The sequence below is a fragment of the Lolium perenne genome, chromosome 6, assembly GCF_019359855.2.
Source record: "Lolium perenne isolate Kyuss_39 chromosome 6, Kyuss_2.0, whole genome shotgun sequence".
Classification (NCBI taxonomy): domain Eukaryota; kingdom Viridiplantae; phylum Streptophyta; class Magnoliopsida; order Poales; family Poaceae; genus Lolium; species Lolium perenne.
In genome coordinates, this window is record NC_067249.2 from 258,182,808 (window position 1) to 258,251,510 (window position 68,703).

The following is a 68,703-nucleotide window of genomic DNA, read 5'->3' on the forward strand; positions in this document are numbered from 1 at the left end:
ATGCAAGTTTTGGTGGCATTCCGGTGCTCCGCGGTCGTTCCCCCGAAAATGGTCGTGCACGTGCCTCGGGGGGGTCTACCCCCCTAGATTTCACCGCGCGAGGTTCCACCAACATACTTTTTGATAGGTTTGGTTTTGGTTAGTCCATATACACATGTAAAGCAAGGTTTGGCACCATTTGGCACACTATAGCCACCGGTATACCCGCAGCGGGACACTTCAGCCTACAAGTCGAGGAATCTTCCAAGTGTTATCGCCCGAAAGAGGTGAAGCTCACACATGGGAGCTATGCCTTGCACCATTTGGTGGATCACACATTCCACCACACTTTCACACATATCCTAGGTCCACATGCAAGTTTTGGTGGCATTCCGGTGCTCCGGCGGTCGTTCCCCCCCGAAAATGGCTGTCTGCGTGCCTCGGGGGGTCTACCCCCCTAGATTTCACCGCGCGAGGTTCCACCAACATAATTTTTGATAGGTTTGGTTTTGGTTAGTCCATATACACATGTAAAGCAAGATTTGGCACCATTTGGCACATTATAGCCTCCGGTATACCCGCAGCGGGACACTTCAGCCTACAAGTCGAGGAATCTTCCAAGTGTTATCGCCCGAAAGAGGTGAAGCTCACACATGGGAGCTATGCCTTGCACCATTTGGTGGATCACACATTCCACCACACTTTCACACATATCCTAGGTCCACATGCAAGTTTTGGTGGCATTCCGGTGCTCCGGCGGTCGTCCCCCCCCCCCCCCCGATAACGGCGGTCTGCGTGCCTCGGGGGGTCTACCCCCTAGATCTCACCGCGCGAGGTTCCACCAACATACTTTTTGATAGGTTTGGTTTTGGTTAGTCCATATACACATGTAAAGCAAGGTTTGGCACCATTTGGCACACTATAGCCTCCGGTATACCCGCAGCGGGACACTTCAGCCTACAAGTCGAGGAATCTTCCAAGTGTTATCGCCCGAAAGAGGGGAAGCTCACACATGGGAGCTATGCCTTGCACCATTTGGTGGATCACACATTCCACCACACTTTCACACATATCCTAGGTCCACATGCAAGTTTTGGTGGCATTCCGGTGCTCCGGCGGTCGTTCCCCCCCGAAAATGGCTGTCTGCGTGCCTCGGGGGGTCTACCCCCCTAGATTTCACCGCGCGAGGTTCCACGAACATACTTTTTGATAGGTTTGGTTTTGGTTAGTCCATATACACATGTAAAGCAAGGTTTGGCACCATTTGGCACACTATAGCCTCCGGTATACCCGCAGCGGGACACTTTAGCCTACAAGTGGAGGAATCTTCCAAGTGTTATCGCCCGAAAGAGAGGAATGTCACACATGGGAGCAATGCCTTGCACCATTTGGTGAATCACACCTTCCAAACACACTTTGACACATATCCTAGATCCACATGCAAGTTTTCGTGGCATTCCGGTGCTCCGGCGGTCGTTCCCCCGAAACGGCGGTCCTGCGTGCCTCGGGGGGTCTACAAAATCTGGTACAATTCACATGTTCACCCCCTTATCACAAATGATATCCCAAATACATTAACTTTTGTAGGAAATAGTAATTGGACACGATGTTTCTACACCAGGGTGCATATACACCCTAAAATAAAAGAAAGCATTGTTGAATGTTAAAAAAAAATTCATTGCCGTGCACAAACGCACGGCAAAGACCTCTGCCGTGCAAAAGCGCACGGCAAAGATCTTTGCCGTGCAAGAGCACACGGCAAAGCCCCCTGGCGCACGGCAAAGCCCCTTTGCCGCACGGCAAAGGCAGCCCGCACGGCAAAGCCCCTTTGCCGCACGGCAAAGGCAGCCCGCACGGCAAAGGCAGAGGATAAGGCAGTGTCGGCCCGACCCCCCTTCTCCTCCACACAGACAAAACAGGGGCAGCTAGCTCCTCCCCGCACACGCACGCCCGCCGCCGCCACGCCGCCGCCGCACACGCCGCGCCGCCTCGCACCGGCCGCGCCGCCAAGACGCACGCCGCCGCACGCGCCGCCTCGATCTACCCTCCCCGCCCCCGCCGCTGCCGCTCCTCCCCGCCCCGCCGCTGCCGCTCCTCCCCGCCCGCCGCTGCCGCTCCTCGCCGGCCCGACCCAGCCATCCCCCGCCGCTGCCGCGTCCGGCCCTCCCCGCCGCTCCCTCGCCCGGCCCTGCCCCGCGCTCCCTCGCCCGCCCGACCCGGCCCTCCCCGCCCGCAGCTGCACCCGGTCCTCCCCCGCCCGCAGCTGCACCCGGCCATCCCCCGCTCGCCCGCAGCTGCTGCTGCTCGCCCGCAGAGCTGCCGCTGCTCGCCCGCAACTGCCGCTGCTGCTCGCCCGCAAAGCGCTGCCGGCCCTCACAGTATGTGTGCATTTTTTTTTTTTTGAAATTTGCATATTACTTATTGTATTTAGGGTAGTTAAAACATATTATGCATGCTAATTTGTAGTTAAAATAAAATTGCATAAAAAATAGAATAGTTTAGTATAGAAATTATTTTAGTAATGGGATTTAGGGCACAATTAGAAATAGTGTATTTATAATAGTTGGATTTAGAGGAAACAAATGGTCTTTATCGCTAATTAGTTTTCTCGCTATGCAGACGATGTTTCGAGGTGGACACAGGGGCCGGCGTTGTCGGGGTGCTTGAGGAGCGTTGCTCGGAGAGACCGTTTTCCCGGAGGGGAATTTGCCGGAGGGTCGTTGGTCTTCTTCGCCGGCTGTCGATCACGCTTCGAGGGTGAGAATCCGTTCGCCTCTCGTGCACCTAGGTTTTTTTTGTGGGTCTAGATCACCAAGTCTGTCGCGATACCTAGGCGTCTCTTCCCGACCGTAAGGGTTACGCGGATAAATATGCATTAGTGGTCTCGCATATTATGAAGCGTAACTCTTACGGCATTTATCGGGACAGTCGGCGGATGCGTAGTTGGGTACGTTCTCCCTGCTCTACCCCGATCCGAGTCAGGATTTCGGCAGCGCCTCCCCGTTGTTCTCCGGATGCACACCCCTCTCGGCTTTCTGGCGAGACGTGTATCGGGAGAGCAGCGGGGAGGTGCTGCCGAAATTCTGTCTCGGATCAGGGTAGAGCAGGGAGAACGTACTCAATCTACGGATCCGGCGGCTGCTAGGAGCCCACCTAGTAGAGATTCAGGTTGATGCATGCGTAAAAAAGGAAAAATTAAAATGCGGATCATGTTTGATATAAATTCTAAGTTCGTCTGTTTTGGTGCTGGTTAGAGGATGGATAACCGTGACTGGATGTACGATGGCAGAATCGGTCCGTGGAAATATACTGAGGAATGGGGAGAAAAGACCAAGCAGTTCGTGGACAGCGCGTTTGACATCCCTAGCAGACCCAGGACAGTTTTTTGCCCTTGTAGTAAGTGCGCTAACCAAAAAACACAGGACAAGGAAACTATGAGTCTTCACCTGATCAAGTCTGGGTTCAAACCGTCCTACAAGATTTGGACTTTTCATGGAGAAAAGGCGAAGAAACGTGCTAGGAAGGAGGTGCGGCAGATTCAGCCTACGAGAGAATATGATACTGGGTTTGATAGGTGCCTAGAGAACTTGGCTAATGGTAATGTGCACGAAAGCCCTCATGTAGAGGCGGAGACATCTAGGGATGCGGAGACAAGTGAGGAGCCGGAGGAAAACACAAAGAAGTATTACGAGGCTTTGTTTGCTTCGAGAAACCCCTACACGTAAATACGGATGTCACCCAACTAGATGCCATCGCTCGCCTTTTGGCCTTTAAGTGCCACGGGAATGCGTGCAGAGATGGGTTCGATGAACTTCTGGTCCTCGTTGGCAGCATTCTGCCGAAAGGGCACCTCTTGCCGCAAAACTTCTACTATTCGAAAAAATTGCTCAGTGACCTCAAGATGTCATCTCAGCAGATACACGCTTGTCCAAAGGGATGCATGCTATTCAGAGAGGAGCATGCTAACACAAACTATTGCATCCATTGCAATAGCTCTAGGTACTTTGAGGTTGACACCAATGGTGATGGTCGAAGAGGCGGACAACGGTTGCCAAGAATATCCTCCGCTATCTTCCGGTCCTACCGAGGATCCGGCGGCTCTTCATGACCGAGGATACGCCCAACAGATGAGGTGGGCTGTAGAAGGGATCAGACCAGACAGTGGCAAGATGATACATCCGTCGGATGGTACTGCATGGAAGAACTTTGTCAAGAAATATCCCCTGAAAGCCGGTGACCCGAGGAGCGTAGCAATTGCGATATCAACCGATGGGTTCAATCCATATGGTATGTCGGCTGCGGTATACGATTGTTGGCCGGTGTTTGTTATTCCCCTGAACCTACCCCCTGGCGTCTGCACGAGATCAGAGTACATGTTTGTGTCGATGATAATCCCTGGACCGAAATACCCGGGTAAGAACATGAACGTGTATCTGGAACCACTGATTGATGACTTGCTTCTTGGCTGGGAAGATCGCGGGATCCGAACTTATGACGCGGCAAAGAAGGAACACTTCGATATGTATGTCTGGTACCACACATCTCTCGCATGACTTGCCGGCCACGTGCTTTGTTCTGCGGGTGGTGTACACATGGGAAGTGGCCTTGTCCGGAGTGCGGGCAAGCCGTGACTTTCTTCACGGCTAAACAAGGGTGGCAAGTATTCCTGCTTTGATGAAGCTCGACGGTTCCTTGAGCAGAATCATGAATACAGAGTGATGTAAAGAGCTTCAAAAAAGGCCGTGTTGTCCATGCACCGAAGCCAATTCCGAAGACCGGACAGGAAACCAAGGCCGAGTTAGACGCTCTCCAGCCTAACCACGATGGGAATGGTTTCTTGGGATATGGGGAGACACACCAATGGACCCACAAGCCGTGCTTCTGAAGCTTCCTTACTTTGAGTTTCTCGAGCTCCCGCATAACATTGATGTAATGCACACCGAGAAGAATATCAGTGAAGCCATTTGGAGCACCATAGTGGACACTGAGAAGACGAAGGATAACATAAAGGCTCGAATTGACCAAGAAAAGTTGTGCGATAGGCCAGAGTTGAACATGAAGCCACCTCATGGTGCCAAAAAACTTGGACTAAGCCACACGCTCCGTTACGCCTCACAAAGGCCCAAAAAGGGAGGTCTTCCAATGGATGAAGGACTCCTTGTTTTTCCCCGATGGGTTCGCAGCCAACTGGATGAGTGTCTTAACATTGAAACGTTGCGAGTACAAGGACTGAAGAGTCATGACTACCACGTATGGATTGAGCGGATAATGCCGGTGATGATTCGAGGCTATGTCCCTGAGAAGACTTGGCGAGTGCTAGCGAGGTTGAGTTATTTCTTCCGCCAGATTTGTGCTAGGGAGTTAGACACTAAAGTGATTGAGAAGGCTGGATGAACAGCACCCATGTTGCTTTGCGATCTAGAGAAGATCTTTCCTCCAGCGTTCTTTAATCCGATGCAACATATGATCCTCCACCTCGCGAAGGAATGCTTAAAGGGGGGCCGAATTGGGGCCGTTGGCGATTTGGTCCCGAGAGAGAAACACAAAAGCTTCGTCGGATGACCGGCAATAAATGCAAGATCGAAGCATCCATAGCCGAGGCAGTCTGAACGTGGAGGTGGCAAACTTCACCACTAAGCACTATGATCCCAACATTCCCACAAAGCACAACCCGGTCCTCCGTTACAATGCCGCCAACAATGAAGATGTACCCAAGCTTAGCATCTTCATAGGGCTTGGCGGCAAGTCAAGTGGCTCGAAGCCGTACACAACGAATTTACCTGAGCGGGAGTTGATCCACTCATATGTCTTGAACACCATGGTGGAAGTGAAGCCGTACATCAAGTAAGTGCTAACCATTTAGTTATTCGCAAACATTCATCGTATGTTCGTGGCTAACTCTTCCTCCGTTCATTCTTATAGACAATTCACGGCTAAATATTGGAGGTATACCCACAGGGATCCTACCTCGGAAGAATCCAAGGATATTTTCGATAAGGGCAGCGGTCACGGTTTGATGGCTGGTTCTGTGGTTTGGTACTATCCTATCCAAATTTGTTTGTACACCGTCGACATTTCGGCCGACATTTCTTGTTCTAAACTTGTCGTCCTAATCTTGTAGGCAAGAACTGACAAAGACATGAATCCCTTGCTACGAAAAATTGCTAGGGGCTTCAACCATTCCGTCGACTCGTTCAATTCTTATGACGTGAACGGGTATCGCTTCCAGACTCCATCAATACACAACAAGCCGTCCAAACAAGAAGACAATAAATAGCGGGGTGGTATGTCAAGGTGATGATGGACTCCATTACTATGGAAGAGTCGAGGGTATATACGAGCTGAATTACGGGTTTGACAAAGGGCTAAATCCCGTCGTATTCAAATGCCATTGGTTCGACCCACGTCGCGTGAGACGGGATCCTGAAATTGGATTGGTCGAAGTTGAAAGAAGCTCTGTTTATAAGGGAGAGGACGTGTACATTTTGGCCACCCAAGCCTTCCAAGTATTCTATCTCCCGTACGCGTGCCGAAACCCGACCAAACGTCTACATGGATGGGATGTTGTGATGACGGTTCCTTCACGCATTAGGCCACCCCCGCCAAACAAGGACGATTACCGCCGCGTAGACCCCTCAACAAGGACTGTTGATTTTTATCAAGAAGAAGGGCTCCCCGGTCATTTCACTATCGACTTGTCGGCCGTTGTTGATAACATGGTCGTAGACGATGAGCAAGAAGAAGATGCGGTTATGGAGGAAGACAATGAAGAATATGAAGCTGAGGATGTGTGTGCCGTAGAAGACCTAAGTTTGCTCGAGGCGTTCAAAGCAGGCATTGACCTAGATCCAAATGGACCACCTCCAGGTTTCATCGATGATTATTGGTTCGCTGAGCCTGATGATGATGAAACATGTGGTCCAAATACGGATGTCGACATAGGCTACTGATCTATGTAGTTGTAATTGTGAGGCTATCCTATATATGTACTGAACTATGTGTTATTTGTAATAAACTATGATCTATGTAGTTGTAATTGTGAGGCTATCCTATGTACTGAACTATGTGCTATTTGTAATAAACTATGATCTATGTACTGAACTATGTGCTATTTATTGTTGATTTCACTAATATTCATCTGTTTACATTGCATACTAATAAACCACTCTTTTCATTGTGTTTGCAGGTGATTGAAACATGCCGCCAAGAAAAAGAAAGGGAGGTTTCAAAAAGAAGATCAAGGCCGTGGCTGAGCTTGTGGGACTTTCGAGTGGTTCGTCGTCGCACACACGTCCTCCTAGCGCTCCTCCTAGCCCTCCACCACGGAGGAAGAATGCCCAGCCACGGCGACTTCGTACCCCTTCTCCTAGTCCTCCCCCAGCCGAGGATGATGACGAGGAGCAGTGGGGTGGGGAGGACGAGGAGGACGGTGAGGAGCACGGTGGGCAGGACGAGGAGGCCGGTGGGGAGGACGGTGGGGAGGACGGTGGGGAGGACGGTGGGGAGGACCTCGAGGAGGATGAGGGGCTGGGGGGTATGCCGCCGGAGCTAGACCCGACCCTAGTTTGGTCTCCGCCGGTGGAGGAGGTGTACGTTGCAGCCGAGGAGAGGCTGGAACCACGGGACAAGAAGCCGTATAGGCGCGGGATTACGAAACTCCCCAAGCTAAAAACTTGGGCCTTCCGCGATGTTGTTCTCGTGCCCGCTGGAAAGAGGTACATGCTGATTTTGGCATTCCATTATTGAAATTTTTATCATTATACATATTTTTATCACATGCATACTGATTTTGGCATTTCGTTGTGCAGCATGTTCAAGTATGGCGACCCGAGGAGGAAGCCGACACGTGAGTACCCGAACATCCTTGGAGGCATAATTAGGAAGCATTTCCCTGGGATTGTCAATCTCCCTACTGGTGGCCGCGACGTGGCTTGGACTTGGAAGCACTACAGCTACGCGGAAGATCCTAGCGGCAAGTACGGAAACATGCAAGAGCGGGTTGTCCGCCACTTCTGGGTACGTGACTTTTGGCTTCTTAGCATTCAAACACTTCTTGGCTACCAATAGTTGCTCTAATTCATCTTATTTTACCTATGTGCATGGTTGCAGAAATACTTCAAGAGGGCTGAGGGCAAGGAAATTGCGTGCGACGTTATCTTACACGAGTTGTGCAGGGTGAGGGTGACTGGCATGCACTACGAGGCACGTGTCCAGTGCGTCCGCGACTGGCACGCCGAGCGCAAAGTTTGGATGAGTAAGGCTGATTGTCGGGATACGCTCATGGCACCATGGCAGTACTGCAGGTATTAGCATCGATGTGTTATTTATTTCCGCATTTTCATGTAGTGTATGTTCTACTAATGCGTCTATCTTGTGGATGTAGGACCCTCCTCGGTGCGTGGGGGACGAGAGGCCGTGCTTTGGGGCGATGGTCAGATGGTGGACATCCCGCGAGTACGCCGGAAGCACGAGGAGGGCAAGCAGAAGCGTTCAGAGATGGGAGGTGGATCACATGTCCTGGGCAGCAAGAACTTGGCCCTTACCTTGCAGGATGAGGTGAGCAAGTGGTTTCTTCATTCTTTCGTTTTATGTTATTGCTAGCCCCGCAAGTGTCTCCCTCTTCACTTAATTGCATGTACTCTTTTGCAGGAAGTGAAGACAGGCGTGGCACCAAACTTGTTTGGCTTTTTCCAAAAGTCGAAGACCAGGAAGGAGCCGCATCCTGAAACGGGGTCCTTGTGGGTCAACGACCTAGCGGAGGGCCAGTGTGGCGCGTACCGCTCGAAGTTCAAGGACAAGCACGGCGAAGACGCCGACCCAACCACCGAAGAGTTTGACGTTGAGGTTGCGGTGCTTGCGGGACAAGGCAAGAAGGGTGGCCGCCTATGGATTGCTGACGGGTTAGTCGACCCAAGTACCATTCCATCTCTACGCCAGATCCGTCGTGGGCGTACGAGCGAGCAGCCTCGGGTAGAGACCCGCCCACGGGCTTCGGACCTAGCTATCGAGAAGTTACGGGTAAGTTCTTCGTCGATCCTCTATGCTTCATTACATGTTTTCCATTGCAATGTTACTGACATCGCGGCAACACAACGTAGGCGGAGATGGAAGAAAGGGAACGGAGGCACCAAGAGGAGCAGATGCAGATGCAGCAGCAGCTTAGGGAGAACATGCGAGATGCAGCAGCGAGATGTTGCGAGATGCAACAACAGCAGCAGATGTTCCAGCAGATGTTCATGACTTCCCCACCGGGGAGTAGTGCTCCTAGCACGTCGTGTCCTCCTATGTTCCCACATTTTGTAAGTGGTTAACTTAATATCTCCGTCTCAATCTTGTTTGTTGTCTAACCGAACTTTGGATATTGCAGATCCCCACGCCCGATCCGGCTGTGATGGCGCTCCTCCGGCCAAGCGCCAAGTCGAGCCCGCCGACACTGGCTTGACCGTCAACAATACGGGCATCATCCGAGCTGCAGCAGTTTCTAGGTGAGTTCTCCTACACTTCTAATTCTTCCATACCATGTCACTTGTGAATTTTAGCCATTCAACCATGTCAATTTTAGCCATTATGTTCAATTTTACCTATTCCATGTTAATTTTAGCCATTCCATGTCATCCTTAGCCATTATGTTGAATTTTAGCCATTTCATGTCAATTCTAGCGATTATGTTCAATTTTAGCCATTCCATGTCAATTATAGTTCTTCCATGTCAATTCTAGTTCTTACATGTCAATTTTAGCCATTCCATGTCAATCTTAGCCATTATGTTGAATTTTAGCCATTTCATGTCTATTCTAGCGATTATGTTCAATTTTAGCCATTCAATGTCAATTCTTGTTCTTCCATGTCAATTCTAGTTCTTGCATGCCACTTATGCATCTATATATGAACTCGTAGGAGGACAAGGAGATGGAGGACAAGGAGGTGGAGAAGGACAAGGAAGTGGAGGACAAGGAAGTGGCGAAGGTTGACGTTGCTTGTATGAACTTTGTTGTGTGAGCTTGGAGCATTCTATGTATGAATTTGTTGTTGGACTACTTTGTTGTTGGTGGACTTTGTTGTTGTTGGACTTTGTTGTTGGACTATTGTATGGACTTTGTTGGACTATTAGTGGTTGAACTATGTTGTTGATGATGTGCAAATGTCTATATATTGTGCTATATATGTATCTGGAAATATATATCTATTTTGTGAATTATATGTGCAGGGATTAAATGGAAACAGCAAAAACCTGGAATTTTTTCAGCACCTTTGCCGTGCACATGCGCACGGCAAAGAGAAAGCCGCACGGCAAAGGCTTTCTTTGCCGTGCACATGCATACGGCAAAGGGTGCCTATGCTGCCCCCTGGTGTTGCTGTAGGATTCTTTGCCGTGTGGCTTGGAGTGGTGGCACACGGCAAAGCCAAGTGTTTGCCGTGCGGCTTGGCGCGGAGGCGCACGGCAAAGTAGGGGGCACGGCAATGACGCCCAGCGCACGGCAAAGCAAACCGCACGGCAAAGGCAGGCGCAGCGCACGGCAAAGCTAGGTCGCACGGCAAAGCCTTTGCCGTGCGGTTTTCCCTCGACGCACGGCAAAGGCGCCTTTGCCGGCCGGATCGTTGCCGTGTGTTCTTTGCCGTGCAAGGCCGCACGGCAAAGCCTTTGCCGAGAGGATTTGGGCCTTTGCCGTGTGATATTGGCGCACGGCAAAGAACAGTTCTCCCGTAGATTCTGGTGGCAGATGCCTTGATAGACATACATTTTCCCTAAACTATAATCGTTGCCGTGATAATTTCATTCTATGATAGCACACGATAGACTTGGTGGATTTGCTATGATAGGAACTTAGAGTGATTTTTTGGATAATTTTTATGAAGTTCTAATTAAGACTTCCTATCAAGAAATCCTAGAAGAATAGCTCGATTGTGCTGAAGTATTTGGTATTTCAAATTTTCTCTATTTTTTGTAAGATGTAATTATTTGATTGTATTACCACCAGTTCAGTTACTTTATACAATATATATGATCTAATTTTTGTCTTCACAACAGCAATGGATTTCTCGGGTAAAGACTAGGGTCCCATTAGAGGAAGCAAAAATTAAATGAGCGTTCGCACTGAGCTTGCTATAGCAACAAATAAATGAAAAAAATTAAGGATGTCACAGAAATTTCTATAGGTATTGTTGTGTAATTTTAAGATCATGATCTGATTCATTTGTTTTTCTTGTGAAAATGGGGCCATGACGTTCATCTACATTTAAAATTTGATGCTACAACTTGATCAAGTCCTTAAGTAGGCTCATCATGTGGAACACAAGTGGGTTTTAGTGTATGGGCACACATCATTTTCGGTGTTGCAAACGACGGAAGTGTGACCTGTTTCACGCTTAATTTGATTCCATCTCCTATATGGATCAAAGTAACAAGACACAGCGCCCAATGCTGACGTCCATGGTAAGTTATAGTTGGAGAGGCTAACGTTGAGCATCAAGATTAGATTGGTTAAAGGTTTTGAACGGTATCTTTTCGCTAAACTTGGGAAAAAAGGTTCACTTTTATCAAATCTCACTGTAACCGCTTCAATAAAAGCACTAATAATTTGTTTGTTTATTTATTTGCTCATGGCATTAGGAAATTGGAAAGAATTTCACAGCCTTTAAATCTTGAGGAATACAAAATGAAAAGGCAAATACACTGGTGGGAGGACAGGGTATGCCGTGGCTTTACAACTTGCTTTACAACCACACCATGCATGCACTTACATGTAGTACCCATACGTCTAAGGAAAATGTGGTGCACTTTTGAAAAAAAAAAGAACAAGTTGAAACTTAAATTCAGTAGTGGGAAAGTGAGCAATTGCCTATCCGTCCACGAAAGGCAGCTAGTCAGCTCGCAACCCATAAATGTAGGATGCTGCTGGCCACCGGAGCTCTGTCGCGACGTGGCTAATTATAGTAATGTGGAACGGAGATAGGTTAAATAAAAATCTGTATGGTACATTATACAACCTCGTTTCATATTACTCCGCCTATAAGGACTTTTCAAAGTCAAATTTTGCCAAGTTTTATCAATTATATTACGAAGCTTAAATTTAACCAAATCTTATATAGAGAATATTATAGACCAGAGGGAGTATGTACTAGTCAAGCGTAGATTTACGACAACATCTTTGCCCCCTCGTTCCTTAGCTCACGACATCTCCAACGCGACGACCCATCCCGCGCCCGCGCGTTCGGATGGGTTTAACCGGACGAATTCACGGTCCAACGCGGCAATGTACCGTAAATGCGGATGGCCGCACCGTCCGGAACGACGCAAACCCGGCCCAAATCTGGGCTAGGTTTGCGCGGCCGCGATGGCACGCGGCGTCCGGTCACGTCCGGATGCTCGCCTGCTCGTCTCCCTTGGGCCCATCTGTCGGTGAGCGCGCGCGTGTTATTAAATGTGGACTAGAGGGATCTGTCCCTGTCAATCCACTCCCCACTCCGTCCCCACTCCCTCGACGGTTCCGCACGCACGCGCAACCACCGCCATGGCCCCGAAGAGACGCTTCGCTCCCGGAGCCAACGACGGCGAGGCGAGCAGCAGCTGCCGTCCTCCACCGGCGCTGCGGGCCAGAGGAAACCGTGGAGGTCTCCGCATCGGAGAGGCCGCCCGCGGCGGCGCGGCATTGGCGCAACCTGCGCCGCTGCTGCTGAAGCCGAAGGAGGAAGAAGACCCCGACCTCCGCGCCGCTCTGGCGCTGTCAGCGGCGGAAGAGGAGGCGAAGTGGCCGCATCTCGAAGCGGCCATTCGCACCTCCGCGATGCAGGAGGAGGCCCGACAGCAGGTCGACGACGCCGAGGCCTGGGCCTTCTACGAGCAGGTCCTCACGGAGGACGCAGCGGCGCAGCGGCAGGAGGAGGCCCGGCTCCGCCGCGAGGAGCAGATGTGGCAGGAGGCCAGGCGCCGCGCGGAGGAGGAGAGGCGCCAGAAGGCCAGGCGCCTCGCCTGGCAGGAGAGGGAGCAGCGCCTCAGGGAGGAGGAGCAGCTCCGGGCTGCTGCGGCGGAGCAGCGGGCGGCTGCGGACCCCCACTCCGCCTGGGAGGAGGCCCTGTGGTCTCCGTGGCCGGAGTCCCCGGCGCGGTCGAGCCACAATAGTACCTCGCCGCTCGGGGACATCGACGACGCCACAGGGACTAGGCGGCGCACCGGCGGCCACCGCGTCCTCATCAAACCCTAATAGAAGATTATATTTTTTAAAATTTTAAAGCCCATATAAAGGGCTTCTTTTGTAGTTAAATTTGCCCAAAATAGGGCATATGTACAAATTTGACCAAAATAGGACATATATTTAATGAACTATGTTTACATTTAAATATTTTCCTTTGTTTTATTGTCTTCAGTTTTGCGATGCGTTCGCGCGTTGGACGCAGTGTGCGACCCAAACAGACACGCAGACGCGAGCCGCTGTCCGGGTGTCCGCGCGGCCACCCAAATGACCCAAAACGGACGGCCCAGCACGTCCGTTTGGATCGCCACGTTGGAGATGCCCTCAGATGCCTTGTTCCAGGGGATAGTTGTAGCTCTCAAGCATGTTTAGTTGCTTAATTCTATCTATCTTAGATCTAGCTTTAGGTTGTTTAAGACCGGCGGGACGGCCGTAATGGGTGGTAGAGTATACTATATGCGTAGTACTAAGTATGGCACTAACATTTCCTGTTTTACAGCTAGCACATCTGCTATATATACCTAGCCTTCGAGTTATTTCGCTTAAGGGAACAGATCGATGATCCATCCTGTAGCTAACACTGCAGGAGTTATGAGCAATCTCTCTCCTTCGGGCAACGGAAGTGGTGTACCTCATAACAGCACAAAAGGTATGTCCGTACTCTCTCCCTCACTCCCTGCATGCCTTCCTTCCACCTCTCTCGATCTCTCACCCAACTCTACTCGTGAACAGATACAAAGGGAACTGAGTTTTGAGTACCATATTCGTCGTCATGATATATTTTTGTTAGTACTATTCTACATATACATAGTATGAACTGAGTTGTGTACTTCCTTATTGAAAACATTGCTGCACAAAATGAAGATTTAGCCTTAGACATTTATCCCCTCCATCACGTAATATAAGATACTATTACAACACCGTCTTCTACTAAATGAAACGATATTATCCAACATGTTGCATATTAAGTGATGATTAACCGTACTTTTTATGAAATGGTTACTAATTTAGCTGGTGTTTTCTAGAGGAATCCATTGTTGACTTGCCGGAGCGAAGCAGTGATAGTCATGTACCCAAAACAGCAATAGGTATGGAGTCAACGCCTTCCACACCACAAACCCCCTCCCCATCCCTCTCTTTCCTACATAAATACATATTTGTACTTTCTTTCAACTTCCGAATCTCTCTAAAATGCACAATAAAAATACCATAAATGAACAAGAAACCGTAGACAGCAAGGACGCGCCGTGCGCCGCGCCGCAAACTTCCTAGTCCTACTATCATAGTTGTTGATGTGAGTGTTCCATGACCGTGACAGGGTCTTTCTTTTCTTTTATTTTTCTATCTTTTTTATCTTTTTCTTGGCTATGTACATCCTTGATGTCTTTGTGCATCTTGTTGGTGTACATGCTAAATGTATTTGGTATCTTTGTGATATAAATATATCTTTTTTACCGAAAAAATAATAGTTTTTTATTAGTCAAGTTCAAAGGTACCAATTTTTTTTGAGCGAAATTCAATTATTTCGCTAACCCACAGTACTATGTACTATGTACACAACATCCTTATTTGTAGGACACATGCTAATTTTGATCCATGAGTACTATGTACACAATATCATTATTTGTAGGACACATGCTAATTTTGTTCCTAACCAGATAAAATGTGAGCTGAAACTTTTACCTGATATTTCAATGAAAACGATTGAACGAAATAAGGTCACAATCTATTACTATTATATACTAAAAGCAATATATGGGATAAGGTTTTAACAAAGACACCACAGTGATACACATAGGATAAAAGTATAGTATTCGTTGATTTTGATTTTAACTGCAAAGGTGCAAATTAAAAGATACTCCGTAGTAAAATTACATAGATACAAGTCTATAGTCCGACCAGTGTCACGCACATTCCACCGTCAATGCTAACAAGAAAATAACAAAACATGAGATATTAGAACACTAGCTAACTATATTTGTTCGGAATGGAAAAGGTGCAATGAAAATAAAATAAAAATGCTAGGTACATCAAGAAGGTAAAAAATATCTAGACACGAAGAGTTACACGGTGACGGCGCTGCAATTCCGAGATATACATACACACGGGGCGTTCGATGTGCATGTACACGGATACACATATATTACATGCCTGGATTCACGTGGAAATAAACCAGTTATTGGCTTAATATATAATCCATCGAACCATCGAAACCCAAGGAAAAAAATAGTGCCCTATAACAAAATAATGCCAGCTTTAAAAATAACATCATTAGCATGCTATATCGCGCTATAGCATGCTACTACCTCCATCCCAAATCTTAAAGTTTATATTATTTTTAAAAAGTCAAACAATGTCAACTTTGAATAACTTTTCACCAAAAAAAATTAACATGTAAAATAAAAATTCAATATCATTAGATAGTTAATGAAATATATTTTCGTATGATATGGTATCTACAAAACATTATATTTGTTAATAGATTCTTCTAAAAATTTGGTCAAATTTTACTTGGTTTGACTTTTCAAAAAATCAGCCTGAAACTTTGGATGGAGATAGTATTAGTGAGGCATTGTACACTAATTAATTTAGTGTAGCCTCTCCAGATATGCTATAATGGTGTACTAACGTACGCTGAAATAGCGTGCAAACATATAGTGTCTTTGTTTAAAAATAAGTATCACTGCTTTATCTTGATTTGTATGTATCTATATATATTTTAGCGTGTAAATACATACGAATATGTACAAATTCACGACACTTATTTTGTAACGGAGGGAGTACTTAGTTAAAAATCATCTTGAACAGTCAATAACATCCAACCCATCGGAGAACCGGCAACCACGGCCAACCTACCAAAGAGATATTTCCTCGTCGAAGGTCCAATCACCATGGTAGTGCATAAGTTTTTTGATGGATCAAGAAGAAGTGGACAGAAAACTGTATATTTCTTTTTGCTGATGATCAAACAGGACCTGCAACCGCCAAATATAGGATAGAAGTTACTTATCTAGTTACATTATCTAACTATAGTTTTTAAACCAACAATGGTTTTCCTTCGATTTTCTCCACATCATCAAGACTTTGTTTTCCAAACTACAATATAGGTTTCATAAGGCACACACTTTAGTTACAAGGTATTGAAGCATAGACGATGTGTATCTATTTATTTTGGTCCCAAGAGGATTTCCTTCCATTTTCCCCATATTCAAATTTTATTGTGGAATATCAGATGTATGAAGGCAGCGTATCATTAGTACAAGCATTTTCTTCATTCCTTTATTTTCTCGAGTGGGTGTCATTAGCTATTTAATGGAAGGATTTCCTCGATGCTGCAAGTGAAGGATTTTAACATACTAAATAAGAAATGATTGGAGGTTTCAAAGCGTCGAGGATAAACTTGTGGCTAAGAGAAGTAATGTTCACTCTATTTTAAAGTGGTGCGGTAGATGAAGTTGCAATTTAAACTCAAGCCAGTTGAATTTGATAGTAGAAAGATTCAAGTATGAAGTATCAAGGTTATTTACTAGAGACATGTTAGTTCAAAACATAAGTGATTCTCATTACCGGTTAAACACATAAAGAATTCGTTTTTGGTACCTAGCCTCGTGACGACTGAGCTAATAAAAAAATCACCCTAGCTACATTTTAAACCAGAGTCATAAAAAGTTTGATGTCTATTTGTTGCATGCAGGAGACGAGTCTTCAAAACAAGTTGAGCAAGCAGCTGTCGACGGTCCACATGAGATGTCAATCGAGGAGTTGTTGAACAAAATAAAAGGAGCCGATGGCATATCGGTACTATTCGTCCCCAGCACCGATGGACGTCGGCTAGTGGCAGTAGCTTTGAACGGCCTTCGGGATGGAAGAGGATCCCCCGATGTACCCACTCCTGCCGTTGTGATGAAAGAGGGTATGGAGGAGGATAAGAATCACCATAAGGATCTGGCTGGCACGAATCAGGAGGGCTTCCGGACCTGGCTAATGTTCCTGGCGTCACTCGCTGCCACCGTAACCTTCACCGCTGGCCACGCCCCGCCCGGTGGTTTCTGGTCCGCTGACGACAAGGCCAATGGATACGTTGCTGGCACCTCGGTCATGCGTGACAAATTTTTCTACAGGTACCTGGCCTTTTATTACAGCAACACCGCTGCCTTCTTCGTCTCCCTCACGATCATCGTGATGCTCGCTAAAGATAAAAAGGGGAACGACCGGGCCAGCAGAATGAATGATCCCATTGAACACAATCGTTTTGTTTTCATAGGCCTTGTTGCTACTTGCATTCTGAACCTGGGGAGTAGCTACGTCACCGGCTCGTCGCATAACCCTAAAGAAGGGATGCCCAGCATGGTTATGTTTGCATCCGTCCTTATCTACTTGTCTCTGCATTGGATCAAGGAAACGATAGCATGGGTTAAGAAAATACCCTCCAAAATAAGGCAAGCTTGGCTAAAAAAGGATACCAACAGTATGATGCTACAAGTAACCGTCAATGCTAAGTAAGGCCTAAGGAAGAAGAGATGTTGCCTAGAAGAAACAAGAAAGATCCTTAGATGGCAACATGCTTGCCTGCGTGCAAACTTATGTCCTCTACTAGTAAACAATGGTAATTATGTTAGATACGGTCGAGATGCCATTTACGCTATGCATATTTACGTTTCCATATGTATGCTTGTCAGAACAATTATGTTCTACGCGTTTGTTTGTAGTACCTCCTATTATGAGAGATATGAAGTTGAGTTCTAAGTTGATTCCATTTATGTCATGGATATGCCAAGGAAAAAAATTATCAGCTACGACTCATTTCAAATTTCGTTCTAACGTTGTTCCAAGTCAAATTTCTTTAATTTTGACCTAAATTATAGAAACTTCTCAACATCTATTGTTAGATTATTAGGCGATGGAGATGTGTTGGCCTGGAATTTGGAGAAGGCGGGCATTTGGAGAAGACGGGCTTTTGTTGTCGTTTGTTTTTCATTTACTTTGCATCTTGCGGGATGGTGGGATGAAGCAGCTCAGGCTAACCTTACATGTATGCGCACATGAAACCTGCTCCACGCTTGACATGCAATTTGTATTATGTAAGTGGTTTTATGGGTGTCTGTCTCTCTCACCGTAGTTAAGATCCAATTTACAATCTGCACTTGACAATACTTGTATCACCGTTGTAGTTCTCGTTCGTAGGTAAGAACGGTTCTTATTCGAAAGCCTCAAGCCACGTAAAATATGCAAAAAAAAATTAGAGACGTCTAACTTGTTTTCGCAGGGGCATGTGATGTGATATGCCATGATGAGATTGTGATTATATTTTGATGTATGAGATGATCATTATTGCATTATGGCAACCGGTAGGAGCCTAATGGGTGTCTTTAAATTTGTTAAGACATGCTGATACGTCCAAAACGTATCTACTTTCCCAAACACTTTTGCTATTATTTTGCCTCTAATTTGTGTATTTTGGATACAACTAACACGGACTAACGTTGTTTTCAGCAGAATTGCTCTGGTGTCTCGTTTTTGTGCAGAAATCCAACTTTCAGGAAAATCCCCGGAATTTATGTCGAAGGTCTTATTTTTCCAGAAGAATTACGGAGCCAGAAGGGCAAGCCAGGTGGAGGCCTGAGGCCCCCACACACTAGGCCGACGCGGCCCAGGAGGGGGGCGCGCCGCCCTATTGTGTGGCCGCCTCGGCTGGCCTCCGACCCCCTCCTCTGGACTATTTAAAGGTTTCAATCTAAAAACGCGAGAGGGGAAGTCGAAGTCGCTAGAAACCCTCCAGAACGCCGCCACATCGCGAAACTCCGTCTCGGGACCAGAAACTCCGTTCTGGCACTCCGCCGGGACGGGGAATTGGAGGAGATCATCGCCATCATCACCACCGACGCCTCTCCATCGACCAGCCATGTTTCCCCCATCCATGTGTGAGTAATTCCCCCGCTGTAGGCTGAAGGGGATGGTAGGGATTGGATGAGATTGGTCATGTAATAGCATAAGATTGTTAGGGCATAGTGCCTAGTGTCCGTAATTGGTACTTTGATGATATTGTTGCAACTTGTTATGCTTAATGCTTGTCACTAGGGCCCGAGTGCCATGATCTCAGATCTGAACATGTTATTGTTTCATGATGATATGCATTGTTTTATGATCTTACCTGCAAGTTGTATACACATGTCGCTGTCCGGAACCCGAGGCCCCAAAGTGACAGAAATTGGGACAACCGGAGGGGAAGGTAGTGATGTGAGGATCACATGTGTTCACAGAATGTTAATGCTTTGCTCGGTACTTTATTAAAAGGAGTACCTTAATATCCAGTAGATTCCCTAGAGGCCCGGCTGCCACCGGCTGGTAGGACAAAAGATGTTGTGCAAGTTTCTCATTGCGAGCACGTACGACTATATACGGAACACATGCCTATGGATTGCTTAGTACTTGGACACCGCTTTATTATTATCTGCAAATGCCCTGATTTGATTGTTACATGAGTTTCATCTCATCCATGCAACGCCCATCATCCATCCCTGTGCGTACAGTATTTTAATCCTGCTGTTTACTATAATCACTACTGCTGTCTTTGTTACAATCCTGCTGCTGTTATTTCACTACTGCTACTGCTATAAACTGTTACTACTGATAAACTCTTGCGAGTAAGTCTGTTTCCAGGTGCAGCTGAATTGATAACTCCGCTGTTAAGGCTTTCAAGTATTCTTTGTCTCCCCTTGTGTCGAATCAATAAATTGGGTTTTACTTCCCGCGAAGACTGTTGCGATCCTCTATACTTGTGGGTCATCACATGCGTGTCTATTCATCATGTAATAGCCTAATTTCTCGTCCGCCACCATCACACCTTCGTGCTGCTGGGATTCTGAGGGGATATACTACATCCGCTGCCCGCTGGAACGGGGGATGAAGGTCTTCATTGACTCCGTACGTGTGACCAAGTACGGAAGTACTACTGAATTGTAGCACCGGAAGGACGTCTTTATGAACCACGAGATCGTATCTCGTTCAGCCTTTGGATCTTCGAGGGTTAGTTCTCATGTATATCGATGCACATATCTTGTAAATTATATCTTGGATTTTCCATAGATTAAATCTTGATTTTATTCGTTATTGCGATAAAAATTTATTGTATTCTACGGTACGAACCCTACACTACCATGATGGGCACGAACCTCGAGAAATAAATAAACGGTGACAGAAACACCCACACCTATGACCATGCGTGAATGTACAGAAGTATTTCCAGTGTAGGAAAGCAGTATCGTGTCTAGTACGGTTGCTTACATACTTGGGTTAAAGTGACGCGACCGAAATATACACAAACGACCATACTAGCATCTAGTTGAACAAAGTTATTAAGCTACACGTGGTCTATTTTTTGTCCTGTTAGTTCACAATTTCTTTTTTTTGTTTTTTGTTTTTCATTCTTTTCTATTTCTTTGTGCAATGTGTGAATGCTTTTTCTAATCCAGTGAATATTGCATGCCTATTTTTCCGGTCACATGAACACTTTTAAATCTTGCAATAACTTTTTAAAACAATACTAACTTTTATTAAACCAAATTTAAAATCCCACAAACAATTTATTGAACAACTTTAAGGCCCGTGAACATTTTTGAAACCTCAAGTTTTTTTAAGATTACAATCATTTGTCGAAACTCACGAACAATTTTTTAAAACCTTGCAAATGTTGTTTAATTGCACAAACACTTTTTAATCTAGCGAACAATTTTTAAGCAGCGCAAACTATTTTTGAACCATACAAACAATTTTAAGGCTGCGAACATTTTGAGACTTTAAGGGTTTTTTTTAGTTGTACAAACTTTTTTGAACCATTTACAAATTTTTGAACGTCGCAGCCTAATTTTTTGAACCGTATGAACATCAATAAGGTTCGCGAACAGATTTTAAATCTCACGATTTTTAAAATTCTATGAGCATTTTCTAAAATCCCGTGAACAAGTTTTTGAACTTTGCAACTTTTTTTTGACCGTACATAACATTTTTAATCATAGATATCATTTTTTGAAAACCTCACCATTTTTAAGTTATAAGTACGTATTTTAGATCTTCCGAACACTTTTTTAAACCTCGGAAACTATTATTTGTCCAGTGCAAACATTTTGAAGGATCGTAATCATTTTTTAAACATCACACTTCTATTAATTGTACAGACATTTTTCAAATATCGCGAGCAAAATTTTTAAACCTCTCAAGTAATTTTTTTAAACATGTATTAATTAAGCATCACAAATTGTTCGTAATCATTTTTCCAAATGATTATGTTCTTTTACTGCACTTTTGTTCCAAAAAAGACCACATGTTCGTAGTTTTAGCCCATATAAAAGGAATGGCCCAGTTAAGAGTACACGGGCCTCTTCTTCTCCTCCAAGAAGAAGACGCGGACATTTTGCTCGAAAAAGTAATCAGACACAAAGCACACGCGGCCGCTCTCTCTTCCCCTCTCCTCCGTCGACGCCATGGCCGCCGCCCGGATGCTCCCGCTGCTGCGCCGCCGCCTCGCCAGCGTCCTCTCTCAACCGACCGCTCCTTCTCCTCGTGGTGAGCCCCCCAACCTGTTAGCCTCCCCCGTAGACCCTGCATAAATCTCCCAGTAGTAACCTTTCTTGCTGGAGTGGTCAGAGATTCATGGGTCAAATCCCTAACCTGTTGGCATCCCCCAAGCGATTGTTTGTTCAAATTCCCACGGTTTTGTCAAAAAATTCTGCGAGCGCTGCGCGATTGATCCACTCAAAGCCTTTGATTTTTTTGGGGGGATGCAGTAGTACTACTAGTAGTCCCTTGTGTTGTGAACTTGTGATGTGCTCCCTCTTAGAGCAGGTCTAACAGACCCCTTAAAAGGGCCAAACCCGTAAAATAACTGCCAAAATACGGGGTTGGGCTCTACCCGGCCGTCTAGCAGACCCCGTAAAACTGGCCCCCGGGTCGATTTTTTACAGTTTTGGATACGGGGCAGCTCTTCGCCCCCTACTTGTACGGGGTGGGAAGGGGAATACAGGGCCAAACCATCATTGTTTCCTCCACTGCGCGCGAACCATTTCAGTGAAACCCAACCGCTGCCGCCGCCGCCCGATCTCCTCGCTCGCGCCCTCCAGCCTCGGAAGGGGCGCCTTGCCCGCGGCGACGGCGACCGACTCGCGCATCCCTGTTCCCGGCGGCGCCCAGGCGTGGCGCAGTCCCACGATCGCCGCCATGTGGTGCTTGGCCGACAGGTGCCGGAGCTAGCGCGGGCGGCCGGTGGGAGGTGGCCTGAGCGGGAGCGTGTGGGCGCGGTCCTGGCTGCGGCTCCGCCGAGTGGGCGCTGGTGGCGTGCTGCGCAGCTGCGCTGCGGGTCAAGCGGGGGCCGGGCGGGGAAGCGTGCAGGGGCGGCGGCCGCGGCGGGGCGGGGCGGCGGCCGCGGCGGGGCGGGGCAGCGGCGGGGGGCGGCGGACGGGGCGGGGCAGCACGCAGGGGCGGCGGTGGGGGCGGCTGCCGGCCGGGCAGGGCTTGGGGCAGGGGTGGTTGGAGGAGGAAGAAGGAGAGGAGGAAGAAAAGAAAAAAAAGAAATTGATTTGGCATATTTTAGGAATATGCCCTTTTACAGTTTAGAGATACGGGGTCTGCTAGCTCGGATGAGTTTTCGGCCGATCGAAATCGAATACAGGGCCCTCTACTCGCGTTTTAAGGGGCGAAAAAATACGGGGTCTGTTAGACATGCTCTTATGGGAGTGACCCTGAATTCTGAAGAGCATGTTTCTATGTGGAAGGGCGTTACTAGTTCCTGACAGATTGGCAAACACCTGAAGATTTTCATCATATGTATGTCAGCTATTGGCACTTTTGCACTTCCAATTAATTAACAGCAAACTGGGAACTCTTTTCATTGCAGGACTATTGTTTCCTTCTCCAGCAACCGCAGGGTTAAGGTCCCTCCAAACGATCATCGAAGCGAGCAACAGCAGCCCGCACGAGCGTCACCAAGACCAAGAGAGTTCCAAGCCCGACGCCCCTCCGCCGCCGCCACCTTCGGTCCCTGCAGCCGCAGAGTCGAGCTTCAAAGTCAGGGACGCCTCGAGCCTGAAGATCTCGCCGAGACACGACCTGGCAATGATCTTCACGTGCAAGGTCTGCGACACCAGGTCCATGAAGATGGCCAGCCGCGAGTCGTACGAGAACGGGGTGGTCGTCGCCCGCTGCGGTGGCTGCAACAACCTCCACCTGATGGCAGACAGGCTCGGTTGGTTCGGCGAGCCCGGGAGCATCGAGGACTTCCTGGTGGACAAAGGGGAGGAGGTGAAGAAAGGCGCAACGGATACTCTCAACTTTACTCTGGAGGACTTGGCTGGGACTCAGGTCAACTCCAAGGAAACTTCTGGGGAAAATTAGGTTTCTTTGTAATATGTTGGCTTATGGTTAGCGAGAGCTTTTGGCTTGGTTTCATGTCCTCTCAAATAGAATACAAGTTGTTAAGTTCTTGCTTAAGGCTGCAATACTGAATTGCTTCTAGTGCACTACTCGCATTCTGTAGCAGATTGTGTATTATCATCCTTGTTTGATCATGTTCCTGATAATGTAATGCTGCCTTCTGAACTTTTAGTTATGAAAACTGTACTGTTAACTACAAGTACGACTAGTTGCCAGTTGCATTTGAAATTTTACAAACCTGACAATGAACAGACACACAGAATTTGACAGTTATGAAAACTGTACTGATTTTACAAACCTGACAATGAACAGACACACATAATTTGACAGTTGCTATTCGAAATTTACACTGAATGCAACAAGTGAACTGTTCCTCTATCATGTGCTATCAGCTAACCTGAAATGGATAACGCCTCTACATAAAATTAGGGCATTCCTGACCAGCTGCCTGCTACTCAACAACCAACCTGTTCTTACATGTCAACAACAAAAAGGTAAAACAAAATCTGTTCTTATCTACACCTCATGCTGTGAACACAGAAAGTTCTAATTGTACATTTTCTGTTACGCAGAGAAAGAATCAGTAATGGATCAGCAGTATCTATCAACAGAGGGGGGGCGCCTTAATGCTTCTGGAAGACTACCATGCAGAAGAAGGCTATGCAGCGGAAGATCACCCCATTGGCCATGAGCACCCATAAACAGAGACTTCTGTTGCTGATGTCGTAGCCGCTCTTTTGTAGCGAACCGCATCGTGTTATCAGCCACACCCCAGAGTAGCTGCAACCAGGAACAATCAGGTGCTTGATACAGAGACAAATTTACTTACGAGTTTGTGTATGTTAGGGAAGAATTTGATGGGGAGATGTACTTGTGAGCGTTGGCGATCACGAACGCCTCCAGAGCCCACTTTGTGTAGCAAAGATCAGCAATGATAGTGTTCTTCTGCTGAGTTGCTATCAGGGTCAGAACGACTGGGAGGAGTGCAGACCACTGCAAAGAAAGCATGTGTCACCAGAAATGATAAGCAATCTATAAGGGTGTGCCAAGAGCTTCTCTTAATTTGATGGTCACAGTAATGAAATTGAGAAACATAAACATGTATGAATACCAGTTGTGCGGAGCCAGGCTGGAAGAAGATGGCAAAGGTGTATCCAATGCCTGTTACGCAGTACGTAAGTGCGACAAGGACGACGTAGTTCTCCCATATGGATGACCTGGGGTTGTTGAAGAAATAGAACATGGAGAGGTAGACGATGGGCTTGACGATGGTGTTGAAGTGGTCGATGGTGTCCTTGGCCAGGAAATAAGCCAGCGAGCTCATCCCCGAGGCTCTCTCCCTCCAGTAGTATATCTTGTCCAGTGCGAACGACCTCAAGGCTCCGATTTTGCAAAGCAGAGCTGCATCACACGTGACAGAGGCAGCTTAACATAAGTAAACATTGAGACATAGACATATAGCAGTAGGCTTACTCAAGATCAGAGAAGGCAAGTCAGACTTACAGACAGCAATGACAGTGTAAGTGTACCCAAGCGCCCCAAATGTCTCGTCGCTAACTTTGGCCAGCGTCCCTAGGCATATCCCAGCAAGGCAGAGTATCAAGTAGTCAACACCGAGAATCCTTGCCTCCCGGAGCCTTTGCTTGCCAACCCTGAAGAAGAAAAGAGATAAAACAGTGTTGTTCTTGAGAAGAACTGGAGAAGATTTCCTTAGGAAATATTATCTTTGATGCAGAGATGTGAGAGACCTTACCTTCCCAGAAAGTACCTGTACTGCCTAAGGATGCCGGGAGTGCAGCGGTTCGACAAATCTTCGGTTGACTTGTTATAATCAAACTCATCCTTCTTCCGCATGACGACATCCTTGATATTGGCCCACAGTTCTGTTGCGAAGGATGGGCCTGCGCCAGCACTGGGGGAGGAAGGTCCTGCACTTCCTCCGGACGAAGATTCAGACGTGGAGGAACTCTGCAGCATGTCCCGTGGAACATCGTAGCCATTGTGCAGCATCCATCTGAGCGGCAGGTCTTTCACGGTTACGCCCGCACTCATGTTTGGCTTCACGATGCCCTCCAATATGTCGATATAGTAGTCGGGTGGGTTCACACGGTCTGGCACAACAATGCCCAGCCCTGAGAAGTATTCTTCCACCTTCTTCACCGGCCCATGGTATACCGTCATGCCCCCTTTTGCGAGAAGTATCAAGTCATCAAACATTCTGTACAGCGTATAGCTGAGAGGACAAATGAGGTGTTTAGTCAGGGAGAAATGTAGGCAATGAGGCAAACACATATTGTTCTGTATTTGAGTTTGAAAGTGAACCTAGGCTGATGAACAACCATGGAGATGTTGACGCCTTCAAGAGCTTCCCGGCGAAGGGCGCGGAGAAGAAGCAAGGAGGATGCGCTATCCAAACCAGAAGTTGGCTCATCCAAGATCAACACCGATGGTTCCATGACCATTTCTAGACCGACGTTGACTCTCTTGCGCTGACCACCGGAGATGCCACGTGTCTCCACATCCCCGACCAGAGAATCTCTAACTGCCTGCAGCCCCAAAGACTCAATGACCCTCTCCACGACGAGGACCTTATCAGCTTTTGACATGTCTCCTGAAAGCCTGACATTCAACAACATATCGTAAGTCCACTGGTACAGGCTGAAAAGATAGATGGCTAACTCTAGGGAAAGTACCTGCATCTTGCGTTGAACCAGAGGTTTTCTTCAACAGTTAGGTTGCCATGGACAATGTCATCTTGGGGAACAAAGCCAATAATCCTCTTATACGCACGAATGGGCTCTACTTTACCATTGATAAGTACCAAGCCTGATGTGTCACAACCAGTTGCCTTGCCGGCGATAGCGTTTAGAAATGTGGTCTTACCAGCACCAGATGGGCCCATGAAAGCGGCTACACGGCCAGGCATGAGCTTTCCAGTCACGGACCTCAAAAGCTTCTTCTTACTGCCCTTCAATGTCAGAGATAGATCCTTGAACGCGATCTCGATGACCATTCTCGAAGTTTCATCATGCTCTTTCGCCATGTTTATCACGCCAGAGAAGGTCAAGTTGTTGTCGTTCTCCTGTAACTCCTGTTGCAGGGCCTTTTCCTTCTCAATTTGACCATATGCATACTTGAAAATCTGGCTCCGGCTGTGCATCTGTTTCCCTTTTGGTTTTTTGCCTTTGTCTCCGGTTTCCAGATGAAAATCTGGCTCCGGTGCATCTTCATTCATGTCGGCGAAGTTGTTCTTCTTTCCATCACCATCTGCTCCGACTGAAGGAAGACCTTTCGACGACATCCCCCCTGTCTGTCCAGGCTTCTGTTTGCGCGAGAAGGTGCGCGACAATTGCGACTGCAGGCCACTGCTGGCCTTCTTGGCGACATCTCTAGCAGATTTCCACCTTTCCCGAGCCTGTGCAGTATCTTTCGCATACCTTGCAGCAGCCTCTCTTGATTTTGCTTGCTTCTTCTCACGGTTGGTCAGAAGTTGGCCAGAGAAATTGTAGATGATCAAAAGGACTAAACAGGAGGCAACCTGCAGAACCGTGGAAAAAAAAAAGGCTTCAACCTCAATAGCTGCAACTTCCAAGTGATGTCATGCTATCGATTTGCTAGTGCATTACCACTAACAATACGCCAAAAATTGTTATGTCCTGATTAGCAGAGTTCGGTGGACAAGCGCTCTTCTTGTAGCATCCTGCAGTGAAGAAGCGGCGGCGTCAGGATGCGGACAAATCAAGAAGACTGGATTCCAACTTTGCAAAGAGAAGTTTAGCTTACTGGTTGGTGCTGTTGATCCCTTCCTGCAGTAAAACCTGCAAAAGAACACCTGATACTCTCAGCATCTTGATAGAGCAACAGAAATCAACCGTACGAAGAACATGCCTAGTAAATATCACTGGCGGGGAATTATCATCAATCAATGAACAATTTGAAACATCAGATAGATAGGATTACCCACTACTACAAGGGAGTTTCTTGGTGGTGCTGGGGCAGTAGTATCCAGCTGGGCAGAACACATCATCAGTGCTGATCACATCTGCCCAATTATCAGCACTGCCACAAGTGTGATTAGGGCTCCCAGCAGGTGGTTGATAGTTGTACCTGGAATGCATCTTCAGCGTTCAGGGATGAACGTATTATGCTCGTCTGGAATTAAGAATTTTAAGGACAGACGAGTAGACGACTTACGGGTCACAGATGCCTGTAGTTTTGTTCAAGGTGGACTCCGGACAGTATGCTCCAAGAGGGCAAGCTGCAGGTGACAGCACACAAGAGAAATCAGGGAAAGAAAAATTGATTTCTCTTGAGAAGATGTTAAACAAAGGATAAGTGCCTCTGATAATTCGGTGGCTCGGTCAAACTGTTGTAGGACACAAATTTCTTTAGACCAATGGAAAGTCTGTTGTTTACACCTAAGCATTGTAAACTGTTATCACACATTTTCATTGTAGGCCAACATAGCAGGTAAGCATAGTAGGAACTAACAATGGAATGCATGAGAACAAATGGATACAAACAGGATGCATCAAAACATAAGCAGCAACACCCAAATCCTGAAACATTTAACGGAGCCTTCATCCTGATAATGTTCCGTGGCGGTGAAGCTTACGTATCATGCAGGTGAGAGCGTGGGGGCAGAAGAATCCGGCGCAGCAAGCCTGGCAGTCGTCTGCTCTGTAGGGTATGTCCTTGGAGTCCTTGAGGTCGACCTTCTGCTCCCCGGCGCTGCAGGCCCAGCCGGGCTCGCAGCCGTCGATCCAGGAGGTGAGGTTGCAGTTCTTGTTGGGCCTGATGTAGCTCTTCTCCCCTCTCGTCTCCTCCCCGCTGTCCATGAGGCTGTTGAAGTAGAAGAGCATCTCCGCGGCGGTGCACACGCGCTGGTGCAGGTCACCTGGGAGATCATGGCGAACCCCGGGTCATTTTCATTGCAGCAACGACAACAGATCCATCCTCTGGATTGCCAGTGTAGGTTTGAAATAGCATTCAGTTAATTTTGCAACGTAAATGCTCCATTCTCCTCCACCCCAAGATTCAAGATGCTAGATGACAACATTGTGGACAGAGGCCACCAACATTATCGATCAACATCATGTAATCGTTGTACAAATGTAGGAGTCTGCCGGGTACAAGGATGAATGATTGGATTCGTGGTGGTTATGTACGTAGATGTGTGTGTGTGTGTGTACCATTGGTCTGCTTCATGCAGGTGTTGAGGAAGGACGTGTCCTTGGTGAAGTTGAAGGCCTGGTCCCACTCCGAGTCCCTGCAGGCAGGAGACCAACCAGCAAAATCGGATCAACCACGGCTCCCTCCTCGGCGCGCGTCAGAACAACAAGATCAGGACGTTGATTAACTACGTACGTGTCCTTGATGCAGTATCCGAGCTCGCCGCGGATGGCCATGGCGAAGGTGGCGGTGAGGGCCTTGAGGCGCTTGTTGACGATCTCGGCGACGACGGGGTTGCCGGCGAGGCCCTTGGTCCCGCCCCCGCCGGCCGCCGCGCCGCCCCCGACGCCGTCCCCGCCGTAGTCGTCCTCCGGGATGTCCTCCTCGAGGGAATGCCGCGGGAAAGCGGGGAAGTCGATGGCAGTGGCGACGGTGAGTAGGAGGAGCAGCGCGGCGGCGAGCTGGCGCGCCGCCACACGGGCCATGGAACTCCGGACGGACGGACGGAGGGACGAGCGGAGAATGCTGGTCGAACTAGGGTGGGAAAAATTAGGGGTTGGTGGTGGTGGTGGAGGTAGGCATTGGGAATGGGCGGGGTGCCATGATGGGGGAGGGGAGCTCGCGGCGCGGGGCGGTGGTGGTGGAGAGCAGAAATAGGAGGCGGGGTGGTCGCGCTCGCGCCATGGAGGGAGAAAGGATGGTCGGGAATGGGGCAGGTCTACGGTCCACGAGGAGGGATTCATCGGACGGTGGTAGTAGAGGCGCGGACACGTGGCCTTCTGGATGGGTGTCTGGTTCAGTGGAACAAGCGTAGGGAGTATCAAGCCGTGGCGGGGTGGGAGACCCAGTTGTCAGTGACTGATGCAAGGTCTCGAATGGGAGGCCCGGTCGCTACGGGGAGTTTGGGCCCGTCCATTTGTCTACTGAGCCTTCGCTTATAGTGATGGCCTTCAAGCTATTATTGACTTAGGGGAGCCCAAGTCCAGATCCAAGGTGTAGCCCACCATATTTATAATATTTTTTTCCTTGAAAATTAAATAAACGTACTCCCTCTGATAGTCTGATCCATAGTAAACGTTGTGGTATTTAGTTTGAACCCATAATAAGTGTTGTGGTTTTAGTACTTCCTCCGTTTCATCAAACTTGTCTGAGATTTATCAAAATTTAGCTATATCTAGATGCTATTTCCTGTTTAGATACATCTATATTTAAAAAAAAAATCAAACAACTTCCATAAGACGGAGGAAGTAATACAAACCAACATATGTGAATTTATTACGTAATTCAAAGAAGGTGTTACATCGATACCATTGAAAAAGAAAGCAAAGGCGACCAATAAAAGACTTTTACAAAGTCTGAAGTTAGTGACATACATTATTAATTTATAACATTATAATTGTTGAAGTTCCTTTCTTCTATATTCGATTAAACTTAGTAAGCAGTGATTTTTCAACTTTATACGTCATGTACTTGAGAAGAGAGAGTAAGTTTGATGCGAGAAGAGTCCAAGACAAGGGCACGGAGAGTTGGAGACTGCCACTTCTGTTTTTCAAGAGGCTCCCCTTTCTTTTTACCAAAAAGGTCTCGCCTCATTGATTTCCATTAAAAAACAGCCAGAGTTATTATACAAGCAAAAGAAAATAATGCATCTAAAAGAGAAAAGCATACGAGGTCTAGCTAGGGTGCACTTAGTACATCGTTTTCCAGCCAGTGGGGATAACCAAAAGGAAGACGAAACATGTCAACAACAACAACACCTTTTCCCAGTTTTTTTAAAAAAACACATTTTCCACTAGAAGCACAAAGACCATGCAAGAAAAATCACCACATATATGACTAAGTTAAGTAAATTGGCAACTGTTAGAACCTTTAAGCCTCCTTACAACCAGTAATAAGAGCATCTCCAGTCGCGTCCCCCAAACCGTCCCCCAAAGGGATTTGGGGCGCGCCGGACAAAAAAAGCGTTCCAGCCGCGTCCCCCAAAGCCCTTTTTTGTCCGCGCGGCCCGATACGGTGTCCGGCGCCCCGAGCCCGTCCCCGTCCCACAGGGGACGCTCCGGGGACGCCGGACACAACGAAAAGCGAGGCGAGGAGGCGCGGGGCCGACGCGTCAGCGGCACAGTTAATTTTAACCTAACCGTCGCCTACCTCGCGACGGAAGTTATTCGCGCGCAGCGGCATCTTTGCCTTAATGGCGACGGAGGGGCAGGCGAGACGTCTCGTCGGTGCTGCGCAGCCTCCACGCGTCGCCGGCGTTCGCACACCACCGCCCGTTCCCGCGCGATCTTCCCGCCTCTTCTCGTCTGTTCCCGCGCTTTCTTCCCGACGCCGGCGTCTATAAAAGGTCTCCCGGCTCATCAATGGTAGCCACCACACCCCGCCGGCAACAAACACAGCCCTCGTCGCTCCACAGCCGTCTCCTCCATCACCAGTGGCAATGGCGAACCGCCCCGGCGATGGCCACTTCCCTTCACCGCCGTCTCCTCCATTGACGAGCCGGCAGCGGCGTGCGGCACTCGAGGAGGCACTCGAGGAGGAGGCCCGCCCGATGGCGTGAGCGCGCGGGCGGCGGATCTAGCGGCGTTCTCCGCCCCTGCCTCCGCGGTGAGGAGGCCGCGGCGGCAGCAGCGTGGCGAGCAGCGGCGGCGACACCGTTGCGGCGTTCGACGCCTCGACGGGACAAGAGGCGCGACGGCGCCGGTGCGGGAGGAGATGGAGCAGCGATGGGCTGACGAGCGCCGGCGCCGGCGCGATGAGCGGCAGTGCGCCGTTTCGTGAACGGCGTGGACTCGATCGAGCGCCGGCGGCGTGAGTCGATCGAGCCCGTGCAGCAGGGCGACGGCGGGAGGAGCGTCGACAATCGGGAGGCGGCGTCACGGCGCTATGGGGAGGCGGGCGGAAGCGATTGGCGGCGGCCGACGCGTTTGCGGCGGCGATGATGGAGGCGCCAACAGATGTGGAGGAGGAGGCGCCAATGGAGGAGGAGGAGGCCGAGGCGGAGGAGACCGAGGTGGAGGACGGCGGCAGCGACGACGAGTTCGACTGGTCCGATGACGACGCCCCGCACCCGGACGAGACGGCCGATCAGCAACGCGCCCTCGTCGAGTCCTTCGAGTCGGAGAAGAAGCTCCGGGACGACGCCCGTGCCCTCGAAGAGGCGCATATTCGTCGCGCCATCGAGCTCTCCCTCCGAGGCGGCGCAGCGAGGGACGGCGGAGGACGCGCGGCGGGAGCGGCACCGTCTGGCCGCCGCCGAACGCAAGGAGAGGAGGCGCGCGCAGGAGGAGCTGCGGCGTAGGGGAGGCGACGACGGGGCGGGGCCGTCGAACGCGCCGCCGGGCGGTCAGTAGTCTAGGTTTAGATGAAATCTAGCCGTTTTCATTCAAACTTTGTAATATATAATCAAAATTGAATGAAAACCTTTATTTTCGTGCACAAATATTCATTTGGGGGCGGCGTTTGGGGGACGCGGCTGGGGAGCGACGTCCCCCAAACGCGGCACGAACAAAACACGTCCCCCAAACGCTCGATCCGGCGCGGTTTGGGGGACGGTTTGGGGGACGCGACTGGAGATGCTCTAAGGCCAGGTCGAGCGTACGGGGGAGTCGGCACTAGTTGCCACGTATAGGGGTATCTTCCCCCAACAGTGCCCCCAATATGATTTTAAAATTTGAAACGGAAATTCCAATCTAATTCATATTGTATTTTGTTACATATTAAAAAAAATTAATGAAATTCCACTAAAATTTAAACTAGACTAAAATCTAAACTATTCGTTGCGGTACTAGAACCAGCGGTAGGCCTCCTCGTCATTCACGTTGCAACTAAGGCCGGTGTCGCTAGTTCATGCGCCACCGACTCCTCCCACGCTACCGCTGGTGCCCGCTTCGACGCTACATTCAAGGTCGAGATAGTTCATGTGTCGTGTACCGACCACTCAATGCTGACAAACAATGGTGTTGCTATTGCGCACAGATCGTTGCGCGACTCCTCGAGGGTGAGGGTGAGCCTTGGGATGTAGTCGGGCTCTTTGGCGCCACACCACAACGCCTACTTCAGGTGTACACCTTCCATGGCTCCTCCTTGACCTCTTTCGTCGGGATGCATGACTCCTTCTTGGGTCGGTGGAAGCTAATCCGTTCGTGTGGCGGTTGAAGGTCACCGTCACCGGCTCGAGGGACACAATGATGTCGCCATGCGAAGATGTCCACTTCCTTCACCTAGAGCTTCGACACTAAGAAGGTGAGGGTATGCGGCGCCGACAACGAGGAGCGACCCGTCGAGGACGATGAGAGTGAAGTTGTCCTCCCCGGATGAGGAGCCTTCACTTATACACTAATTTTTCATGTAGCTTTTTAAAAAGTTGTAAACTTAGTACGCGGACATCATATAACTTAAGAGATTTTGTAAGTATTGTTAAATTCGAAACTGTTCTAATCAGGTTGCACCAAAAAATTGCTTTAGCACTTGGCACGGATTTGTGGGCTTAGAACACGTAGACCCCGCTCCACAACTGCGAACTTGACACGTTGCTCTGCCAACACGTGGATGGATGCTCCCGTGTCATTGGCTGACTACTCTCTCTGCACTCACGGATTAGCAAAAGCAAAGAAAAGGGTAAAGCGGAGTGGAACGGAACCTGTGAGACCTTTCAATGGCGGTTCCATGAGGTGTCACCGGCTCACGTTGCCCACCTAGCTAGCAATTCACCCGTGATCAGATTCCCGTGCTCTTCGTCTTCTCCTTTCTACACCAAACATTTCTGAATGCAGCAGCTAGTCAAGAAGTCTTCCTCTTCACATTCGCTTTCATGCCATAGACCGCGGCACTAGCGGCTCATCGTACGTACGATCCAAGGAAAATTTTGGTTGGGTGTGGTGGTTGATCGGTGAGCGGAACATTTGTTATTCCTTCCCAGCTCCCACCAACCAGCCAAGCAGGTCGATCGGACAAAATTAAGTGTAATGACCAGAAGGAGAAAAGCTGTTCATACGCAGCGCGCGGTAAACTGTCGCAAGGTACGGTTAACCAAGAACGCTAATTTTGCTTTGTCAAAACCATGTCAGCTGGGTTGCACGTTGTCCAGCTGCAACCTTGTTTCACATTTACAAAGTCATATACTAGTGCTCCGAGCTAAGCAGTGAGCAATAATAAATTCTCTTAGCGGGATGGATGGATTAGATTAGTGTTTGCGTGGGTTAGTCAGGCGTTGGTCGCATAGCATCCCCGGAATCCCGACCCTATTCATTCATCAGCCTCCCGACCTCATTCTTCTGTGCATATATAAACCGAAATCCCTCCCTCACGGTCGACCGCTCGAGCGGTCATTTTTCTCCGCGCTACTCGCTCCCGTCGTTTTTGTCGTATTCGCCCCGACCAGCCCGGGCTCTTCGCGCCCGCCCCCGCGCGGGGAAAAAATTAATAGCCCCAGCTGACTTTCGAACCCGCGACCTCCTGAAACGAAAGCCTGAACATGCTAACCGTACGAGCCTCATGTCTTTCGTGTTGGGAACGAAGACATATATAATTTGTACTATAGAATGACCATGTGATAAACGTAAAAGTATGAATTTTTCGCGAATTCCCTTTTATGCTGTTTTTTATTTTTGTATCAGTTATTTTGGATTGCGTAATTTAATTCAAAATTTGACCTAGGTATGCAATTTTTTTATAATTCCCTTTTCCAAATTCAGTTTCCTATATTCTTGTTATTTTTGTATAAAAAATCATGTTATTTGGATTTTTTTTAATTCCCTTTGTCGGGCTAGTGGTTTTAAAGAGGGGATAATAACGGGTGGGGAAACTACTTGCAACTGAAGTGAACTACCACTTGCAACTTAAATAAATACACTTGCAACTCAAATAAATATCACTTTCAACTTAATTAGATTTTCAGGTCGGTAACTTTTCATATTTTACCATTGATAAATAACGGACAGAGGGGTTGATAACTATGTGAGGTAAAAATAGAGCCAAAATATTCTAAAAGAAATCAAACTTTTCGGGTTGATAACTCTTCACATTTGCCATTACTAAATAACGAACAAAGAGGTTGATAAATTCTGAGCTAACAAATTCACTAAAATATTCTAAATAAAATTTAGATTTTCGGGTAGATAACTTTTCGCATTTACCGTTCATAAATAACATGCATAGGGGTTGATAAATTACGAACTAAAAAAATCAAGCAAATATTCTAAATAAAACTAGCTTTTCGGGTCGATAATTTTTTTATTTTACCGCTGATAAACAATGGGGTAGAGGGTTGATAATTTTTGAGTTAAAACATTGACAAAATATTCTAAATTATATTTGGATTTTTGGGTCGATAACTTTTCACATTTAACGTTAATAAATAACGGGTATAGGGGTTGATAAATTGTGAGCTAAAAAATCGTTAAAATATTCTAATTTAAATTTGCTTTTCGGTCGATGAATTTTTAATTTTAACATTGATAAATAACGGGCAGAGGTTGATAAATTTTAAGCTAAACAAGTCACCAAAATATTCTAAATAAATTTTAGATTTTCGTATTGATAACTATTCACATTTACCGTTGATAAATAACGGGTATATGGATTGATAAATTGTGAGCTAAAAAGTCGCTAAAATATTCGACATAAAATTAGCTTGTTAGGTCGATAAATTTTAATCCTCGTTTTTTGGGAATCCTTGTTTAAAAACCGGATTTAGAGAATTCACGATTTGTGGTTTCGCTGTCTTGTAAAAATATATGTGGCTGTGTAATTGACAAGAATCGTTGACAGCTTTGGTGGTTAGCAGCGCGTTCTGTTCTGCGACCCTGAGGTTGGGTGTTCGAATCCTCCGCTACGTGAAATATTTTTGACTTCGCGGACGGTGCGAACAGGAGCAATCATCAGCGGTTCAAAAATGGAAATATGCGGAATACGGTACTATATAAACACATCTTAAACAAACGGCGTCTATGCAAATAAGCCAACCAACGAAGCTCAGTTTTCTACTATTTAAAATGGGGGCAAAAGCTTCCCTCAATAAAGAGGAGAGTTTTACAACAAAATATACTATACTCCTTCCGTTATTAAATACAAGGTCATTTTGTTTTCTAGGCAAACTTTGATTAATGATTGGGTCAAGCAAATATGAGTTGCATGTCATTCAAAATTATATCATTGGATACACATTTCAATGAACTTTTCAATGTTATATTTTAAAATGATATATAAATTATATTTGGTTGACTAAATCATTGCTTAAACCTTGAGACGGAAAACGATGTGACCTTGTGTTCATGAAAGTACATATTACATATAGTGTTACCCTTCCATGATTAGATAACTCAAACTTTTTAGAACCTGCGGGCACCCAAAGGTTCACCTTGAACTTTGTCTTCACGAGAAGTGCCAAAGGGGATGCGTGTTTGTTGTTGAAGATCCGCAAATTCAAAATTTCCGGAGATGCAAGAAGAGTAAGGGCTCATTTGATTCACAGGATAGAAAATGCATAGGAATAGGATGTCATGCCTACTTAAATCCTATGAAAACAGCAAGTGTGTTTGATGTAATAAAATGAACCTTTTTATGAGGTATGATCTATTGTTTTTTTATATAGGATTTACACTACAAGATTTCTATATGATATGTTCCTATGAATCAAACAACCTATGTAGAATTTTTTTTCAATAGATTCAAATCCTACACAATTTCTATACAAATCCTATCAATCAAAGGAGCCCTTAAGGGAGGCGAGATTTTGTCTTCGTCATGGAGGACCACCAAGAGTGGATTGGTTGGTTGGCCATTGGGCAAGGTCAAGGTGGTGCAAGCCAAGTCAATCTTTAAAGGGACCCCAACAAAGTCTTGTGGTGAAACAATAATGAACGAATATGTGTGCAACTGGTTTCGGAACCCTCTTGCAATATGGGCAACTGTGGCAATTTCGCCAACCTCTCTTCTCCAACTGAGTAGCCGTCCAAGGCTTATTTTAGGTGCTACGCCATGCAAAAGATCCTTTGTTTCGGGAACGGCCCAACTGCTCCATATCACTGTTCTCATGTTCATTGAAGCAGTAGCACCAGATAATTGAGACACTTATGCGGTATTGGCCGCTTACGGAGAGGTTCCAAACAATATCATATCAACGTTGGCATGGAGGTGCACTTTTCTAGGTTGAAGCCATAGCTCAGTAAATTAGGCAACACGAGCAATTGAGAAAATGCCGGTCATATTTATTTTAGGGACCCAAGCATCATTATGCAACACTTGCTTGATACTATTGCTTTCCCTTTTGGAGACCCCAAAGATGAGGGGCAATATATGTAGGGTTCCTATCGTTTAGCCATGGTGCCTCCCAAAGAGGAACCTTCTCTCCACCACCCATTGTTATGGTAGTAGCCGCCTAGTGTATATCTCCCTGTTGGTGCAAGGGTTTCCTAAACCGAATCAACTCTTCTCTGTGTCCTACCATTCAAGCCATGGCCATCACAATCTAAGAGTTCTTATAAAGAAATCAGCGTTGAGGGTACCAAGACCTAATACTCAAGGATATCAAACCGTTTTCCAATTAATTTCGCATAGTCCATCCAAGACCTTGTCGGGGGCTGTCAAGAAGAACGTTCTTTGAATATTCTTGATTAATGTTGCGAGCAAGTACCCGGTTGTATGATAAGCGGGGTCAGGTGGTAGATTGATTGAGGGGTGAGTATGCACTTGACACAAGTGGAGCCCGGTTTTAATAATAGCTTTCATGGCAAGAAGGTACGTCTATGTTGGTGAACACCTCCTCAACCACTCGATTGATGTACAATACTACATTGCACTATATATCGACCGCAACTCCGCATGTAGGCACGTATACTACACCAGTGGATTACTCCTCATACATTTGTAGCAAGCATGGCCGTAGACTGTAGTCAAAGCCGCCCTGATCATATCGGAATAGCACAAACTGTAATACTCCTAGTATTAAAATCCTTGACGATGAATCCGCACATGAACTCACACAGATGGCCTACGTGCGTCCAGGTAGCTGGATACGCTCACACAGCCACCTGTACATGCTCTCGCTAATTAAGGGTAAAAATAATAGTGTAGCCATCGGCTGGCTATAACGAATTGCCATATCATCTATAACAAAATTATAGCCATTACATACAATAGTTAACTCTAAAAATATACTACTTTACAAAATTATGGTCTAACTTTCACTCTCACAATATGCCATGTGCTAGAGTTATTTTTTTATTTTTTGAACAAGCACGTGCCAGAGTTAACCAGGTTACATAAGAGCCAACTTTTTTTTTTCTCTCCTATTATCACTTCACTGGCGTTTGTCGTTGTCCACGACGGCGCTGGGGACCGGGGCGAGGTGGTTCTTCTGGAGCGAAGATGTTGGTCGGTCCGGAGGTGGTGGTTATGCCGTTCTTCTCCGACTTCGTCGATGGGAGGCGGCGTATCTTGGTTCAAGACAGCACGGGGACGTTCCCCGGTCGACGTGCCACAACGACATGTGCCTCGCTGCTTACAGCAGGTCTGTTCATCGACTCACAAAGCCTCGTTGGCGATGGTGCTTTTTCGGATCTTGCAACGATGGAGGCTCGGCGTCTCTTCTTGCGTTCGTCTCGATGGCGTTGGAATTGGACGGCGGCCGCTGGCTACGGTGGTTGCAGGAAATCCTAGGGATCGTTTTGTATTCTCGATCTTTTAGGATTTTATCTGCAAATTCAGGATAATCATTTTATTCCGGTTTGTCTTTTAGTTTCCACATGTGTTGATTCATGTTACTTGGTGTTCGATTAATGAAATATGTGGTTGCTCTCAAAAAAAAACTAAGCAAATATGTAATATTTTATTGCTTATAGCCAGCTCTCTAAACCTTGTTGTACTTCATCTAAAACACATCACACTCATCACAGGTCACGGCTGCTCAGTTACACCGTTACACGTGGACGTGCGCGCACGTGTCATGGGCTGTCGAGGATAAGTTCTCCAGGTGCTACGCTAGCAAGCTAGGCTGCCAACTTCAGATGGATGGTGTGACCGATAGACAAAAAGTGGATCAACAACGCCCAGAAAGAAAGCGATCAAAAGGGTAGCAAAGTGCAATGGAGCACGTGAAATCTTTCATGCCCGGCCGGCCGGTCGATGAGGTGTCAGTAATTCACCTGGCCATTAATTCAGTTATGCAACCCGTGCTCTTCTTCTAGATGGACCTTTTTTTTAAAAAAAAAATCAGTCATCCACATAGATCCCTTTCTACAGTCGCTACTACATGTTGATAGTATTTCTTCTCCAAGGAATCGTACGAGCCGCTAGTGGCTCTTCTTTTTGGAGTGTTGGAACGAATGTGAAGACGCAGGCAGCAGGTTCAAGGAAAAGTGGCGAGCTAGTTGGGGTCGTTGCGCCCAACATTTCCTCCCCACCACCAACCAGGTCGGACAGGTGTAATTAACCTGAAACAGACGTTCATACGGAGCAGTAGAAGTACTCGGGGCATCTCCAGCGACGCGACACAAACGGACACTGAGACCGTTTGCGTCCGTCTGACCGAAAAATGCGTGTGACACCACCTTCAGCGGCTCGACGCATCGTGACTAGAGCGTCTGATGCGACGCAAATCCGGCGCATATTTGCAAGAAAAAGGACGTTCATACGGAGCAGTAGCAAGTACTCAGAATAAGGATCAGAAATGCAATTTGCACACGGGAGCATATGCTCCTGCCACGAAAAAAACATTTCAAAACTTCAAAAGAATTAGAGCGCAAATTTTCGCATTTACGTATCGACATTCTATGTGCGCACATCAAATTTTGCGAAAAAACGATATTTTCTATGGCTTGTGTGAAAAAGACAAAAAATAACGTTGACAACTTTTTTTAACACCAAAATTAGTCTTTTTACACATGACACTAAAAATGTTGGTTTTCCATGACACGACTTTGTGAGCGCGTAGAATTTCGAGATGTACCCATTAAATTTTGGATCCGAATGTAATATACGACTACCCCTGGCTACTCTACTTGGAAGGTCGAATTATAAATGGGCTTATGTATATTTGAGGGAATTGCTAGTTATGAGTAGACTGAGAACTAAGTTAGTGCTTAGTAGATTCTTGCAACCGTTGTATTTACATCGTGATTTGTGCATTTATGTTGCAAGTTGGTTTGCAAGTGGGGTTGCGACCGAATTTTTTCGGTTGCAACTACGAATGTGCCTCAAAACCGTTGGATTTTCTTCGTGATCGGGGCTAATGATGAGTTGTAACATCGGCTGCAACTCAAATTCGATGGCGTCATTCTACCGAGAACTACCCCTACGTCCTCGAATACATGTATGTTTGGATATATCTTAAGCCAAACATTATTGACCGACTTCTTAGAAAAAAGTAGCTGCGTTTATGATAATAAACTAATATCGCTAGATTCATCTTAACTTGTAGTTCAATAATATAGCAATTTAAGATCACATGTGTTGCTATTTTTGTGTAAAAGTTCAATCAATTTTTATTTAAAATTAACTTTTAAGATGGCTTATGTATATTTGAGGGAATTGCCAGTTGAGTAGATTGAGAACTAAGTTAGTGCTTAGTAAATTCTTGCAACGTAGGATTACATCGTGATTCGTGCATTTGAGTTGCAAGTGAGGTCGCGACTGAATTTTTTCGGTTGCAACTGAGGTTGCAACTACGAAAGATGCCTCAAAACCGTTGGATTTGCTTCAGGATCGGTGCTAATGATGAGTTGTAACATTGGCTGCAACTCAAATTCAATGGTGTCATCCTACCAAGAACTACTCCTCTGTCCTCGAATACATGTATGTTTGGATATGTCTTAAGCCAAACATTATTGACCGACTTCTTAGAAAAAAGTAGCTGCATTTTTGATAATAAACTAATATCGCTAGATTCATCTTAACTTGTAGTTCAATAATATAGCAATTACACATGTGTTGCTATTTTTGTGTAAAAGTTCAACCAAATTTTTAAAAAATAACTTTTAAAAAAGAAAAAAAAAACATATACTTATTCGCGAATGGAGGGAATAAGTTAGTTTTCCAAATTATTCACATTCGTTATTTTAATATGAACTGCATATGTACAGACTTGAATGAATGAATAGACACACCGAAATACAATCGTCCGTCTAGATAGTCATTTCGTACTATAGTTGCTGATATTTTTTTCTTAGAGCATCTCCACTCATTGGCGCTCCCCACGCCCAAATCCGGTAAAATTTTCGTCCGGATTGGAGGAAGATTTGGCCTGGGGAGCGCCGAAGTTTCAGCCGTCCCCCCGGCAGGAAACCCCCAACCTCGACCATTTGACATATTTCAAACAAATTTAACATAAAATTTAACAAGTTCGGCGAGCAAGAGTACGAAAATTGCTGAAACAAATTCGGTGATAATCAGTACAATGTTTAACAAGTGCTGAAACAAATGAAGCGACGAGGAGTAGGCTAAAGTCGGAAAACAGGCCGGCGGAGGAGCAGCCAGATAGGCCTTCGTCGAAAGACGGCGGAATATAGGCAGGTGGAGAAGGAGGGACGGCAGAATCTGGGCAACAAGCCGGCGGGGTCGTGCCGGCGGCGAGAGAGATACGAGGGGTGGGGGAGATTTTGAGCGAGGTGGCGGTGGGGTTCGTGTGTCGAGTCGCCGACAGATCGGGCCCTTCCCCGCTTTTCACTCGTCCGGAGTCCCCGATAGATCCGGGGGGCCGGGGATGGCGTGGGCTCGCCGGATGGATGAAGGGCCAAATCCGGACGAAAACGAGGAACCGGGGGCGCGACTGGGCCGAATTTCGCCGTCCGGATGAGAAAAACGTCGCTCGGGGGCCTCGTCGGGGAGACGAGTGGAGATGCTCTTATACTTTTAGTCAAACTTAACAAAGATTAACTTTTGAAAAGACAAATTAAACGAAATAAATAAAAACAGAGGGAGTACGATCACACGGCGTACACGAGACCAGTGCGGGATGACAATTGCGCTGCCGCTGATTTAGTAATCCAAGACTGAGCATTGGGCAATAAATTAGTAGTACTGTATCAGTGTGGATGGGATTAGACAAATGATTGCGTGCCTTCCGCTACGTATCGATCGATCTCCGGTTGGCTTGGCATCCCCGTCCCGAATCCCCGACCCTATTCATCCTCAGTCTCCCCCGATCTTGCATCCCTCCTTCACCGACGACCGCGGCGACGAGGAAGAAGACCACTTCCGAATTCTCCCATTCCCTCCTGCTCCTCCTCTTCTTCTTCCTCGGACCTCTCCTCTCCTCTCCAGTAGGTGGACGAGAGGAGCAAATATCTAGCGAGCAGTACCAGCCGTCGCGACCTCCCTCCGTCCAAGGTTTGACTGCCCCAGCCAGGTCCAGTCCACCAATCTCTTTCACTTCTCCTTTCCCTCCTCCCTCCCGTCATTGCTTCCGCCCTTTACCTCGTGCCTTCCCGGATCGGCGCTCCTCCCAGCTCCCGGGACTCCTGCTCCTCCGCCGTGGCCAACAGCGCGCCCAAGGTTCGTCCTCCCTCCCTCCCTACCCACCCCGCTGCTCTGCTCTGTTCTGCTCCCGTGGTTGGTTGGTTGGTTGATTCGTTGGTGCTCTCGTCCTGTGTCCTCCGTCTCCGTTCACGATCTGCGCGGGGATTGGTTTAAGCAGAGCTTTCGCTGTCGCCGGATCACGGCGGTCGCGCGCCTACCCTGCACCTCCACTTACTTACTAGTACTCTTCCTAGTGCCCAGTTCAATTTCGGTCGGCGCGAGCTCTCTCCCTGTTTGTTGAGGTAAAAGGTTTCTTTCACATCACCAGTTCGGCAGTTTCTTGCCTGTCCACCACCACCAGTTTCTTGCCTAGTGCTCAGGTTAGTTTCAGTCAGCGTGATCCCTGTTTACTGCGGCAAAAGTTCCCTTTTTTACACTAGGAGTTTAGATTCGGTATGCTACTTGCCATTTATGGGGAGTTCTTTCTCCACTAACCGTGCAATTACGAGTAGTAGCACAACTACGCAAGCTGTCGAGTACTATGACAATTCGCCATCCCCAAAACGGAATCTGAAAAATACCGCCACCTTCGCACGATGGGGAGTTCACAGCTAGGGGGTTCTGAATTCGGTGCCTGCCCTTACTAGCTTTCGCCGTCGCCGGATCACACTGGCCGTGCGCCTAACCCTGCACTAAAACTCTCTTGCCTAGTGCTCAGGTTAGTTTCAGTCAGCGTGCCCTGTTTTTCGTGGTAAAAGGTTTCTTTCACATCACCGGTTTTGATTCCCCTGTCCACCACTGGGAGTTTAGATTCGTTAAACAACTTGCCATTTATGGGGAGTTCTTTCTCCACTAATGTTGCAATTATACGAGTACAATTATGCAAGCTGTGCTGACAGTAACTACCAATCTTCAGACAGTTCGCCATCCCCAAACTGAATCTTAAAAGTACTGCCTTGACACGATGAGGAGTTTGTGGCTAGGAAGCTCAGAATTTGGCGGCTGTCCTTGGTCGCAACAAAAAACTGTTGCACCTGAACCTGAATTCAGAACTCTTCTGCCCGCTCTGCCCGGTACAATCTTGCCTTGTGTTTAAGTTAACTTTCAGTCTGCAAGATTGAGTGGAGCCTGATGCAGTACAAAGTTTATTTTATAGTATGTTGTCATGTACTTGTCATTTATGGGATTTTTTTTGAGTCCTTCAAGCTCACACTTTTCTACACCGCCTTCTACCGAACCTGACTTCATAACTCGGGCTGCTCCTTCTTGGTCCAATCTTGTGAATTGTGTTTATATATTTGTAACATTTGAAGGAAGTGTGGACTATGGAGGCCCACTACTCAATGGTTTCCTGAATACGGTGGCCGGGCGCCTACGTGTGCGTTCCGTTCACAAGAAATAATAGGCATATCTCTCACCTCTCCTGGATGTTTTTAACGTGAATACTAGAAAGAGTCCATGTTCCACGCACAAAACAAAGAGTCCACGTTAAATTTGGAAAGCAGCCATGCATGAGATTTACTTTCGTCCACTAATTAATTGTCCACAACATCACGCATTCGTTCATAGCCTGCAACTCCAGTTACTTACTACTCTGTCCACCCCTACAACCCTCGTGCGTAGTGCTCATGTTAATTTAAGTCAGTGTAAGTCATTCCCCTGTTTTTCGCGGTAAAAGGTTTCTTTGACATCGCCAATTTAGATTCCCCTGTCCACCACTACAATCCTCGTGCCTAGTGCTCATGTTAATTTAAGTCAGTGTAAATCATTCCCCTGTTTTTCGCGGTAAAAGGTTTCTTTCACATCACCAATTTAGATTCCCCTGTCCACCAGCACAAGTTTCTTGCCTAGTGCTTATGTTAAATTTCAGTCAGCGCGATCCCTGTTTCTTGCGGTAAAAGGTTGCTTTTTCACATCAGGAGTTTAGATTCGTTATGCTACTTGCCATTTATAGGGAGTTCTTTCTCCAGTAATGGTGCAATTACGAGTACAGTTACGCAAGTTGTGCTGACAGTAACTACCATTAGTCGGACAATTCACCATCCCCAAACAGAATCTAAGAAATACTGCCTTACACGATGAGGAGTTTATAGGAAGCTCAGAATTTGGTGCCTTCCCTTGCCCGCAACAAAAAAATGTTTCACCTGAACCTGAATTCTACAAGTTTCTTGCCTAGTGCTTATGTTAATTTCAGTCAGCCTGATCCCTGTTTGTAGTGGTAAAAGGTTGCTTTTTTACATTAGGAGTTTAGATTTGTTATACTACTTGCCATTTATAGGGAGTTCTTTCTCCACTAATGGTGCAATTACGAGTACAATCACGCAAGCTGTGCTGACAGTAACTACCATTATTTGGAAATTAAACAGAATCTGAGAAATACTGCCTTGACACGACAAGGAGCTTATGGCTAGGACGAAGCTCAGAATCTGGTGCCTGCCCTTGCTTGCAACACAAAAATGTTTCTCCTGAATCTGAATTCAGAACACTTCTGCCTGCTCTGCCTGGTTCAATCTTGCCTTTTCTTTAGGTTAACTTTCAGCCAGCATGAGCGCGTGAAGCCTGAATTCATAACTCCTGCTGCCTCTTCTCAGTCCATTCTTTTGAATTGTGTTTATATTTGTAACATTTGGCGGAAGTATGGATTATGGAGGTCCAGTACTCAATAGTTCCCTGATTAGTTTCCACTGTATTGCAGCACAGTGACTATTATTCAGGGAATTAGCTGTCCCCAAACTGAATCTGAAAAATACTTTCTTGACATGACCAGGAGTTTATGGTTATGAAGTTCAGAATTCGCTTCCTGCCCGTAGCTCGCAACAAAAATTAATTTCACTAAAAACCTTAATTCAGAACTCTTGTACCGGCTCTGCCTGGTGCAATGTCGCCTTGTGTTTGGGTTAACTTCAGCCAGTGCGATTGCGTGAATCCTGGTGCAGTACAAAGTTGCTTCTACATCAGGATTTTAGGTTTCTTATACTGTTTGTTGTCATTTATGGGAATACTTCTGTCCTTAGCTCGCAACAGCTCAGTTACTTTCTCCAGAACCTTTATTCATAACTCGTACAGTCGTACTGCCTCTTCACGATCCAATCTTTTGAAGGAAGTATGAACTATGGAGGCCCACTACTCAATAGTTTCTTGACTAACTCCCAACGTATTGCAGCACAGCGATGAGGTGTCTGCCTTTCTTAAATGGAGCGGCCAAAACGGAGCATACAACCACCAAGTCGGCCACAGTGCGGTCCTTCAGCACGACGTCGACGGACCGCGAGACCCGGTCTGGCTCAGATCTCAACAACCTGAACGCCTCTGACATGAGCACCGAGTCCATACGGAGAACACAGTACCCAAGCTTCACCGACCACCCCAGCAACCTCAGGCTGTTCACCTTCTCCGAGCTCAAGAATGCTACGCGCAACTTCAGCAGGTCGCTCATGGTTGGCGAGGGTGGGTTTGGGTGTGTGTACAGGGGAGTCATCAAGAACTCAGATGAACCGACTGAGCGGATCGAGATCGCCGTCAAGCAGTTGAATCGTAAAGGGGTTCAGGCAAGTTCTTTCACCATATTGTACTGCTGACAATATTGTTGTTAGAGATTGCTCTTAAAATTGTTACATAGCTAGTGCATAATACCATACAATATTAGATAGCAAGGTCATAATACCATACAATTATTACAATCCACTTGTTCCATTGTGATGAGCCGGTGACGAGTCATAAATCATTTGTAGTGTAACTTGGACAGTTGGACTTGGTTCTGAATCTTCAATCTCGGCATCTTGAAACTAACACTTGATTTTGAACTCATCATTCTTAAGAAAAAGGCATTGCCTCAGGCAAGAAAAAACTATAATTTTTACCTGTTAATTTCCAATTCATTTAGAGTCCATGTTAACTTACATGTTGTTCTATGTTTGGGTTGAGTGAGTCAATTAGTGGAAGAGTATTGGAAAACTGGTAAATGAAGTTACGAGAATGCCAGCATTTCAATTCCACTTCTATTTGACCCCTTTCTAAGTCACTTACACCGTAATCTAGCTTGAGCCACTAGTTTGGGTTCCTAATATAATACCATCTTTGTCCAGGGGCAGAAGGAATGGTTAACAGAGATGAATGTGCTTGGGATTGTTGATCATCCAAATCTTGTCAAACTAATAGGGTATTGCGCTGACGATGATGAGCGCGGAATGCAGCGGCTTCTAGTATACGAATATATGCCGAACGGAAGTGTGGATGACCACTTGGCAAGTAGGTCAAATTCCACTCTATCATGGCCAATGAGATTAAAAGTAGCTCTTGATGCTGCTCGAGGGCTGAAGTATCTGCATGAAGAAATGGATTTTCAGGTAATTCATTTGCTTTCTGGTGGTCTATACTAAAACAAATTGAATGTGAAACATTTGCGTGATATTAGCATCACTGCCTAAGTACTTTCAGCAAGAACGAACGCATGCAATAGGAGAAGTTGTGTATTTAACTAATTTAGCATGCATGCAGGTTATTTTCCGAGACCTGAAGACATCTAACATTCTATTAGATGAGAACTGGAATGCAAAATTGTCAGACTTCGGATTGGCTAGGCATGGACCACAGGAAGGTCTATCCCATGTCTCCACAGCGGTACGGACATATACTAACAAAGAACCGTTTTGTGTTAGTGTGTTCTGAAAGCATTCTGTTTCATATTCTTCTAATTATTATGCTTGCAAATATACGATGTTCGAAATATATAGATAATCATGATGCCAGGTAGGCTACATAACATGTAAGCTGTTTCTGTTTCTTTAACATGACTCCCTTTTGATAGCAATGAAGTTGGAAAATGGATACCCATTTGCTCAATCTCAAATGCTTTAATTGATTAGTTGTTTTAGTGTATTTTTATTCTATGCATGCTTAAAGGTCTATGAGTTAGTTTCTGAAGTGCTCAACAGTATTTGTTTTTTGATAGTTGCAACGGAAGTCCTAGAAATGAGTTACTGTTTCAGCTTGAGTAAGCGTTAATGAGTCCTATATTCATTCTTCTAGCAGCTTGGGAATGACGAATGTACACATATCCTAGCCAAAATAAAATGTCCACTAAAGAAATCACGTTTTTCTCCTTCGGAGAAGGCCAACCACATCTACAAGTAACAAGACTTCAGTTTAAAAGTATTCATCCTAACTAAGTGTAAAGTAAACCATTATCTTCTTCTTGCCAGTTTTTAAATTTTTAGTACAACTTAAATTTGATACATCCGTCCATCTAAACTAAGATATTTAATAATATGTTTCCGCAGGTTGTTGGGACTCTAGGATATGCAGCGCCAGAGTACATGCAAACTGGGCGCCTCACTGCAAAAAGTGACATATGGGGCTACGGTGTGCTGCTCTATGAACTCATCACGGGTCGCCGTCCCATTGACAGGAACCGCCCAAAGGGCGAGCAGAAGCTCCTGGATTGGGTGAAACCATACATATCTGACGTCAAACGGTTCCCTATCATTGTAGACCCACGGCTGGAGGGACACTACAACCTCAAGTCCATGACAAAGTTGGCAGGCGTGGCAAACCGCTGTCTACTCCGTATACCAAAATCACGCCCAAAGATGAGTGAGGTGTATGAGATGGTTCTGAAGATTGTCGACAGCGTTGAGAGCGGACCGCCGCAGCCTCCTCTACACTACCATGGCTCGGTTTCTGAACCGGGCGCAAAGCGGACGAAGAAAGGATCGTTGAAGAGAAGGTTCCACGAATTCAAATTCGGTTCCCGCCTGATCGTATGGAGGGGCTGGAAGCCTGAGGTTATAAAGACCTGCTGATGAGGTAGTATGTGGTCCCTGTCTGTAAAGTATAGCTGTTCATACGGGTGCACAGTTGAGTTGTGGCGTCTTTTCCTGTAGTTTTCTGTGTAATACATCTGATTTCGTGTGCATGACCATCTGAGCTGCGAGCAAAGATGGTAATCAGTAGGCCCCTAGTGTTTTTGGTGCAGTTTCAGCCATTCCATGCCCCATACTCTTCTCTGAACCAAGTCTTTGGTGCTACCTGCGTGGCTAGCAGAGGTGGTGATCAACACTAGGCCCCTTTCTTTCTGTGCAAATACCAAGAAACCGGTCATTTTTCTTCTAGAAAGGGTTTAACTTGAATGCAGTGAATGATTCAGATTCAAGCAAGATGTGACCTGAACCAGTGGATGCTGCCCACCAATCGGAAAATGCGTCTTATCTCCAGCTCAATTGCAGATGATCTGAATATCTGATGGGTGTCGACAGCCATGCCTGGAGGTACATTCCTGCCAGCCATCCTTTTGGTCAGATAAGACCCAGCTGCACATATCAGAAAGAGACCCCTTTTGCAATTGGGAGGATGTCGATTTATTCGATCGTATGGTCCGCGTGATCTTTTGTTACCCAAGATTATCAAATATTCAGTTGCAGATCCAGTGCAAATCATCTGGTGAAGACTGTATCAGTGGCAAAGTTTCTGGTGGTGGTCTCAATCTGCTGTTCCCATGTAACTAGAGAGAAAGGCACAGTGAATGATTGGCGGCAAGGAATTCTGCATACTTTCCATTCCATCATCATCAAATATCACATTCTTCATATGCGCGGTGCAGAATTTCGGCAGATTTTTATGTGGTGGGCAGGAACTGTAAAGCTCCTTTCGGTTTCAACGAATCTAACCATTCGCTTGTCGACGAACGGAAGTGGCACTTGGCTCCCAAGAACTCTGAATCCTCCCTCCTGGATGCAAAGAGGGGAGGAGGTAATGTCTGTCTCGGCTCAACTGACATCTCATATGCCATGTCAAGCCATCGCCATACATCTGTACGTGCCTGATGCTTGCTTATTATCTTCAGAAAAGTAATTATCACATGGTGCGTGTTGTGTCTACCCTGTGTGATGTATCCATCTTCAGAAATTAGACGCGGAATGTGTGTGTCATGCACAGAGAGATAGGGATCTGCCGAACCTGTCACATGGTTTGCCATTTGCAGCCATTGCTTTTGCAGCTGCAACCGATGGCGAAGGCTGCCTGCTGCCTTCTGAAACAAGGCCCTAGAAAAAATGGAACAGCAGCAGCATTCATGCAAGTTCTTGCTTCAGTTTCTTTTCTTTACAGGCAGAAAGTAAAACCGTCCAGAGATCACCAAATTTGTTAGGTTCCGAAAAAGTCATGAAATTTCGGTTCTCAATCCAATCGCCGCCGTCATCGATCACTTGGAAGTATATACTTTTCTTTTCTTCTTTTTCTTAGTAAACCAGAAAACTTTCACATGTGCACTTAATGTTGACATGAACAATGAGGCCCTTCTCACGGAGCATTAGGAACAGGACGGACCATGTTGTGTCAGATCCCAGTCATCCTGATTAAGATCGATCTGTGGACCTGCCTTTTTTTTATTTCGTCTCATTAAGAAATTTTCTCCCCATTTTCTTTTCATGGCCTAATCAGTCGCCGTCAGGAAACAATGTTGATGCAGTTCGAACGGATCATGAAATTCTCAAGAGGAAATCAATTTTTTTTATTTTTTTATTTTTGAAAAGAAACATATGTGGGGTGTATAGCTGAAGCAACAGATCGAGGGGGACTATGAGACTCTTGTGTCACGTATGAAATGACCATGGATGTCTCGCTTTCTGATCTGCGACCAGGGCGGCACACGCAAAGTCTTTTGAGTGTTGTTTCGGTATCCATCTCCCATGACGGGTGACGAACGATAGAAAGAGACGACTCAGTGATGAACGAAATCGGAAATTATTTGTAATTAACCAAGACGGCGGAATGCCGTAAGCGTTTCTTGAAAGGAAAAAAACCTCATCGACATTTGAGAGGTCACCTATTGATAAGAGCGCTGAGAGTCTATCTGTAATTCTAGAGTTGATGCTAAAAGATGCGTGGGCAGGGTCTGTAGAGAGAGATGCAATGCTGGATGTATTGATCGGATGCATATGGCGGTACATATATAGGCCACGTTCTCGACTATACAAGGAAGGAGGCGGGCCCAATAGTAAATACAAAGATATGTATCGCTATACAATAACTACAGAGGATACACATCCGGATATACAAGATATGTATCTCAACACCCCCCCCCCCCCCCCCGCAGTCGAAGCGTCGCCTGGTCGAACGCATAGACTGGACCGAAACTCCTCAAAAGATGCCGTAGGAAGACCCTTTGTCATGATATCCGCAAATTGTTGGGAGGTGGGCACATGAAGAACTCGAATGTGTCCAAGGGCCACCTGTTCCCGAACAAAATGGATGTCCAGCTCAATATGCTTGGTGCGGCGATGGTGGACCGGGTTGGCGGAGAGGTAGACGGCGGAGACGTTGTCGCAGTAGACCACATTGGCTTTGGCGACAGGACATGAGAGCTCAACGAGGAGTTGCCGCAGCCAGGAGACCTCAGCAACCGCGTTAGCAACAGCCCGGTACTCCGCTTCGGCGCTGGAGCGAGAGACCGTGGGCTGTCGCTTAGACGACCAGGAGATGAGCGAAGGTCCGAAGTAGACGCAGTAGCCAGACGTGGAGCGACGCGTGTCTGGGCAGCCGGCCCAATCGGCGTCCGAGTAGGCGACGATGTCCGTGGCGGTGGAGGCGTGGAGAGAGAGACCGAAGTCCATGGTACCACGAATGTAGCGGAGGATCCGCTTGACCGCAGCCCAATGAGGATCCCGCGAGCGTGCATGTGAAGGCACACCTGCTGAACAGCATACTGCAGCTCGGGGCGAGTCAAGGTGAGGTACTGCAGGGCACCGACGATGGAGCGATAAGATGACGCATCCGTGGCCAAGGAACCGTCTGTGGCGGAGAGCTTGGACTTCGTGTCAACCGGCGTGACCGCGGGTTTGCAATTAAGCATACCGGCGCGGTCCAGGAGCTCATGGGCGTACTTGCGCTGATGAAGGAAGAAGCCGTCGGTGCGACGTACGACCTCGATGCCGAGGAAGTAGTGCAGAGGCCCCAAGTCCTTGAGGGCAAACTCAGCGCGAAGACGCTCTGTGAGGTGTCGCAGGAGGTTCGTGGAGCTGGCCGTTAAGATGATGTCGTCGACGTAGAGCAGCAGGTACGCGGTGGTGGCGTCGTTGTTGTACACGAACAGCGATGCATCGGAGCGAGTGGAGCGGAAGCCGAGTTGGTGAAGAAACGCTGCGATGCGCTGGTACCAGGCGCGTGGGGCCTGCTTGAGCCCGTATAACGAGCGCGAGAACAGGCACACATGGTCGGGGTGGGAGTTGTCGACGAAACCAGTGGGCTGCTGGCAGAAGACCTGTTCCTCTAGATGGCCGTGAAGAAAAGCGTTGGAGACGTCCATCTGATGCACGGGCCATGCACGGGAGACCGCGAGCTGAAGAACAGTGCGGATCGTCCCGGGCTTGACAACCGGGGCGAAGGTGTCGGTGAAGTCGACGCCGGCACGCTGGCGAAAACCACGAACAACCCACCGCGCCTTGTGGCGATCGAGAGTACCGTCCGGATGGAACTTGTGCTTGAAGACCCACTTCCCGGTGATGATGTTGGCGTGAGGGGGGCGGGGAACAAGCGTCCATGTCTGGTTCCGCTGCATGGCGTCGAACTCGTCATGCATGGCTGCAAACCACTGTGGGTCGCGGAGAGCAGCCCGGGCAGAGGCGGGCAGGGGCGACGGTGTGGCTGGTGAAGGCGCGGAAGACGCGGTGCAGACATACTCGTCCGAGGGGTACCGCGTGCTCGGGACGCGAATCCCCGCACGGGCGCGCGTGAGGGGGGCCGTCGCCGGTGGGGGAGGAGGCGGAGGCGGGGCCGGAGGCGAGGCATCGCCCGAGCTGGGGCTCGAGGGCGACGCGGTAGAGGGCGCAGATGACACGGCGGTGCCCGAGGCAGTGCTCGAGGGCGACGCGGGCGGTGTCGGGGGCGAGTCAGCGGCGCCCGAGGCGGGGCTCGAGGGCGCCACGTGTGAGCCCGAGGCAGTGCTCGAGGGCGTCACGGGAGGCGTCGCAGCTGGAGGAGAGGGAGCGCGCAGGGGCGCTGCCGAGCCAGGGACCTCCACCAAGGTAGGGCCGCGACGCCGCGGACTGTCAGTCGCGGGAGGAGAAGTCCTCACCTGTTCCTGCGCAAATGGAAAACAGTGCTCATCAAAGTACACGTGCCGGGACGTGATGACGCGATGAGAGACCGGATCATAGCAACGGTAGCCTTTGGTGTTAGCCGGGTAACCGAGAAATACACACGGAATGGAGCGAGGTGCGAGTTTATGAGGAGTGGTGGCAGCGGTGCTAGGGAAACAACGACAAACAAAAATGCGGAGACCGTCGTATGAAGGGGGTGAGCCAAACAGGAGGTTATGGGGTGTGTAATTCCAGCGAGGGCGACACGGGCGTAGGTTGACTAGGAGGGTGGCGGTGGAGAGGGCGTACGCGAATCGGGGGGCGCATGTGGGCGTGGAACAAGAGGGTACGGACGCAGTCATTTAGAGTGCGTAGGACGCGCTCGGCGCGGCCGTTCTACTGGGAGGTGTATGGGCAGGTTAGGCGAAAGATGGTGCCGTGGGTGGAGAGGAGGGTGCGGATGGTGGTGTTGTCGAACTCCTTGCCGTTGTCAGTTTGGAGGGCGAGGATGTGACGACCGAACTGCATAGACACATAAGAATAAAAGGCGGTGAGTGTCGAGGCGACGTCAGATTTCTTACGAAGAGGAAAAGTCCAAACAAAGTGAGAAAAATCATCGAGAATAGTAAGATAATAAAGAAAACCAGAATGACTCGGTATAGGGGACGTCCATACATCACTATGAAGTAATTGAAAGGGAAAAGATGCAACTGTGGATGAAGTGCTAAAAGGGAGCCGAACATGTTTGCCTAGTCGGCAGGCGTCACATGAGTGAGCCGCCATTTTATTACATGAAAAAGAAAAGCCTCTCATTATTTGATGGAGCGAGGTGGAGCTGGGATGGCCAAGACGAGCGTGCCAAAGGTCGACGCCGGCAGAGAGCACCCGAGGTGCAGCGTGAGTGGAGGGAGACGGCTAAACGGGGTACAGGTCGCCGGGACTCTCACAGCGGTGCAAAACCATCCGGGTACGGGCGTCCTTTACAGAAAAACCAAACTCGTCAAATTCCACAGTTACAGAGTTATCACGAGAGAGAGTTTTGATGGAAACTAGGTTCTGAACAAGTTGCGGTGAAACTAAGACATTATTAAGAGACAATGGTGTAGAGTTAGAGGGAAAAAGATTGGAGCCAATATGAGAGATGGGAAGACCAGCACCGTTACCGACGATGATGCGAGAGGAAGTGGATGTCGGAGATGAAGTGGAAAGGTTACCCGGGTGAGCAGCCATGTGTGCGGAGGCTCCGGTGTCCATGAACCAGTCGCCACCGCCAGAGTAAGCGCCCGGCGAGGGGGCGTGCTGAAGGGCGGTGTACAACACGGGGTCCCAGTGGGCCATCGGGGCCGGCGGCATCATGCCGCCGTAGGGCAGGCTGGCGTAGGGCAGGCCGGCGGGAGCGTAGGGCAGGCCGGCGGGAGCCTGCGGTGGCGCGGCGATGAAGGCCTGGTGCGTCGGCGGGCGGGGGCCGACGGTGCCGGGGACGGGGGGACGCGGAACGGGCATGGTGTAGGCGTGCACGACCCCCGTCCAGGGGTTGTGTCCGCCCGCCCACGGCGGAGTGGGGTGTGAGTGCCCAGGTCGCGGACCGACGATGCTGGGGCCGCCGTTGTTGCCACCGCCATGGCCACCACCACGGCCACGGCGACGGCCGCGGCCACCGCCCCCTCCTCCTTGGTGTTGTTGCGGCTGAGGCGCAGGTTGTGGAGGGGCGGGGGTGGGCGCCGGTGGAGCTCCTCCGCCATGAGGAAGAACGATGTTGCCGCTGGCCCAGAGAGCGGTGTGAACCGCCCGGGTGCGCACACCCTTCAGCCGCCGTTCCTCCAGCCGGAGGTAGTCGACCGCCCGCTCGAACGTAGGGTTGGTCATGAGGGTGAGGTTGGAGGTGGCGTTGCCGAGGTCCTCGTTGAGGCCGGCGGTGAGGGTGGAGAGGAGGAGCTCGTCGCCAATCCGGAACCCAAGGTCCTGGAGCTCGTCGGAGATGGCCTTGAGGCGCAGGCAGTAGGCATCCAAGGTTTGATCGCCCTGTGGTGTGCCGAAGAATTCCTGCTGCAAAAAGACAACACGTTGGAGCTTGTTATTGGTGAAGAGGCCGTTGATCTTTCCCCACACCGTGCGGGCATCATCGCCTTCCCGAACGACGGTCTTGAAGATGTCCGGCGAGACGGTGAGGAAGAGCCAGCGGATGATGGTGGCGTCGATGGCCAGCCAGTCGGCGTCGCAGGCGAGGAGGTCGGCGGTGCCTTCGATGTGATCGCGCATGTTGTACTCGCGGAAGAGGAGGTAGAAGTACGTCTTCCAGGCGAGGTAGTTGGCGGCGGTGGTGGACAGCTTGACGGAGACATGGTCGGTGATGGCGACGGCGCGGAGCTGGCCGGGGTCGGGGTTGGAGGAGTCGGCGAAGGGGTTGGAGCTAGGGGTTGACATGATGGGGAAGGGGAGGCGGCGCGTGGCTAGAGGGGGAGGAGAGGCGGCGCTGCTAGGGTTTAGGGGTGGGGGGTGCGGCGCGCGGGGGAGAGAGGCGGCGCGCGGCTAGGATTTAAGATCTAGGAGGTGTCTGATACCATGTAGAGAGAGATGCAATGCTCGATGTATTGATCGGGTGCATATGGCGGTACATATATAGGCCACGTCCTCGACTATACAAGGAAGGAGGCGGGCCCAATAGTAAATACAAAGATATGTATCGCTATACAATAACTACAGAGGATACACATCCGGATATACAAGATATGTATCTCAACAGGGTCGATCGAAAAAGGTTTAGTACGCAGTGGCGGTGTCAGCACATAGACATTGGGTTCAGCTGAACCCAATGAAATTGTGCTAGCCCCTTTATAATTGCTAATAATTTGCTGCAAATTGCCAAGTTTGAACGCATCTATAGTGTTCTACAGTGCGGTCAACCCAATGATGGGATATTCTAGCTTCGCCACTGTACTACGTGTTCGGTTTTGACCACACCAAAATTTGGCTAGATAATACTTTGGTTAAGGTATTGGTTGCCTACATTTCAGCAATTAATAGCACCCAACATGAGCTAGATTTTGCTAGAGAGCATAAGTATACTAACATATTGCAAACCATCTAGACAAAAGGCAAAAAAAGTGTTTCATTGTTACTTGTCGCCATCCAAATAAATCCTTAGCAACCAATGCTAAGCGGGACGTAAATTCTCTCACTCGATTTAAAGTGACTTTGAGCCGCTAACATGTGGAGTATACGTGTTAGCAACTCAAAAGCCAATCTGATTATGTGAGATAATCTCCCGCTCCTGCTAAACCCGAAGCCAAATTAGTGTCTACACTTCCTTTTGAGGGGTTAGCACCTGGTTTTGGAAATATGAGTTGTATAAGCTCTAACCTCTACTTTGTTGCTAATATTTTTTTGCCGCAAGTTTTTCCATCGCATCTCATAAAATTGTTGCTAACTCTTTCATCAACATTTTATCTTCTTGTTTACTCTCTTGAGATGTGGATGCTCTTAGATGCAACGACACACAATGAGGTACCGAGTGCGACCCCCTGTCCACACAAAATCTAGTAGCGTTTGAACTTTAATTCCTAAGAGTGAACAATGTAAATTTCAACTACCAATCCATTGTTAGTAATACCAGTCACTCTCATGATAGCCTTAGAAATAATATCATCTTTTCACCTAAAGTTTAAAGTTTGACCTTGATGTTCGGATACAAAAACACGTGAGACATTTGAGAAATGTCTGCCTTTTTTGCCACCACAACCAATATTATGAGTTAAAGAAAGGGCCAGACCTCGGGTATGCGTACAATCCTGAGGAACCACTAGGAAATTGGGTGTTCACTTTGGAAAAAAGTTATTGCCTTCGTGAAGTCAATTAATATAGTTGTTAAGAGCATCCACATCACTAAGCGCGACATAAGGTAGGTTGGAGGCTCTATCGGGGATTGATGCTAAAAATGTGTTGGTAAAAAAAACCGGGTTAGCAACTAAAACTAAGCTCCAAGTATTTCATTTTTAGATAATTTGTAACACATTTTAGTTATCACCTCGGGTTCAAAATATAAATCTCTTTAGAAAGCTAAACCAGCTTTTCAAAAAGACTTGCAATTTAAAACAGAGGTAGTACCACTTAATTTTCGGTGTGGCACCAGGGATAAGAACATTGTAAGATGCGACGACACGCACCAAGGTTGTAATTGTGGCCACCTATCCCACCCATGATCGTCAACTCCAGTGTCAAAGAGCAAAGTGGAAACGAAGCAAGATTTCAAGCACTAGTAATTAATCCATCCGGTTTGTGAATGCCGGTCACTCTCAGGCGGCTGCTTAAAAAGAATGTCATCTTTTCACCCAAGATTAAAAGTCTGACCCTGATTGTCCCGGTACAAAAACAGGAGAAAATTCTGGGGGCGTTTGGCTCCTTGCGCGCAGCACCCAGAGCAAAAGCCAAGCTCGCCGGGTTGGACGCATCCAGGTGCGGGTACGATCCCCGACTGACGGCCGTCAGATGCCGATCAGAGCGCCCAGATTCCCCTCGGAATCGGCGCCGGCTGTCTGTGACGTCAACGCCCGCTGGCTCCCTGACCAGGTGGGCCCCCGGCCCGCTGACGCGATTCCACTGGTCGAAAGCCCCTCTTTTGCGGCTCAGGCCCTGCAGTTGCTTCGAAATAATTGTTGCGTCGTGCTTCTATATTTTTCTCTGTTATTTCAAAAGCTTCTGATTAAGTACACGTGTTAAACTTGCCCAACGCATTAGCAAGCAGCGTGGTTCCCTTTGGCAAGCCAAGTTGGCAAAGGTACGTCTTTGCCGTCTCCGTTACCTTCTCTTTGGTACCAAACAGCCAACGCTCGCGTGTAACAAGAGGAATTGATGCACTGATTATTCGTGCATAAATAGGTATCATCATCTCTTGCCATGCATCAGCAATAGTGCAACCATAAGTACCACGTATCCTACAAGCAACGATGGAACATAACCACACAACTCAAAAGAAGGGAACACAACACTTTCGTGGTGCTAGGTCGCTAGTATATTGTACGTAACACACTGGTTATGGAGCGGTCCCACTGAAACAGAGAAAGATCCTAAGGGTATTTGTTTTCGATGCTAGTATGAGGGATAGTTTTTTCTTCTAAATACTAGTTTGGAGGTACTAGTTTTGTTTTCGATCTTAGCGACGACCAATTTGTTTTATCCCATAAACTTGTTTAGAAACGCTCTACCTCCTAGCCTTTATCGGGTCCATGCTTATATTATGAAGCTAATCGACTTCATCATCCATCGCTGCCCTTTCCACACCAAACCACAAAGCTAACCATGCACCTATGATGTGATGTCCCTCTAACCTCACCGGAGCGTATTCCATTCTTACCTACTAACATTGAAACTCCCATGTTCTAAATTCTCTTGATATATAAGTTCTTGCCCTCTTATACGCTATCCTAGCACAGTTTCAGTTCGCTCGTGTTATGCTTGTCTGTTCCATGGTGCCTATCGATCTATGGGTCTCATTGTCGCCACAAATTCCTTCCAACCGAGGACAAGTAAAACAAAACAATCCAAAAGGGTCGCCGCCACCCGTGTGTGTCACCGTCGACATGCCCCATACCTCTCTCCAAGGAAAGCTACACCATTGTTGCTACCTATATGTTTCAAACATAGTCATACTTGGCGGGTATTTTAATTTCCAGAGTCGCCACCATGCGTTCCTCTCTTGTGAAAAAAAGGACAAGCCATTAAATAATGACCCAGCAGGCATCTTCCTTGCCGCCACGAGAGAGAAGATCGTCTTGGTCACTCCGAGGACGGTCGAGCCACATTAAAGAAAATGCGAGGGCCTTTTTGCAAAACAACCAGCCTCTCGCGTATAAAGTACACAAGCCGCAGCCGGCCCACAGCGGAAAATAAATGTAAAATAAAAAATAAAATTCTCCCGTCGCCTCTCGCGCTCGTTCCACACCACTCCTCCTCTGGAACTCCTCCATTCCTCAATCCCCTCCGTCCCGCCGCACCAATTCCGCCGCGATTCATGCCCCTCGCCTCCCGGATGACCCCCGCCTCCAGCCGCGGCTCGCTCGCCTGCACGCCGAATCCGCCCGGCGCCGCCGCCTAGTCTTCTTCCCGGGGAGAAAGATCCAATTTGACCGGCGAGGTCCAGGTTAGTGCGCTTCGCTTTCTTTTGATTCTGATGCGGTAACTTTCTGTTCATCGATGTGGTCGGTTTCAGGTAATTCGGTCGTGATCCTGAGATGCTCGCTTTTACTGCTTTTTAATACTGCATGTCCTGTTTATTGCCTTTTGTTGCTGCTGTTGATTTTGTGTGGGCTACCCAGCCGTTTTGTGTGGTATTTGTGAATTGGTGATAATCAGGGCGGGGAGGCGGCAATCTCGTGCTAATTTGTCTGTCCACGATAGCTTGTTGCGATAAAAAGGAGCGCCTTTATATTGGACCTTGAACTGAAATGAACAAAGCTGCAATCTTGTCTTGCATGCTAAGGTTGCTTCAGTTTGGAGGTTCATGATCGTCAAGGCTGCTTTTCGGGACAACACCGCTGTGTGTTTGTTTGTTTCCTCGTTTATTTATTGGACGAGCCTTGCGAGATTATTGTTATAATCTTGCGGCGGATTTTCCACCGTTTTTCTCATCAGATAAAGAAACACTTCCTCTGCAGGAAAACAGTCTGGTTAGATACTGTTGCCCATATCTATCATTAATGGTTCAGACTTTGTTTGGCAGAAAACAGTAGGCGAGGCCCTACTGTACAAATTAATAATGAGTGCTTCAGCCGTTCGAATCAAAACAATTAAGGTAGACGCATCAGTTGTGGTTAGCTGACTCTCTAAAAGACCTTTCCAGCATAACTTAGAAGCAATCTACTATTTAAAGGCTGCTAAAAAGGCAGTCTGATTGGATTGCGAGGCCGTTGCAGATTTCTGTGTGGTGGGAGTAATAATATTGGGTTGTTTGGTCAGTGTGCAACAAACCAAAAAGGCTTTGATGGTTCATGTTATTAGGTTGTTGATCTGGTTGCTTGGGTTGATAAGATGATGGGCTAATATCTAATAATGTGGTAGTGGTCCCTGGGGTATCGCGTAATGATTTGCTTGTTTTCTGCAACGTGTCGTTATCGTTGCTATAGTATATCACACATTAACGTGATGACTCAAATCATTCATTTATGTCAAGTCTCACCGGTACTTGACTTTCTTGGGCCGGCCGCAAAATTAGCTGTATATCAGCCATTTCTGTTCTTCTTTTGTTGACCTCCTAATGCTAAAATCATCCAATCTGCTTGGTAGGGCAGTGCTTGTGACAGAGAATTTGAGTCCAGCGGATGATCATGTGTGAGAGAGATCAAAGTTTCCCTTGGGCTAATGAACTGTTCCGTGACCCTTTTGCTTCTACTGGATACTATGGACCTCCTAATGGCTACAATGATGGCTACTATTGTGACCACCATTATACTAGAGGTAGTTTTGTGGAATGCCGTGCAAGTATTTTGTGCAAAATCCATGAGAAAAAGGAGACAGTGTTCCTCATGTATGTATTTTTGGTTCTGCAGATGCATCACATCCAGATGAGACACATTTGCATTCTTCTGCACTTACGTATGATTTTTACAACCCGTCAGTAGGCGTGTACCATCATGGTAGTGAAAATATCCATAGTCTGATTCAGTGCTTACTTTTCACATTTTCACTTTCCCCCTTAATATTTGTTTGTTGTGGGTTCCAGGAAATGTTGGTGGGCAAGAGCATGAGGCAGTCTATGTAGATCCGTCTAGTTCCTCTTCATACCCTGCCAGTGACGACTGTTTCGAAATGGAGGAAGAAGTTGGGAAGAGATTTTACCCCATGGTCCCAGTTGCCGTGAGTCTGTTAATCCTTTAAGTCAGGTTAAGAAATAGTATTGTTTACTAAGTTTGACTGTCTCCTGCGCACCAGAATAAATGAAAATATTCTTCTAAGCTTGGAACTGAAGTAACCACTAACCAATGGCCACATTAGGTCGCAGCTCTAAGCGATCACAGTATAAGATCATTGACAAATTACCTGCATACATGTAACTAACATTTCATTAAAAATTGCACCAATATATCTGCCTGTTTTACAATTGACCATAAATACCATTTACTTCAATAGATAACGCAACAGAAAGTCCTCCAAAAGTATTTAAATACATTAGAAGGTGAATTAATTTCAATATTCAATAATCCATGTCAGTCAGTGCATGTCTTGTAAAATTTGGCAACATCAGACTGAAAACTGTGTCTACCAGGTTCCATCTATAGAGTTTTGCTTATAAAACGGTGATCACTGCCTTGTATACTATCATCGGAACACCTTAATACTAGTACCTCAGTATCTAACAAAAAGCAAGTTACAACTGCTATCTACACAACTAATCCTAGACTAGATTACTCTTTTGTTTTTCCAATAACTCTATTGTTTAGAAGGAAATAACCCATTGTAAATTCTGCTGCGTTTATTACTAGCTTTTATTCCATTATATTTGCAAATTTGATTAATAATCTGTTTCTACCTTATCCAGCATGTCCCTAAAATTAATGGGCAAATTCCATCATTTGATGAAGCCACCATGGACCATGAAAGGCTGTCAGACAGGTCTGTCTTTAATTCCAAATTTATGTTATATGCATGTCTCATGCTTCAGGGGACTCTGTTTGTTAGTAATGCTGCGGAACGATTGAATTTTACGATGGACTGAAATTACTATAACATGTCTGATGATGCTTCTTATTTTTTTTTCGATACGTAAGAGTGTCCAAGTGTGTGCAGTTCAGTATTTTTACATGTGAATTGTTGTAGGTTGAAGCTGTATGAACTAGTTGAGCACAAGGTAAAAGGTGATGGTAACTGTCAGGTTAGTACTCGGTACAATCCTCAGCTAAATACTTCCTTAACTTTGTTGAAATAAACACAATAGGAGCATTAGTAAGATCGGTTCACTGAGTTATCCCATCATTACTGACAGTTCCGCGCGCTATCAGATCAGCTTTACCAAACTCCTGACCACCATGAGTTTGTGAGAGAACAGATAATTAGCCAGGTAATAAATAGTATTAATCTTGGTTTCATGATCCTTAGTCTCATTCTTTATTTTCACTTCCATCTTTTGTCTGATAAATAACCCCTTCCAGCTTAAAAGTAACCGTGATGCCTATGATGGGTATGTCCCCATGGCATACGATGAGTATTTGGACAAAGTATCACGGTACGCTCCTGCAGTTCAAGAACCATTGAGTGAAAAATACCAATTTAGTCCATGTGAATGCTTCCCTAACTTCTTTTGGTTCATGAACCAACAGAAACGGTGAATGGGGTGACCATGTGACACTGCAGGCAGCTGCTGACAAGGTGCTTATATTACCCCTCCCCACTGTCTTACTCATGGCATAACATATTACAGCTGACAAGGGTTGTACTTAAAAAATCATTATAATGTAATTGGACAATATGATGCAGTACGGAGTGAAGATTTTTGTCATGACTTCGTTCAAGGATACTTGCTACATCGAGATCCAGCCCAAGGTTGTGAAGTCCAACAAAGGTATACTAATATTTTGGTTCCACTTCCAAGTGTGTGTTAGTCCTGGTCATGCTCAACTGATACAAAACTTTTAAACCCACTGTTGTTTCCCTGATTGCAGTGGTGCTGTTGAGCTTTTGGGCTGAGGTCCACTACAATTCGATATCCCCGCAGAACGGTGAGTAGCATGCCTGCCTGCTCTTGGCATACATGCAATGCGTGTCCGGTCCTCGTCGCCAACGTATGCAACCAACATTTCACATTGACACTGCAGTCTCTGCCTGATAACTGTAATATCTGAAAACCTGTTTTTCCGAATGTGGTTTGTGAACAGAAGCTCCGAGGTCGCATACAGTGAAAAAGAGGAGATGGTGGCCGTTCTCGCAGCACCACCATTGATGACACTTTTCTCCTCGGCCTCGGCGCGTTGGCGTTTCGGCGCTCAAAGGTTTTTTTTTTCTCTTTCTTCGTCAAGATGACCCGGAGGCGCTCTACCAGGAGGGGCCATCGCCATGATGGTATCTTGGTGTCCGTCTGATCGATAGAAGGGAAGGACGTTATGATTATCGAGATAATATAGATACATGAAAGGAATAAACATGCAATTTGTCCCGTATATAGTTTGAGTTGCAGGATGTAATACATGTTTGTATTTACAAAATTTTGCCGGAATGAGGCTACAGTTAATCATTGATTCATAATACAATGATATGATGATAATGACCATAATAATTTCTGGGTGGAGTCAGTGTTAACGAAGCATGTAATTTGTGCTCTCTCTGCCTCTCAACATGAAGGGACGTTTAGGCTTTAGTGGCCGTAGATATTAAATTTACAATGTTCATGGTCGAAGGAAGATACTTGAAACATTTAACTATCTCCTTCAAAATGTTGTCATATTTTTGACAAAATTCAATTCACTACATTCTGCAACTTTTTTTTTTGTCATATTCTTTCTTTGTAATTAGAAAGTTGAGGGTAATGTACAATCTGCCCTACCTGCTCTGCTTTGTCATTTGTGATCAAATCTCATTGACTCGCCATGAAATTGCTTCCCAAGTTTGGGCACAGTGGCAGCATAGTACTACTGAAATACACATTGAAAATGTGTATGAGGTATGAGAAAGTTGTAGTGGCACATTTCCAACTTGGGCTTTCGTAATGGCATTTCTCCAACTGTCGAAAATTGTAGTGGCATGAACCCAATTAAATCCATGCCCAACAATTACCAATACAGATGGGCTTATCAGTTCACCTTCACCATACAGAAATTATTCCCCGGATACAAACCACAAGAACCACTAGGCTGCACACAGGCACAGAGACAAACTGCAAAGGACATACCAACAAGCTTAGCAAACAGGGACAGGTACATAACTAAAATCACACCTGGACTGATATAGATCACCACCACAAAGCCAATAAAGCGCGACGCGAATTTCGGGATGTCTCGGCAGCCGAACTCGTTTCAGCCTAAGGCATTGCGTTATGTGCAGTCCTAACGACCGCATCGCCACGTCTCACCTTAGCATGGGCATCCCTTATCCTGTGAATCGCGGCAGACACATCTCTCATTGCATGATAGCACCACCTTCGTGACGGAGAATATGGCATCACTTACATGTCCCATTGTGCTGCTTCCGCCATGGTTTCTTCAATGGACAGCAGGACCGGGTCAATGATCTGCATCAGCATACCACGAAATGCATTCTTCTCCACATGCTTCTGCAAGGTCAGCCCATCTCTGAACATGTCGTGAGTAGGCGCCATCCCTGTGAACAGCTCGAGGATTTTTTCGATAAAGAATGCTTTATTACTTTTGAAAGCAATACAGCTCGAGGATGATGACTCCGAAGCTGTATACATCTCCACATGAAGTAACCTGACCACCTTGGCCATATTTTACATTTCAAAGAGAGAAAACGTGTGAGTTAGCACGCGGAAATAATTGTTGTGGAGTATGTAATGTTATAGAATAATCAAGCTACTTACCTGGAGCGATGTACCCGATTGTTCCTCTGATTCCAACCGAGCTCTTTGAGTTCATCGGTTGCTCCGCGGCTGGTTCACGAACAATCTTTGCGAGGCCGAAGTCCCCAACGTGAGCAACAAAATCCTCGTCGAGAAGAATGTTGCGTGGCTTCAGGTCACAGTGAATCACCAGGTGGTTCACATCTGCTGTGCAAATAATCTACTGCATCAGCGACATCGACCGCTATGTTTAGCCTCTGCATCAGTGGCATGCCTCCTTGCAGCAGACGCATCGCATGCACGTCCATGTGTAACCACCTGTCCAGGCTCCCATTAGGCATGAATTGCAACACGATGGCTTTGAAGTCGTCTTGGTTCGAGTCAGAGCTTGAACAACAAGTTATGAGACTGACCAGATTCCGATGGCGGATCTTACAACCTAAAGGGTATACTATGAAGCTTTTAGAAGAGCCAGCCTGTTGAAGATCGAAGACCTTTACAGCAACTGGACCAATCTTTTCTTTTAGCAGCAAACAACACTTGTACACTGACCCGTACCTTCCTGCACCAATTAGATTGTCCAATGCAAAGCCACTTGTTCCCTGGACCAATTCAGCATACGTAACTCTAGGATAATGGGCATCCATCAATCGAAATCCATCTACTTGTTGACTGGTGGTAAATCGAGCTTTTGTTTTCCTTCTCATTGTGAAGAACAGCAGCATCAAACTCATGCACAGAATTATGCCAGCAATTTTTCGATAAAGGATGTTTTATTACTTTGGCAAGCAATTACATCCAGCCTCTGCATAACCAGGATGCACACAGCTATTTCAAATGTCCAGAACGAGCAATAAAAGTAAAAAGGCGAAATACATATCGAGACGATAAACTATATAACGCCTAAGACGAGTGTGGAGCTTCAATCCTTAGACTATGCTGCCACCCATGTCGGGAAAAAGTTTCCCTCGCCGTAGCCTCCAACCGTGTACAGACCTCCGTAAATAGGTCTCGGTTCTCCGCCCGCTGAAGAGGTAACCACGAACGGAGAATACCTGTACATCTGTAGATGACCTGCAACAAAGAACAGTTTTTATCGTTAAAAATCTTGTCATTTCTACATAGCCATAGCGCCCAGATAACTGCAAGCGCCCCCACCCTAAGAAGCAACTTAAACCTTGAATCAACACCATGAAGCCAATTGCCAAAGACATTTGCCACACTAGTCGGGGGATACAGGGTAGACGCTACTTCGATGACTGATCATATAGATTTCGCAAAACTGCACTGGAAGAATAGGTGTTTGATGGTTTCGTCATGATGACAGAAAACACACCGTGAATTTTCATGCCAATTCCGCTTAACAAGATTATCTTTAGTAAGAATAACTCCTCGACGAAGGTACCATCCAAAAATCTTGATTTTTAATGGTATCTTCATCTTCCAAATTTTCTTATTATTATCAACTGGTAAATCAGAATGGAGGATTGCATTGTATAAAGATTTAACTGAGAAAGAGCCATCTACATGAAGATTCCATCTAAATTCATCCGGTTCAGGGGATAATTGAATATCACCCAACCGTTGAACTAGAGTATTCCATGCTGTTAGCCTTTGTCCAAGTAAAACCCGTCTGAACGTCACATTCGGAGGTGAGGTAGCCATGATGGTAGCAATGGTATCACCTTTGCGACGAACAATACTATACAAAGCAGGATATTGTTCACTCAGGGAAGCATTGTCCAACCAAATATTTTCCCAGAAACGTATCTGTGCTCCATTCTTAATAGAAAAAGTACCATGACGAAAGAAAATGTTTTTCGTTGCCATGAGACCAGCCCAGAAGTGAGAGTCCCCGGGTTTCCAAACCACTTGGGAGAGCGTCTTCGAGCCAATATACTTTCTCCGGAGAATAGTTTGCCAAGTCCCATTCTCGGTAAGAAGCTTAAAAAGCCATTTACCTAGCAGAGCAGAATTCTTAACCTCCAGGTCATGAATTCCAAGTCCGCCTTGATCTTTGGGACTACACACTATACTCCATTTAACCAATCGATATTTCTTTTTCTCGCTGTCCCCTTGCCAAAAGAATCTGGATCGATAATAATCGAGTTTATGCAGAATTCCTTTCGGCAGAAGAAAGAATGATAACATATACAGTACCATATTTGTTAGTACCGAGTTAATGAGTACCAGTCTTCCTCCTAGAGACAGCAATTTGCCTTTCCAACTACTAAGGCGTTTCTGTAATCTTTCTTCCACAATCTTCCATTCAGCCAGGGTAAGTCTCCGATAGTGAATCGGGATACCCAAATACCGAATAGGGAAATGGCCTTGCCCACAACCAAACAACTCTGTATACTGAGTCATATCGTTTTGGGCATCGCCGAAACAGAACAATTCACTCTTATGGAAGTTAATTTTCAATCCCGACAATTGCTCGAAGGCTGCTAAAATTAATTTGAGATTACGAGCTTTTTCGAGATTATGATCCATAAAAAGAATTGTGTCGTCGGCATATTGAAGGATAGATAAACCCCCATCAACCAAATGTGGGATCACACCTTCAATTTGACCATCAGACTTGGCACGCTCTATGAGTATTGCCAGCATATCCGCTACAATGTTGAATAACATTGGTGATAGCGGATCGCCTTGGCGTAACCCCTTTCGTGTCTGGAAATAGTGGCCGGTGTCATCATTGACCCTAATTGTCACGCTACCTCCATACACAAAATCGTAAATTAGAGCACGCCACTCAGGCGAAAAACCTTTCATCCTGAGTGTCTGTTGTAGGAAAGACCATTTGACCTTATCATATGCCTTTTCGAAATCTAATTTTAAAATGACCCCATTAAGTTTCTTGGAATGCATCTCATGTACCGTCTCATGCAGAACTGCCACTCCATCAAGGATATTCCTTCCTTGCATGAAAGCAACGAGAGGGTTGGACAACATGATCCGCGACCGTATTCAGTCTAATGGTGGCCACTTTCGTGAAAATTTTGAAACTGACGTTTAAGAGGCAAATAGGTCTATATTGTTGAATCCTTTCTGCCTCATTAACCTTCGGTAACAAAATTACTTCACCAAAATTTAGACGAAATAGTTCTAGTTGTCCTGTGTGAAGATCACTGAACAAATCTAGAAGATCCAATTTGATAGTATCCCAGAAAGTTTGATAAAACTCCGCTGGGAAACCATCTGGACCCGGTGCTTTATTGCACTCCATTTGGAAAATTGCTTTCTTAACCTCATCCTCAGAATAAGGCGCAGTTAAGAGGCCATTCTCCTCTGGAGAAACTTGGGGTATATCGTCCGTGCGGTCCTCATTAAGGGAGAAAGAACTTTCCTCTGGAGGCCCAAACAGATCCTTATAGTAATTAGTAATGTAAGATTTGAGTTGATCGTGCCCTTCAATAACCCCTTCATCTTGGATGAGAGAATGAATACGTTTTTTCCGATGCCTTCCATTGGCTAAGCCATGAAAATATCGTGTATTCGAATCCCCTTCCAAAATGAATTGGGCCTTCGATCGTTGATACTATTTGAGTTCCTCTTCGCGAAGAAGGCTCGCTATCTGCGCATTGGATTGATTCTTAATGTCAATCTCTTGCGTGGATAACGGTCTCACTTCCGCTAGGGCCTCTAGGTCATCGATCACTTGTGAAAGGCGAATCTTTTCTTTCTTAAGAATACCAGCCGTATGTGCAGCCCAACCCGTGAGATGTTTACGCGTAGCGCGCATTTTATTATTCCATCTCGACATCGGATTGTTGCCCCTGACTGGTCTTTCCCACACCCTCTTAACCATCTCGTGAAATCCATCTCGTTGTAGCCAACCTAGTTCAAATTTGAACGGCCGTTTACAAACCTGACGTGGATTCCCAGTGATTAAGAGAATGGGAGCATGGTCAGACAGTTTTTCAATACGCTCTAGGGCGCGGACAGACACCATGGGATATTGATTCTCCCATTCGGTATCCATCAACACACGATCTAGTTTCTCGTATGTTGGCTCAGGCAAGCTGTTGGCCCAAGTAAACTGTCGACCAGACATAAAAACCTCTCTTAAGTCTAAGCTATCAATGACAGCATTAAACAAGAAAGGCCAATGTCCGCCAAAAGGGCCTTTACTCTTCTCATGAGGAAATCTCATCAAATTAAAATCCCCGCCGATTAAAATCGGATGCGGATTATCCTTTGCGAGATTTACCAACTCACGTAGAAAGTCGGCCTTAAAAGCGTCTTGGGCAGCACCATATACAGCAACCAGACTCCAAATGAAACCGTCTGCTTTGTTCTGGATATCGAGTTTGATGTGATACTCTCCATCTGAACTAGCAAGAACAGTCATTGTGTCTATGCGGACGCCAAGTAAAATGCCCCCAGACCTACCACGAGGCGGACGAGAAAACCACTGAAAGTTAATCCCGCCTGACAATCGGTCGAGGAAACTTTGTGAGAAATTTCGTCTACCCGTCTCCGATATTGCAATAAAATCTAAATCATAATCTCTACAACCATCGGCAATGTGAGAATGCTTAGCCAAGTCTCCAAGACCTCTGCTATTCCGAAACATGCCAATCATCGAGAAACTTTTGTAGATTTAGTATTTTTGCCATATCTACGAGACTTCTTACCAGCGGACGATCGGGAACCACGTGCAGAAGCTTTTAGATCATAAATTGAACTAAGCTCCGAGTGTTCCAAGTCGACCTCAGTAAGAGTACCAATAATAGACGAGAGGAGCTGACCATCTAAGATGTCATCCGCTCCATCATCGTCATCAACTGGAGTCTCCAGCCCAGTGGAGTCATTCGGAACAACCGTTAAACGGTCAAGCTCCATCTGTCTCAACACATTGGCAGAACCCGAAACCTCGTCAGGCCTAGTACCCAACGAAACTCCTAAA

General features: G+C 46.9%; 7 protein-coding genes and 1 pseudogene across 11 annotated transcripts; 6 read left to right on the top strand and 2 right to left on the bottom strand.

Annotated features, from left to right (window-relative positions):
* Positions 1–2,583: 2,583 nt before the first annotated feature.
* On the top strand, positions 2,584–8,289 carry LOC139832719 (uncharacterized). Its single transcript, XM_071822538.1, has 4 exons — positions 2,584–2,736; positions 7,166–7,694; positions 7,788–7,995; positions 8,089–8,289. The coding sequence occupies exons 2-4, from the start codon at positions 7,177–7,179 to the stop codon at positions 8,287–8,289; spliced, it is 927 nt and encodes a 308-aa protein (XP_071678639.1). The 5' UTR covers positions 2,584–2,736; positions 7,166–7,176.
* A 126-nt stretch (positions 8,290–8,415) lies between these two features.
* On the top strand, positions 8,416–9,421 carry LOC127309802 (uncharacterized). The gene is made up of 4 exons (XM_051340524.2): positions 8,416–8,535; positions 8,629–8,997; positions 9,078–9,278; positions 9,347–9,421. The coding sequence occupies exons 1-4, from the start codon at positions 8,416–8,418 to the stop codon at positions 9,419–9,421; spliced, it is 765 nt and encodes a 254-aa protein (XP_051196484.2).
* Positions 9,422–13,728: 4,307 nt separating this feature from the next.
* LOC127309171 (uncharacterized) lies at positions 13,729–17,958 on the top strand. Its single transcript, XM_051340126.2, has 3 exons — positions 13,729–13,818; positions 14,195–14,257; positions 16,864–17,958. Exons 1-3 carry the CDS (start codon positions 13,761–13,763, stop codon positions 17,670–17,672), a joined length of 930 nt encoding a protein of 309 aa, XP_051196086.2. The 5' UTR covers positions 13,729–13,760; the 3' UTR covers positions 17,673–17,958.
* A 3,605-nt stretch (positions 17,959–21,563) lies between these two features.
* On the top strand, positions 21,564–23,793 carry LOC127305314 (uncharacterized). Its single transcript, XM_051335722.2, has 2 exons — positions 21,564–21,731; positions 23,059–23,793. The coding sequence occupies exons 1-2, from the start codon at positions 21,650–21,652 to the stop codon at positions 23,553–23,555; spliced, it is 579 nt and encodes a 192-aa protein (XP_051191682.1). The 5' UTR covers positions 21,564–21,649; the 3' UTR covers positions 23,556–23,793.
* A 52-nt stretch (positions 23,794–23,845) lies between these two features.
* On the bottom strand, positions 23,846–29,344 carry LOC127305313 (ABC transporter G family member 28). Its single transcript, XM_051335721.2, has 14 exons — positions 28,962–29,344; positions 28,787–28,863; positions 28,210–28,491; positions 27,789–27,852; positions 27,555–27,701; positions 27,378–27,412; positions 27,221–27,294; positions 26,288–27,132; positions 25,917–26,213; positions 25,348–25,827; positions 25,098–25,246; positions 24,706–24,995; positions 24,466–24,587; positions 23,846–24,374 (listed from the first exon to the last, which is right to left on the bottom strand). The coding sequence occupies exons 1-14, from the start codon at positions 29,249–29,251 to the stop codon at positions 24,218–24,220; spliced, it is 3,309 nt and encodes a 1,102-aa protein (XP_051191681.1). The 5' UTR covers positions 29,252–29,344; the 3' UTR covers positions 23,846–24,217.
* Positions 29,345–41,806: 12,462 nt separating this feature from the next.
* LOC127305315 (serine/threonine-protein kinase PCRK1) lies at positions 41,807–48,197 on the top strand. 3 transcript variants are annotated; one of them, XM_051335724.2, is made up of 6 exons: positions 41,807–42,254; positions 44,585–44,722; positions 45,382–45,766; positions 46,304–46,564; positions 46,716–46,838; positions 47,498–48,197. In XM_051335724.2, exons 3-6 carry the CDS (start codon positions 45,389–45,391, stop codon positions 48,017–48,019), a joined length of 1,284 nt encoding a protein of 427 aa, XP_051191684.1. In that variant the 5' UTR covers positions 41,807–42,254; positions 44,585–44,722; positions 45,382–45,388; the 3' UTR covers positions 48,020–48,197. The 3 variants fall into 3 exon arrangements, with proteins under 3 accessions (XP_051191684.1, XP_051191683.1, XP_071677337.1); XM_051335723.2 differs by lacking the exon at positions 44,585–44,722 and having other exon boundaries at positions 41,808–42,254; XM_071821236.1 differs by lacking the exons at positions 41,807–42,254; positions 44,585–44,722 and adding an exon at positions 43,181–43,291.
* Positions 48,198–58,157: 9,960 nt separating this feature from the next.
* Positions 58,158–62,556, top strand: LOC127305317 (OVARIAN TUMOR DOMAIN-containing deubiquitinating enzyme 12). Of its 3 annotated transcripts, none has more exons than XM_051335727.2 (12): positions 58,158–58,427; positions 59,570–59,740; positions 59,833–59,919; positions 60,006–60,139; positions 60,822–60,895; positions 61,100–61,154; positions 61,266–61,340; positions 61,432–61,505; positions 61,600–61,648; positions 61,757–61,841; positions 61,942–61,998; positions 62,155–62,556. In XM_051335727.2, the coding sequence occupies exons 2-12, from the start codon at positions 59,605–59,607 to the stop codon at positions 62,217–62,219; spliced, it is 891 nt and encodes a 296-aa protein (XP_051191687.1). In that variant the 5' UTR covers positions 58,158–58,427; positions 59,570–59,604; the 3' UTR covers positions 62,220–62,556. The 3 variants fall into 3 exon arrangements, 2 of the variants coding, with proteins under 2 accessions (XP_051191687.1, XP_051191688.1); XM_051335728.2 differs by having other exon boundaries at positions 59,575–59,740; XR_011746196.1 differs by having other exon boundaries at positions 58,159–58,427; positions 59,575–59,740; positions 61,942–62,061.
* A 551-nt stretch (positions 62,557–63,107) lies between these two features.
* The window catches only part of LOC127305316 (uncharacterized), an 11,866-nt pseudogene continuing 6,270 nt past the window's right edge, over positions 63,108–68,703 (bottom strand).

Coding starts and splice junctions, on each gene's coding strand:
- LOC139832719 (XM_071822538.1), top strand. CDS start 7,177: ATGCCGCCAAGAAAAAGAAAGGGAGGTTTCAAAAAGAAGATCAAGGCC. Junction 7,695..7,787: donor CTCGTGCCCGCTGGAAAGAG/GTACATGCTGAT, acceptor TTCGTTGTGCAG/CATGTTCAAGTATGGCGACC. Junction 7,996..8,088: donor GGGTTGTCCGCCACTTCTGG/GTACGTGACTTT, acceptor GCATGGTTGCAG/AAATACTTCAAGAGGGCTGA.
- LOC127309802 (XM_051340524.2), top strand. CDS start 8,416: ATGGTGGACATCCCGCGAGTACGCCGGAAGCACGAGGAGGGCAAGCAG. Junction 8,998..9,077: donor TAGCTATCGAGAAGTTACGG/GTAAGTTCTTCG, acceptor AACACAACGTAG/GCGGAGATGGAAGAAAGGGA. Junction 9,279..9,346: donor CTCCTATGTTCCCACATTTT/GTAAGTGGTTAA, acceptor TGGATATTGCAG/ATCCCCACGCCCGATCCGGC.
- LOC127309171 (XM_051340126.2), top strand. CDS start 13,761: ATGAGCAATCTCTCTCCTTCGGGCAACGGAAGTGGTGTACCTCATAAC. Junction 13,819..14,194: donor ACCTCATAACAGCACAAAAG/GTATGTCCGTAC, acceptor GGTGTTTTCTAG/AGGAATCCATTGTTGACTTG. Junction 14,258..16,863: donor TGTACCCAAAACAGCAATAG/GTATGGAGTCAA, acceptor TGTTGCATGCAG/GAGACGAGTCTTCAAAACAA.
- LOC127305314 (XM_051335722.2), top strand. CDS start 21,650: ATGGCCGCCGCCCGGATGCTCCCGCTGCTGCGCCGCCGCCTCGCCAGC. Junction 21,732..23,058: donor GACCGCTCCTTCTCCTCGTG/GTGAGCCCCCCA, acceptor TTTTCATTGCAG/GACTATTGTTTCCTTCTCCA.
- LOC127305313 (XM_051335721.2), bottom strand. CDS start 29,251: ATGGCCCGTGTGGCGGCGCGCCAGCTCGCCGCCGCGCTGCTCCTCCTA. Junction 24,996..25,097: donor TTACACTGTCATTGCTGTCT/GTAAGTCTGACT, acceptor CGTGTGATGCAG/CTCTGCTTTGCAAAATCGGA. Junction 24,588..24,705: donor AGCCTGGCTCCGCACAACTG/GTATTCATACAT, acceptor CTTTCTTTGCAG/TGGTCTGCACTCCTCCCAGT.
- LOC127305315 (XM_051335724.2), top strand. CDS start 45,389: ATGAGGTGTCTGCCTTTCTTAAATGGAGCGGCCAAAACGGAGCATACA. Junction 46,565..46,715: donor ATGAAGAAATGGATTTTCAG/GTAATTCATTTG, acceptor GCATGCATGCAG/GTTATTTTCCGAGACCTGAA. Junction 46,839..47,497: donor TATCCCATGTCTCCACAGCG/GTACGGACATAT, acceptor ATGTTTCCGCAG/GTTGTTGGGACTCTAGGATA.
- LOC127305317 (XM_051335727.2), top strand. CDS start 59,605: ATGATCATGTGTGAGAGAGATCAAAGTTTCCCTTGGGCTAATGAACTG. Junction 60,896..61,099: donor CATGAAAGGCTGTCAGACAG/GTCTGTCTTTAA, acceptor GAATTGTTGTAG/GTTGAAGCTGTATGAACTAG. Junction 61,842..61,941: donor GGTTGTGAAGTCCAACAAAG/GTATACTAATAT, acceptor CCCTGATTGCAG/TGGTGCTGTTGAGCTTTTGG.